This window comes from Desmodus rotundus, chromosome 2 (genome assembly GCF_022682495.2).
Source record: "Desmodus rotundus isolate HL8 chromosome 2, HLdesRot8A.1, whole genome shotgun sequence".
In the NCBI taxonomy this organism is placed as follows: domain Eukaryota; kingdom Metazoa; phylum Chordata; class Mammalia; order Chiroptera; family Phyllostomidae; genus Desmodus; species Desmodus rotundus.
Window position 1 is genome coordinate 146,377,502 of NC_071388.1, and position 72,089 is coordinate 146,449,590.

General features: G+C 39.9%; 2 protein-coding genes across 2 annotated transcripts; one reads left to right on the forward strand and one right to left on the reverse strand.

Annotated features, from left to right (window-relative positions):
* Positions 1 to 11,631: 11,631 nt before the first annotated feature.
* On the forward strand, positions 11,632 to 48,624 carry GALNT5 (polypeptide N-acetylgalactosaminyltransferase 5). The gene is made up of 10 exons (XM_024579871.3): positions 11,632 to 13,588; positions 25,181 to 25,347; positions 27,576 to 27,695; positions 33,441 to 33,576; positions 34,131 to 34,250; positions 35,764 to 35,881; positions 36,842 to 37,165; positions 41,775 to 41,855; positions 44,917 to 45,078; positions 48,426 to 48,624. Exons 1-10 carry the CDS (start codon positions 12,138 to 12,140, stop codon positions 48,564 to 48,566), a joined length of 2,820 nt encoding a protein of 939 aa, XP_024435639.1. The 5' UTR covers positions 11,632 to 12,137; the 3' UTR covers positions 48,567 to 48,624.
* A 5,758-nt stretch (positions 48,625 to 54,382) lies between these two features.
* ERMN (ermin) lies at positions 54,383 to 61,935 on the reverse strand. Its single transcript, XM_024579870.3, has 3 exons — positions 61,425 to 61,935; positions 60,695 to 60,787; positions 54,383 to 57,562 (listed from the first exon to the last, which is right to left on the reverse strand). Exons 1-3 carry the CDS (start codon positions 61,663 to 61,665, stop codon positions 57,069 to 57,071), a joined length of 828 nt encoding a protein of 275 aa, XP_024435638.3. The 5' UTR covers positions 61,666 to 61,935; the 3' UTR covers positions 54,383 to 57,068.
* Between the last annotated feature and the right edge of the window lie 10,154 nt (positions 61,936 to 72,089).

Below are 72,089 nucleotides of genomic sequence, written 5' to 3' on the forward strand. Positions count from 1 at the left end.
AAGATAGGAGTTAGCTGCTCATAAGTCACTGAATAAAATAAAAACAATCAGAAAACCAGAACCATTATCTGACTTGACTTCCCGCAAAATGTGCTTATGTATTTGAGACAACCACTGAATTTCAGAACGGAGACGGCACAACTGACTGTAGTCCAGACCCCACCAAATGGAAAAATGCCCCCTGCAACTTTCGTGACAGATGGCCATGCAGCCTCTGCCACATGTCATTTCCAAGAGCAGGCAGATCATTATCTACTTTTAGAAGGAATCCGTGTCTCTTTTGTATAGTACTAATTGTTAGAAAGTTGTTCTCATTTAGAACAGAAATCTGCTATGCCTCAGGCTCATTTCTACCCGCCGGAACCATATGGAATGAGCTGTATCCTTTTTTCACATGATATCCAAAATTTTGAAGCAGTTATTTTGTTGCCCCCTGGTCTCCTCTAACCCAAAATAAACATGCACAAAACACAGTATACGCCCTCCAAAAAGTTGTGTATCTGGTAGTATGACCAATGTCCTCAAAAGCCATTTCATTTCTCTCTCTCTTTCTTACAGACCTCAAAATCAGCACATCTGGTGTGTATTTGTTTGGGTGTGCTCTGTGAACTCTATGCATACGTATTTGTATAAATATCTACATGTACACACAAACATAAGCCACACATGGACCTTGTGTGTCTGCATATAAATATATAGTCACATATGTGTGCACATGTAAAATATACACATTGCTCATCTTTTCTTCTTTCTCACATGCTCTTTCTTTGCATGGCTCCAATCCAGCCCAAATTCATGGAGACTTTAACTATTTCCAGGATTATTTCATCCCTCTGGAAAGAAAGTGGGGGACTTTAAAGCTATATTTACATTTCTTAGCTCAACCATGAGTGGACCCTTGCATACTCCTGTCTGCTGTGTGCCCGGCCTGGAAAAGCTACTTAATCCTCAGCTCCCAGGGGTAAGGAAAACACTTAGACACTTCACGTCATTCTGTAATCCTGAAAATATGTGATAATGTAAACAAATTCAGATCCCTTGATAACTGCAAGCCTGACATTAGTCTGAACCCATTTTTCCATTCCTCTTTTAGTTTCATTTCCAATTAGGTATCACTTCCACCATTTCTCAGTTAGATTATCACTTGTCTGTTTCATATCTTATTTTCAGAGAACAGAAATAAAAATCCTTCACTGATATTGAGGGAAATGTCCAAAGTGCCCTGAGTTCAAATCTCTTCCATTTCTCGCATTGTAAGCGAGTTTCACAGTTCAATACTTCAGCAAGCCTCCAAAGTCCCTCAGCAAGGGTCATTTCCAGGTTATGATAACGTAATTGGATCCAAGGTCATTGTCATCATTCCACCCCACAGAAAGTTATTGTGATCTTTCCCCTTGGGGCAGAAACTGAGGTGGTGGTGGTGGGGAGAGACATGAAGCAGCATGTAGCCCTTTTTGAAAGGCTTTCATTTCATCCCACTTCTTCACGGCCCATGAAAAGTGCCCTCAAATGCCCTCCAGAGCTCCTGCAGTCTGCCCCTCCCCCAACACATATTTTTCTACTCTTCTCTTCCTTCTATTCTCTTTGCTGAAATGGAGATTATAGAGAGAATAGTCAGGTTTCAGGGTAGGAAAGATGAGAAGAGGAAGAGGAGTCAGGACACATTCTTAGGGCATTGTTGGTGGAGCACCTGGCATACCACTGAGGTGGCTCAAATTAGGCAGGTGGAGCTCCTGGGAGGCCAGGACAGAGGGTTGGATGCCAATCGCTCCTTCCGCTTCACCTAAAAATTTGGTTCTGGCCACACCCTAAAGAGACTCACCTGGGTCTCTTTTTTTTTCAGCCCAAGCTTTGCATATGAATCATTGGAACTTTGAAGTGAATGATGTCAAAGAGCAGCTGAAGATTAATCCAGTTTCTGCCAAAAGAAACAATGAAGGATTTTTATATGATTAGTGATAGATTTTCAAAAGACGGAGCCCCTGACATGCCTGTGGTCATTGAAAAATATTTCCTTACACACAAACACCCCCCCCACACACACAAACAAATGAAGAAAAACAAGAAAAACATAAGAACAAAAGCAAACCCTAGTTCCTACTTCCTATGCCAAACTATAAGAATTGTATCAAGGCTTCAAGATCCAACCATTCCACTTCCCTCAAGAAGTTTTCCATGACATCCGTCTCCCTACCAAGAGGATCAGAAATCCTCACTCCTATCTGCTTCCCTACCATCCTTGAACACTCGGCCTCATGGATGCTGTGGGACTGTTCAGATGCCCACTGTTCTAGTGTGACTCAACGTGTTTTTCCCAAGATTAGAGGCATTGGTTTAAATGTCAGCAGGATTCTCAAAACTGTCTGACAATCCATATTCTTGTTCTGAGTTAGCAGCATTGCTTTCTCTTCGTAACAACTGCCTCCAATCTTTACCAAGTACATTACTCCCCGTCCCACCCACCACCTACTCCTCACTGTCTGCCCTGTACGTATCTAAAACAATGAGAAGGCATCGGCCACAAACTCCCTGAACTTCCCTTCTTTTCATCTGTACTCATCCTTATCTGCCCTGGAACAAGTACAATTTCAGAATCTCCCAGTCATATGTAAAATGAATTAAGTAATTTGCCTGTGTTCTTAAACTGGTTTCTTGTCTCTTCTGGGACCTCACTTTAATCTGATAAGGTCTTATTCACTCTTATCTTCAATATTATCACCTATACGCCTTAGTCTTCAAAAACATTCAGGTTTTGCCCATCCTCATATAAAAGGCAGGCTCATCAAGGTACCAACTTATCCCTTTTATTTCTCCATATTTTAAGAAAAATATACAGAAAGCATTTATGTATAAGAGAGAATTTTATTTATGAGAAAAGCATTCATTTACTTATAAGAAAATTTTACTATAAAACTATGTGTTTGTGAGAGATATTATAGCATAGTGCATGCATCTTAATGAGGTGATATTGCCCTCAGGGGGCAAAAATTGGTTCTTGGGTGGGATAATTCTAAAATACTGCAACAGTTTCTGGTCCTCCAAAGCTCAACTCTACTTGACAAAATAATATATCTTAGTATTTAATCCCTGTCCCTTTAAAGAGAGTTTTAATTTAATTTTCCCCCAGGGTGGGGTCCAATGGTGAAAAGGAGATCATGAAACACTGGTTTAGTGGGTCCGGATGACCTGGTTCACATCTGGGATGTAAAACTCTTTGATTGGTTGTGTGACCTTTGGCTGGTTTCTTAATGTCACTGTGCCTCCATTTTCTTGTCTATAAAATGGGGATATTAGCAGCTGCTTCACAAAGATGATTTTAAGAAAAGACTACTTGAGGTAATATATGTAATTCTATGAATGTTAGCCCACACTTTCAACCAATATAATCATATATGCAATAAAATAACTAAGAAATCTGGCTCCTGTCTCTCTCTCCAAATTCATCTCTTTTCACTCTCATTCTTACTCGTGCTACTCCAGCTACACTTCCATTCCTACCAATCCCCCAAACACCAGGCTTATGTCCACTTTGAGGTTTTGGCTCTTTCTGTTTTCTTCATCTGGAATCTCTCATCCCAGATTTTCCCATGGCTCACGCCCTCACCTGATTTAGGTTTCTGCTCAGATGGTTTCTCTTTAAAGAGGCTTCCCTGACTGCACCCCCATTTTTCTCTCCCTGGCCCCTTTAGTTCTCTATCTAGCATTCATCACTACCTAAAATTTCATTTTCTATTTAATAAGTTGTGTATCCCCCACTAAAGTGTGAACTACAGGAGGATGAAACCTCTGTTTTAACCACTGTTGTATTCTCAGTGTCTAGAACATGATGAAAAGTAATATTGATTGAGTGCTAGGCTCTAAGGATATAATGATGAATAAAATAAATACAGTCTTTACCTCCATGGAACCTACAAGCTAGTGAGGAGTCAGACATTAAATAAGGAAACACACAATTAATGTTCTTGGTGAAGATAAGCACAATTCTTTTTAAAACTTTATATCCCTTCTCTTCAGTTTCTCCCTGTTTTTACCCTTGCTACTCTTTTTAAATGGTTCATTTAACACCATATACAAAAATTAACACAAAATGGATCTGCGACCTAATACAAGTACTAAAATCATAAAATTCTTAAAAACATAGGAATAAACATTAATGACGTTTTTATTACCAAAGCATGCTTAAGTATGATACTGAAAGCACAGGCAACAAAAGAAAAAAATATAAAAGTTGTATTTTGTTTAATTTAAGAAATTTATGTATCAAAGAACAATATCAAGAAAGTGAAAAATAAAGACAACCTACAGCAGGGAGGAAATATGTGCAAATCATATATTTGATAAGAATTTAATATCCAGGACACAAAAAGAACTTGCACAGCTCAACAAAAAAAGACAACCTAATTTATAAATAGGCAGAGAACTCAAATGGATGTTTATGCGAAGAGGATATGCACACGACCAACAAACACACGAAGAATGTTCGCTGTCATTAGTCATTGCAGAGATCCAGCTCAAAACCACATCCAGATACCACTTCACACCCACAGGGATGGCTATAATAGTAATTTTTAAAATGAAAAATAACAAGAGATGGTGTTGGGAACCGCCCTGCCTGGTTTCAGAAGCTGTAAACCCCCAAGGCTAAGGCTGAGTGAGAGACCTTGGGGCCATAAGCCACTAAGGAGACAAAGCTTATCTCCCTGGCAGGGGTGCCGCCTCTGCCCACTTTACTTCACCCTGCTTGGCCCCCAGTGCATGACCGGCTAGCCAAAGATGGGTAAGATTCCTCAAGGAAGGTATGACCTAAGACTGACATGGTCACAAAGAAGCCCTCAGGGAAGGGCTTGGGAGGCTATAGAAAAAGGGGGTGATGGACCCTCGCCCCTTGGCTTTGAAATAGCCTGAGTCCTCATTCTGTCTGCAAGAAGACTCCTAATCTCTTGGCTGCCTTACTTCCCCTGCCTGACTTAAGCCTGGAACAATGACAGAGACCAGCACAGCCTTGTGATGCAAAGGGCGATTCTCCGGGCGATCAGGCCTAAGAAAGAATACATAAAACCCTGTGAAACCTGCTTTGTGAAGAATGTCCTCAATTTTCTGATAAGGGTCCAAGCATGAAGTGAGTTTGTTTCCCAAAGTCTTATAGCCCCTTAGCTAACTGATCCTGACTCTGAATTACCCCTCAGAGATCTTTGTTTGTTATCTATTGTTTGATCCTTACTGTCTAACAATGATTGATGAGCTTTACCTGTATTCCTGTGCAATTGAACCCAATAAAAGCCCATTGAGGAAAAGGCTCTTGGCCCTTCTCCTTTGAGAGATCGGCCATCTTTCCTGCCCAAGCAGATCATGTCTTGGTAGACTTATTTTCATCCACGGGGGGACAGGGGCCTCTTCGGGCAAAGCTCCTCCACTAGTTGGCAGGTATGTGGAGAAATTGGAACCCCATACATTGCTAGTAGGAATGTAAAACGGTTCAGTCTCTGTGGAAAACAATTTGGCAGTTTCTCAACAGAATTAGCATATGACCCAGCAGTTTCACTCTTAGGCATATACATGAAACAATTAAAAACAGGTACTCAGACAAATATAAGTACATGCATGTTGATCGTAGCTTCATTCCCCATAGCCAAAAAGGGAAAAAACCCAAGTGTCCATCAATAGATGAGTGTGCAAAAAAAAGTGGTATAAATATACAATAGAATATTATTAAACCATAAAAAGGAATGAAGAATTAATACATGCTACAAAGTCAATGAACCTTGAAAACATGCTATGTGAAAGAAGCTACACTTAGAATTTCACATAGTGTGTGATATTTTTAAGTATAAATACACAGAATAGAGGCAGAAAGCAGATTGGATTGCCAGGGATGGGGAAAAGGAGAGGATGGGGATTGACTGTTTAATGAGTAAGGGTTTTCTTCTGGGGTGATAAAAATTTTGGGAAGTAGAGTGGTGGTTGTGCAATATTGTGAATGTATTAAAGGGCACTGAATTTTTCACGCTAACATAGTTCATTTTGTATTATATGAATTTCACCTCAGTAAAAAAAAATAAATAAAAGCCATCAATAAACTCACCTGCAAATCTAAAGGACTACTTTTACATATTTTGTTTAACATCTTAGAAACATCTGATACTGTTGAACATTTTCCATTTTCTCCTCTCTGGAATTTTATGATATTACTCGTGACCAGCCTTTGCTTTCTCTAATTGTTCTTTCTCAGTCTCTTTCTTATTATATTCTTCTTCTACTGTCTTTAAACTAGTTTCCCTGCCATTTTCTCATCTCGTGGTCTATGCGGTATCTGAGTAACTGTATGCTTGCAGTATCAAATACATACTTACATTTCCACAAAGGCTTTCAGCCCTGGGTTCTTTCCTAAAATCTAAGCCAATTTTTTTTTTTAAAAAGGATATCACTAATCAAATACATCACTGACAATTCAAACTCAAAATGACCACCATCAAAATTGTCATCATCCTCCACAAACATTTCTCATCCAGGTTCCTTATGCTCAGCAAAAGCCAAAGTTTCCCAAAGCGTGGCTCTGGGACTAGCACCATCAGCCTCCTTAGCAAACTGATTATAAGCACAAATTCTGGGACTCCATTCCTTACCTATTCCTTTGTATTTGGGGGCTACCCATGAATTTTGCAATAACTGTAGTCTTTAAATTTTTATTTTAACATTTTTTTGGTGTGTGTGTGGATTTTGTCCACAGGATAGTGTTACCCTGTTGAGTATAATTTGTCTTCTTCTCAAAATATTTTTTGAAGGAAAAAATGACCATATTAAAAATAAGAAAGTAAAATGATATTTAATATTTACTCAATTTTCTCATTCAAATATCCTCATCTCATACAGTCTTTCACTGGAATCCCCAAATTTAAATCTAAATTCAAAGTCAGTGATGCATCTATAGATTACCATTATTCTCTTTAAAATATATGTGTTTTTAATATATCTTTAAAAATATATTTTTTCTTTATATCCTTTATAATTAGGGTAAGTTATTGAGTAAAAATCACAAAAGACAATAGCTCTTAGTTAACACTTACACTATACTCACATAGTCAAGAGACCTTCATATACCCTGATACTGTAACTTCTGATGCAAAGTCAAAGAACTGGAACCAATTCTTCTGAGATTCTCTATTCCCAGCAGGGAAATTTAAAAATAGGAATAAAAACATGTTTATTTAACTCCTAGCGATTACTAATGAGGATGATTCAGAGATATGTGCAGTGAAAGTAGAACAAGGGTACAGACCCCCCTCTATACAGAGCTATCCTGCTGAACAGTTCATGAGCTAGTCTGGAAGAACCTAGAGGCAGGCACCCAGTAAATTCTCAATAAATGGTTGTTATTAACATGATTATCCTTTGAACTTTTTTTTTATCTCATGGCACACATAAACTAATTACTATAATTCTGCAACACACCAAAAATATAATTTTTGAGAATCTGACAAAAAATAGGTATAATTTTGCTTCATTCACACAGGATGGCTGTTGTTGGGTTGGCTGTTGTTATTTTTTTAAGATTTTATTTATTTATTTTTAGAGAGAGGAAGGGATGGAGAGAGGGAAAGAAACATCAGTGTGTGGTTGCCTCTCATGCATCCACTACTGGGAACCTGGCCCACAACCCAGGCATGTGCCCTGACTGGGAATTGAACAGGCAACCCTTTGATTCGCAGGCTGACACTCAACCACTGAGCCTCACCAGCCAGGGCTATTTTTTTTTAAAACAGTCTTTTTTTTTAAGATTTTATTTATTTATTTTTTAAAGAGAGGGAAGGGAGGGAGAAAGAGAGGGAAAGAAACATCAATATGCTGTTGCCTCTTACACGGTCCCCAATGGGGACCTGGCCTGCAACCCAAGCATGTGCCCTGACTAGGAATCAAACAGGCAACCCTTTGGTTTGCAGGCCTGCACTCAATCCACTGAACTACACCAGCCAAGGCAAAGGTAAAATTTCTTAATTTACTTTTTTCTACTCCTTTTTGTCCATACTTTGTCAATGGGCTGAACATCATATATGTCCAAGCAAGAGGGGAAAAAGAGGAGAGATGTTTATCTGCTGGGCACTCACCGGGGAAGAAGAGGTTAGGAAAACAACTTCTGAGGAGCCAGATGGGTGCCTTGGACCAGGTCTGACTGTCTGTCGATCCAGTCCTCCTTTTGTGGGGGGGCTTAGACAACGCTTCTTTCCTCTGTTGTATACTTTCATATCTTATTCTGAACGTCATGTCTACTAAAACTGAAGACGAAGCCAGAGTTAATAAGTAACTTTCCCCAAATTAAAGCCAAAACTCTCCCTTATTTTTCGTAACATTTTTCTCTTCTTTTGCAAGTAACTTAAGTTTTCATTATTAAGGATAGATCAGGGATGAGAGAGAGAGAAAGCGAGAGAGAGAGATCATTGTTTTTAGGTCAAATGAATATAGAAAACTCAGAATACTTTCCAAGCAGTATTTTAAAGCTGTCAAGTATAATAAGGATGCAACAAGTGTTAACTATTCTCATGGGAGTTTGAGTAATTCCAGCTGCCATTTAGGGCAGGGACATGGTTGGACAAGACAAATCTTTTACAGTAAAATATTTTCAAACATTCTATTTTCAAATTTAAAACAATATTATAATGCAAATCAGTTATCCCTGATACTGAAAAAATCTCACTTTATTTTAGAACATGGATCCTTAATAGTTGTACTATGTTTTGTATTGAAGGCATTCTATTCAGTGAGTTTTAAGATTATTAGGGGCAAAAATGATATCACCTATTTCATGTTTTGGTCATGTAGTTAGCTCTCTGTGAATAACTCTTCATTGATTTAATCCATAATGAACTAAAATAGGAACAGCAAAAAATAAAATAAAATACATAGATGTACTTCTCGACCCATTGCCAAAATCATGCCAGTTATCAGCGTTCTGTTTGAGTTTTGGGACAAGCTGATATGCTACATCCCACTACCCCACATTCCAACCACAAGAAAGCATCAGCAACAGTATTAATGGCAGTAACTGTCACTTATAGAGTGCCTATGTATAACAAGAACTTTAAATCATGTTCTGTAACCTTCACATTAACCTCCAAGGCAGAAATTATTTTCTTTTTTATTGCTAAGAAAACACATATAATTAACCAACTTGCAAAGTCATAGAGCTAAAAGAGTAGTACTGTGTGCTATTTAAGCACATGGATTATAGCATCATGCAATCATTTACCTGAGGTCCCATTCCTCTAATCTCTTCCACAAGTTGCTTCACCTCCCTAAGATTTTGTTTCATTGATTACAAAGTACAGTGGTATCTCCTCAGTATCCGTCATTAATTCGTTCTGATGAATGGAGAGTGAGTGATGATCAACGAATCATTTTCTCTTGCAGGGTGGCATTGTGGCTTATGCACGTTCCAGCAGGTGCAACGAGTGGCAAGCAAATGCCAAGTGCTGAAACATTTTTTTTTGTCAAAATGTGACAAGTACCATGTTTGATGAGTTCTAAAGCTGATGAGTACCGAGGTGCCACTGTATAGTTATAAGTGTATCTTCTTCATTGTGGTGAAGACTGAGATACTTAATGGAAAGAGCTTAACAAAATGTTTGGGATGTGTGCACACACATGCACACAAGTTAACACCAAGGCCTATGTTTCCAATCAGGCTGGTTCTCCAAAATTTGTGCTTCCCATGAGATACTATACTCTCTTTTCTCGTCTGTGCTTTGGCTAATTTATCTACCTTTCACCACCCAACTATATTTATTTTCTTGGACCACAGTATGAACAGAGATCATTATGTTCTTATTCATCCTTAAAGTGTAAGCATATCTTCTTCAGAAGTCATCCACGCATTCTAAAACTAAACTACATCCCATAGAATCTGGTATATTATTCTCTCGTATTACTTGCTGTGAATTATATGTGTACCTACCTGTTTGTATCCAATTATCTGACTGTGAAATCTCAAAGACAAGAACCAAATCCTTTTATTCAATATCCCTCAACACCAAATATAGGGCCTGAACCACAGAAAACACTCAACAAACATTGGAAATGTAAATGGAGCAAGACAAAGTACATGGAGGAAATGATGAAGCTACCAAAGCTAACATGCATGTAAGTATTCCAAATCAGAGTGAGCAGTCACTGAATAAAGGGGAGAATCAGGGATGCAAGAAACGTGTTACCATAGCTATATTTATCAGAGTTCCCTCCCTTGAGGCCAAGTATAAACTTAAAAGCCAAATGCAAGGCAATGGCATAAGTATAAAGAATTCAGAATCTTTCCTTCTTCCTTTCCCAAGTTTTTGGGAGCCTAAGATAGTCTCAAGGTGGTGACGCTACATCCCTCCAAATACTAAGTCATAAGTCAGAGCTCCACCCTGGCTGGTGTGGCTTGGGATTGAGTGCCAGACTGAGAACAAAAGGGTCACTGATTCAATTTCCAAGCAGGGCACATGCCTGGGTTGTGGGCAAGGTCCTCAGTAGGGGACACACAAGAGGCAACCACACATTAATGTTTCTCTCCCTCTCTTTCTCTTTCTCCTTCCCTTCTCCTCTCTAAAAATAAATAAGTAAATAAAATCTTTTTTTAAAAAGTCAGAGCTCCTCAGAAAACAGTGCTCCAGGGCAGTGTTGCTCATACTTTATGGGCAATGTTTATCACAGGTGATGTTAAAATGTAGATTCTGTCCCCTCCCCACTCCCCCCTGCCCATTGTTAGATTGTTCTTAACTTCAATGTCTCTGGTTATATTTTGTTTCCTTTTTTCTTCTATTTATTATGTTCCAGTTAAAGGTGAGATCATATGGTATTTGATATTCTGACTCAGCTGTTCTGGGAATGTATAGTTTTTTTAAAGTTTTACTCTATCTGAGGAGGAATTTCACAAAAGTTGTAGGCAGTATTCAAAAACAAACAAAAAACAAAAAATAACACTGAGGCATTTTATGGTATAGTAATGTCTCTCAACTTTGGCTTTACGTTAGAAAGACCTGGAAAGCATCTTAAAAACACAATACCAGATGAACTGTCATCTCTTTCCTCTCCCCCCATGAATTAATCAGAAACTGGGGAAACTTCTTCAGAGTGATTTTAAGGCAAAGCCTATGTGGGTACCACTCTTATACCCATCTGCAAGTGCCACTCAAAGACTGGTCCAACTTCAGTGCAATCAGCAAACTGCTATGGATGGTGATGAGATAGGTAAGGAAACTGAGTTTTTAGAAACTTTTATACCAATATGACAAGTTGCATTTGTATCTATTAAATCAAATAATAAAAATAGATGGACTGGTCTAAAATAAAGAGCTGACTTACAAAGAAACATTTTGATAACCCCTCAAGGAAGGCTTAATTACACAACCGCCTCTGATGTTGAGGTTATGTTAGGCCCCTTCTTTCAGCTGCTATCTCTCAAAACTGAAACATTAAGGCTGTCGATTAATTGCTCAGGCAGATCATTGAAAGACCCGGGTACAATAGGGTTAACAAGCAGGAATGGGGTAGGTGGGGTTGCAAACCAGGAACACATGCCCTCCAAGTGAGATAGCTTTCATTCCCTTTAATTGCTCTAAAACATACACACTCTCACATAACACAGAAGGTGAGAGCTGAATGAAGTTTTCTGGGTAATGGCTTGAAATGTTTTTCTTATGAGAAGTGGTGTTGAGTTACAGCATGCAGGCTGAAAACTGGGAGGAGAGAAGCAGCAGCTTCAGCCCGGCCCCCACCTTTTCTTGGGCTTGTAGGAAGGTGGACATGGGCTCCCAGAGACAAAACGAGTGATATGTTGAACTATCTGGCAGCTGGAATCGACTGTTCCCAGAGTGACCTAAGGACAGTGTTTATCAGGGTTTAGCCAGGGGCCAGCCTAGCAGGCACAGATGCTCTGCTGTGAAATGCCACGCTGGCAGAGACTGACAAGCAGTAGGAGCTGAGCTTTCCCCTTGGACTGCTATTTCCTGCTGTGTTCAGGGGAGGGGGGCACTTTCTGGTAATTCTGCTGCTGCTGCTGCTGTTGCTGCTGCTGCTGCTGCTGCTGCTGCTGCTAATCAGCTCCCTCTCCACTCAAGGTAAGCAGGCTCAAAGGGAGGGTAGGCTGCAAGGGACGCTTTTGTACCATGAACAAGATCCGAAAGTTTTTCCGAGGAAGTGGGCGAGTCCTGGCATTTATATTTGTAGCTTCTGTCATCTGGCTGCTCTTTGACATGGCAGCTCTCCGCCTCTCATTCAGTGAGATCAACACTGGGGTCCTGAAGGAAGACATCACCAAAAAGGAGAGGATAGGGTTCAGGGTTCAGCCAGACCAAATGAAGATCCTTTACAGCAGCATAAAAGAGATAAAGCGGCCACTAAGGGGACATGGGAAGGGCATGTGGGGCAAAGAGAACTTTAGAAAAACTGAGGAGCATGTACTCAAGATTGAAGATGATTTGGACCAAACCCAGAAGGAAAGAAAAATGCAGAATGCTCCAGGAAGTGTCAAAATTGCACCTTTGTGGCCTCCTGTACACCTGCAGACCCTCCTTGTGACTTTTACCAAGCTGATGACAGAGGAACGTGACATCAGACCTGAAGCCTACTCTCGTTCTATGACACCAAAGCAAACAACAGCCCAGAGAGCTCGGGAAACCACATTCATAGCAGCAAGAGGAACGTCATTGCCCCAAATATCTATATACACAGGAGCTGTTGGTATAAACCAGGAGGTCCAGAAGAGACGTAGCCACAGCAATGACACATCCAAACAAGCAGCTGAAAGGAACCTGAATGTGACCATCAGGCTAAATAGTGACAGATCAAAGCAGCCATCACAGGCAGTAGCAAATGAGGGGATATACACTGCTGGCCCACCAGTGCCAAAATCTAGGGAAGCCATATCCTTAAATAAAACTGAGACTCAGAGCAAAGAACTAAACGCATATAAACACAAAGCCAATAACCTTCCCTTTTCCAAGTTCATTGCCAATTCAAATCACCTAAAGAAGCCATCTATTAATGAGACACTATTGGGAGGCTTGCCAAAGAATGATGGAGCCAAAGTGGCTGGTGGGAAGAAACTCAATTTCTCTGAAAGCCATGTTGTGATTATAACCAAGGAGGAGGAGCTAAAGACAGCCACCAAACAGGTCCCCAATCCTAAAACCAAAACTGTATTTCCTTTAGTACTGGATGAAAGCCAAGGGAAACACAGTTCCAGGAATAGAACTGAGGCATCTTTCTCTGCACTTGCTCTACAGAGAGCAACAGCATCTCAAACCAATCAAGTCTTAGCTGGGGGACCAAAGTCAGCAAGAATCAGCTTAACTACCAAGGTCCAGCATGAAGAACTCAACCAAAGACATGCAAAAGCCCTCCTACCTGAAGACCACAAAATGCACCAGGTATTAAGCATTGACATGACACTTTCTCCAAGGGACCCAGAAGCTCCAGGTCAGTTTGGACGTCCTATAGTGGTTCCCCATGGAAAGGAGAAGGAGGCAGAAAGAAGATGGAAAGAAGGAAACTTCAATGTCTACCTCAGCGATTTGATCCCGGTGGACAGAGCCATTGAAGACACAAGACCTGTTGGGTAAGACCCATTTCTCTCCTTCTTCTTCCACACCACTTATTGATGTACAGAAGGTTTATTTCTGGATAATTTGGTATGATTTCTTGTCACCTCGAAAACTAAAGCAATATTAATTATTAGACACAGTGCACATAGTCTACCACCCACAAAAAGAAAAATTCCAACATCTGCATACTCACTGTGTTCCCTTTCTGCTCTTATTTCTCTGAGTCTTTGGCCCTCTCTCCTATTAGCTTATGTTACATTTCATTTCCCCTAATAGAACATAAAATGATTAAATCAACTCTATAATAATAATATAATAATAATATATAATAATATATTATAATAATTATTATAATATATAATAATTATAATAATATACATTAATAATCTATATTAATAATCTATAATAATGTATATATAAATAATAGAACTTAAAATGTAATTCCATTTAAAGAGTAACAGTGAAGTGAACTCCTAATTTCAAAACTTTATAGTGTTAGCAAGTTTGTCAGGAATGTATTTGGGAATGGAGCACAGAGAAGGATCCTCCTAGGACCCCCTAAAATTGTATCTTAACCAGCAAAATTCTGCCTAATCATGAATAGTGATCACCATAAGAGCAAGTGAAGAAGTGAGTTTTCTCCCTGAAATTTAATAATATGTTTTGTAATTCAGGAGTTCAGTTATACAGGAATAACAATGTTAGAAAAAGCCAGTCAGCCAATAACCAGCAAAAACCTATACAAGAGTATAATAACACCTGCTTATATGTCTAGAATTGCACCATTTACAATGAGCCCGCATACACATCAATTGAACCTCCTAAGAGCCCTAGAAAAGAAGATGCAGATATTATGGGTTCAGATTAACAGAGGAGGTGCTCGGAAGTCTTATCACCCTCCCAAAGTAGCAAAGCTCTAAAGCTGCCCAATGAGCCTTCATGAACCAGGACTTCAAGGAATTAAATTCCTGTAACTACATCACCAGAAGGTGTATCAAGTCACAACTATGTGCTCTGGGTCAAATACAGTTGGGTTCCCACCTCTTTTTAACCCTCTCATAAGTTAGGGCACCATAGTGTAGCCATATTGTCACTACCCAGTAATATCAAAGCCCCGTGTACACCTCGATATTCAGGTCCCCGAGCCAAACACTGTGTGCCTGGAACTTGGAACTGGGGAACATCAAGACTCAAACTTAGCACATGTGGTGTGTAAACAAGGGCTTTGTTTGGCTTCTGTAGAAAACTCCTCTCTGTCATCCAGGCAGTCGGTGTTACCAGGAGAAAGGCAGGTATGAATGAGCCTGTATTCATATTAGGAAGAGGAGCCTGCGATGTCAGCTACAAGGAGGTCGTTTTCCACTTTCTTAGCCTTTGGCAAGTGACTGCCAGACATGCACTGATTGCTTGCTAGACCAACCACTGTGCCATTCGTGTTCCTCCGTCTGGTGAAACTCACCAACCTTGCGGAGCACACAAATATACCCCAAATAAATACAAAGAAACTGAGGGCCTAGGAAATGGAATTGTCGGTGGTCATAGAGCCAGTAATTGTAAAGAAGTGATTTCAATCTGTGCTCAAAATTATGCTGTGTGTTTATCTCTCATCTCCTGCTGATTACACCCTTCCCCTCAAATAATCCTAAAAATTATATTGGACCAGCTCTGATCTGAAATTCTGTGTGTTACATATTACATGTCACATATATTTTACATGATTTATATATGTGCCAGCTTTGAAGTAGTGCTTAAAGTAGCTCCATTTCAGCATCCCTTTGGCATCCCGGCAGATTGCTATGGATGCTGAGGAAGAATCAGGCACTGCACAGAAGCACGGCTGCAGTTCCCAACCAGAGAAAGGGCATTGTGTGAGGGCCAATAGCAAGTAATAATGATGTTCTTATGCATGTGATTTATTGAAAGCTTGCTGACTCCCAGCAACTTGTTAGCTTCTAAAAGTTGGTATGTGGAGGTTAAGGGTTGCAGCCCAGGAAAGTTGCTTTTACAGTCCCTCTCTGTCTCATGAAGGAGGCTGTCCAGACTGCCGGAGACGTTAAAACGTGTGCTTGAGAGGATGAGTCAGACAGCATGTGGCCGGGTCGCCTCCCTCACATCACACAACCCACCTTGGCTAAACATAGCTACGCCCTGCGCGCTGCCCACCTGATGCTGCACTCCACCAGCAGGGTGGAGGTGACAGTTTAGCCCCCAGGGCTCTATGTATGGGGCCCCATGAAGTATTTACAGCCCTCTTGTGCCATTCTTCCTTGAAAGAGGGCAAATCATTTTTTATCCTTTTACTCAAACACACTGACTACAAATAGGTGCAAAATATCTGTTCATATGGATAGAGGTTGGAGGAAAATAGAAATGAAAAATATTTGATTCATCAGGTTGGCAGGAACTGGAGTGAAGTTTTCTTACTTTGATTTCATTTATTTTCAGCCTTGTTCAAAAAGTATATGAGATGGCACTTTAAGATTTTTAAGATAATAAAATTTAAAAGTGAGCACAAGAGAAAATTGTTGTAGAATATAAGTGTGTGTGTGAGAGAGAGAAAGAGATGAGGGAGAGAGAGAGATGGACAGAGAGAGAGAGAAACACAGGAGGGCTGCCCTTAAAATTAGCCACAGCAGCAGCCCACTGAGACCTTTACAGCTTAAGAGTTCTGGGGAATATCTCCCTTACTACCCTTTACATTTCCCCCAAAGCCACCATTACAGATTGATTAACACAGTTACTGCTCCATCATAACTACCTATTGAATATCAATTAACCAAAAAAAAGGATAAAAACATAGGCTTATTTAAATTCAATTCCCTTCAGTAATGATAATAATAACCAGTTACTAGTTGATACCTTCTTACCTGAGGATGATGTAACAGCTGTGCTAGGCGGAGCTTTGCTTTGAGAAGGAGAAGAGACACGCAGGACGACCTCACCTGCTCTAGTTCTGAGATCAGACTCTCTTTTCCAAGCCTGCTCTTTGCTTCTTTTCCCCTGAATCCAAGAACCCACCTCGAAGAGGTTAAGATGCAATCGTGGCCTTTCCCAAAGGCACAAGCACTCCTTTCTCTTACCGGCGTTTTTGGCACTTTTTCTGTGTCACCCACATTTCTGCCCTGGCAGCGTAGCTACAGCTTTCTGGATGTGGCACTCTTTCCAGTGTGGGCCCTCCGCATGAGAAAAGTTAGTCTCAAAACCCTTTCCTACGTTTTATGCTCATTACCATCCACTGATGTTTTTTATTAATTAGTCCCTTCCCAGAGCCACCCACCATCTTCACCTTGCGTGGTCCTCACCATTCTTTCTAATCTGGCACTGCTCAAAAATCCAACTGCGGCTCATTGGCACCTGGGCCACGCCTTGGCTGGGACCTCTGCATTCCCATGACCCTTAATGCTCTCGTGGTCACTGAAACACTCCATGTTCTCCACTCTTAACGCTCTCCCCTAACTCGAGCCTTCAGCGTCTATTTTGCCTTCTTAGTGAAATTACAACCTTCTGAGGGAAACTCTGTCTTTCACTTTATTTGCCCTCCTTAGCCCTGAGCACAGCTCTGTGCACTCGAAAGATACAAGTTTAACAAATATGGCTTTAAAAGGTATTTCTCTTAAGATTATTTTTTAAAGTCAATACTTTTTTTTAACAAGTAAATAATGTCGTACTGACTGATGTGATGAATCCTGTTTTCCCAGGCCAGGCCTAAGGAAAAAAGGTAAATGAGAGGTAACTATTCAAATAAAACTTGCAATGAGTCCTCTAACAAATGAACAATGACATCCTAATTTTTCATTTGGAATATATGGAATATGTGAGTATCAGGTTACAGGTAAACACATTCTGTCCTAACATTATGATATATTCATTAATTCATGTTTATTCTTCAGCACACGTATTCATTATTGTTTTGGTTTTTAATTATAATGTTTTTGCTGTCAAGGGAGGAAATCTCCTGACTTCACTTACAAGAATGTTTTATGTCAGTAAGTAAAATACGATTTCACTTTTGCTTCTAAAGTGTGTTGAAAATAAACTGACTTTTTGACAGTCATTTAGAAGTTCCATATTGAATCGTTTCTGTATAAAAAGCTACTCCTTATAGTTCTTGCTGTTAATTATTAAAGTTCGTTTCAGTCAGTGATAAGCCGTACACCATACACGTATTGTTAAACACGGTTCTGTCTCCTGGAAATGCAGGGCAATTCTACTTAAAGTCTCTCTTTTAGCTGGCAGCTATAACTGAGACGAAACTACAAAAAAATGAACTCATTTTACGAGTGCACTTCCTGAATCTGTATTTAGAGAGAAATGACTCAAAAAGTTTTTGCTGCCAGCATTTAGTTTTTGAAGTGCGCTAAGAATTGCAGCACGCTCCTCCGCCGCTGCTGTGTCGTGACTTCACTCGATCGCTTCATTCACTGCCTGCTTTTCCTACAGAACTCTGGCAAACTTCTCTGCAAAATGATCCAACTTGGTCTTTAGTATCTTAGCCCAGAGCTGGGACTGTCAACCAATAATTTGATTCCTTCCTACACAGCTAAAGAGACTTTTCTTTTGGCACATAGGAAAAGCAAAAGATAGCACCATGCATTTGCCACAAACCAGTCTAAATTACTAAGGGGAAAGAAAAACTTTTCTGGAAACATACTTTCCACCCCCCCCCCATTCCCTTTCCAACCTTTGTGAGGTCAAAAGCCATAGCTAATGAATTACTGGAGGAGGAAGAGGAAGAGAAGGAACAGCTAGGAGAGAGAAAATAAACTGACCACACTTATTCTTCTAAACTTCAGGCCCCTAACAGTTTATCAGGCTTGGAGAAAAGAGAAACTTTAGTGTTAAATGAAGTTCAGATTCTTTTATTTTTATGTGGAATAAAAATAAATATGAATATTTATATGAATATTTTAACCGATGAGATGACATTGGTTAACTGCTTTAGTGACTGACTAGTAATGATCGGAGTACATTAGCTGAAATAAAACTAATTGGAAAAGCTATGAGGCCTACCTGAAAAAGCACATAGGGACAGGGGGAAGAACTCTCACAAGACAGATTTAAGTGGTTCTTCTGGCTTTCACCATTGATATGGATCAACACAGTGCAGTGGTACCTTTGAAGTGTGCACATCCATGTGTGTGTGTGCACATGTGTACCTAGACACATTTGCGTGCTCGCATGCGTTACACCACAGTGCACTATTTCACTAAAAAGTCATGTAGGGAGTAGGAATAAAATGCAGAATTTGTTTAAAAGGTGCAAGCTAGAACATACCACAGCAAAGGTTGAATGTGGCTAAGAGGTGATTACAGAGCTTTTTGATACTTTAATCTGCCACACTTTGCCCATAACTAGGGGAACAATAAGGAGAAAGATGACCAGAGGGGAGGAATGTAAAACACGTTGCTGCTACTAATTCAAAGAAAAGAAAACAGTTAAATAGTGTCTAATTGATGTTAAATCAAATCAGTGGCTTTTTCTCTTAAATACTGCCAAAGACCTGGAAACATTTCTGGGAGTGAGGAATTAGTAAAGGTGAGACTTCAAACCTGTTTACACTTCTTTTTCACACATCTAATCCAGGGCCCAGTTGAATCCCAATTTAACCATCAGATTAATTTATCAATTTCTTGCCATAATATCACCACAGGTAGTCTTGTACCAGAAAATAACTTCCCCGTGGGCTGTACTGGCTGACCCATTCAGAACAACAGCCTTTTAAGAAGGAAACATTTTTTTCTCAAGGGTCAGAAAATTAGGGGAAAATATCAATGTTTACAAGTTCTGTTTTGTTTGCTTTCAGAATGAAAGTAGCTTTGTAGAGTCCCCTCTAGATAAACAACAACAAAAACCCTCATAGACACAGACAACAGTGTGGTGATTGCAGAGAGAAAGGGGTGTAAGGAAAGGCATAAGGTAGTAAAGGAGGAAAGAACTGGTGATGGAAGGAGACTTCACTTGGGGAGGTGAACACACAATACAACATACAGATGGTGTGTTATAGAACTTACACCTGCAACCTATATAACTTTATTAACCAATGTCACCCCAATAAAATTCAATTAAAAAACAAATTCGAAAGTCTGTATTATTCCAAACTATATCATCTTCTAGATTGGCCCTGCTTTTAGAATGTTGATATATGGACATGTGCGAGAAGAAGCAATACAGAGAAACTTAGAATTTGCAAGAGCCTTTATGACTTGCCTTCTCATTTTATCCTTAAAACCATTCCTCAAGGCAGGTGCTATCATTATCCCAGCTTTACCCACAAAGAAGGTGAGACTTCCAGAGGAAACTGAGGTTTCACACTGCGGCAGACAGTTCAGAGGGTGGCAGTTCATTTCATTCCATGGGCTACTTGCTCACTGACTGTCGCGAGCTGGGCACACCATGCCAGGCAGCTGGGACCTTTCATCCTTCTCGTCAGCTAGTTCGGTCCCGACAACAGCCTGTCAGATGGGTAAAGAGTTACCTCTCCTCATTAACAGATGAGGGGAAAAGCCCAGGAAAAGGTGACCTGCCCAAGGGCCCACAGCTCACAAATGGCAGGGCTGGCATCCAACCCTTGGCCTTCTGATTCTGCCTCACTCAGTAATAATCTATTATGCCAACTGGCGCACCCCCACCCCAGACCTCAGCCACTCTTCCCTCGTCGTGACCGTCTTCACCTCCACCTCACCTGCGTTCGCCAAAGCTGTCTGAATAAGGGGACTCTCCCCCTTGCTGAGCCTTACCCTCCCCCCAAAAAGTGCTTATTTAGGTGCCAGGCAGCGATGTGTGTGTGCGGGCTGCATTTTATACATATACACTTTTATTCTAATCAGTCCTCACAGCAGCACTATGAAAGACACATGATTTCTTTTATACGATTTGCAGAGGAGAAAAGTGAGGCTCTAAAAGCCAAATGATACATCTGCTATCCTGGCAAGCCAATAGCACATTTGGGATTCAAAAGAAAATTTCCTGACTCACTAAAGGAGCAAGCAAAAGAACAGCCAAATCTGGCCTGTGAGAGGGCAGAAGTGTTTGAGCTCTGACCTGAAAGGTAGGGAGTTAGAGAAGTGGGGAAAGGGGGTAAAAGGAGTGATTCTTTGAGGAAGTGTGGAAAATCTGACATGGAGTGAAACCATAGAAGTAAGAAGAGCCCACATTACTCAGGGCCTTACCTTCTTTTAAAGGCCAGTAGAAAACATTGAAAACTTTAAAGTCATAGAGAGAACAATTTAATTACCTTTTCTCAGAGGTCTCATGACCCCGAGAAAAGCAAAGCCCTTATGGGTGAATGAGGCTGAAGCTGAAGAGAGAATCAGAGAACGTTAATACCAGATGAAACTTCAAAAGCAATCTAATCAGTCTCTTACGTACAGAGAAGTCTGAGGAAGGAAGTGACTCGTCCAAGGTCATGCACTGTGGGGCAGAACTGGCCCTACAGTCCCCTAACCTCTACCCAGAACTATTTCTGCTACATCACACCCTCCTGCTCTCCTCCCTCCCCTCCCAATTTCACTCTGACAGCTGCCTGCTCAAAATAGACTATTGTTGAAGTGTTGAATGTTGATGCTGGTGGTTTATATGTGTAAGCCTGAGGTCAGCAGTGTTGATACACAGTTACCTCAGGAACCACAGCCTCAGCTGGCTAGGCCTTTGGAGTACAGGTGGTGAGTTTGACTAAAGTCTTCTAAATGAGTATTCAGGTGATTCTGACTGAATGTCAGGAGTAGTCTACCACAGAAATAGCACAGAATAAAAGTAAAAATTTTACATAACTATACTTTCTTATCAGTGAGGGAAAAGAAGTCCCATTAATTCTAAGGTCTTGGAGAAAATAATATAATTCCAGACAAAACTCCTCAGCCTGATGCTCAATTCTCCTTCTGATCATCCTGAAGATAGCAGAGCTTGGGGAGTGAGCCCCCAAAGGCTCACACGAGGCAGTAGTTGAATTGCAAATAGACGCTGAGAAAATATTCTCCTCGACCTTCTGTTCAAACCCGAGAACACTGAGATTTGACCTACAATAGTACATTTTGACTGTCTTGGAATAAAATGAAAAATTCATAGACGTGAGAGAATGTTATCATTCCCTCAATCTTCTGATTTGAAACCTTTTTTATTTGATAGGCTGCATTCAAATCAAGTTAGTGGCTGAGGATTCAGCACACAAGCCAAGAAGGTGAAACATATCACTCTTCGAGTCTCTTGGTAAATGATGAGCCCTTGATAGGTTTGGATGAAAGGACTGCCTGAGAAAGGGCAGCGCACCAGTCCAAATGTATGTATTTGCACTGTGGATAATCATGGGTCCTCACACACGTGTTCTACCATGGAGCTTAAAGGTATTTTGGCATTCGTGATCTCATCAAATCTTCACGGACTTTCTGTGATGAAGGCATTGTAATCTTCATCCTAAAAGTGAGGAAACCGAGGTTCTGGACTAAAAACTCGGTTCCTTCACCATCTTTCTCAAGTCCAGAGTCTTCCTCTCCTGCCACAGCAGTGTATTAACTCTGTGCAGGGCAGGGAAACCCCCGCATCAGTGTCCCCATTTGGTTTTAGTATTGGACTGGCTGCAGTAATGGGAGTCTAGACTGCTGCCAAACAAAATAGACTGGATTAATTTTTAAGAATAGCATGGGGACTGAAGACTCTAAATACCTAATTTTTGTAATGAATGGGCATATAGAATAAAAATATGATTTCTAATTCTCAAAAAAGTATTACCAACCCAGAAATGCCTTGCGTTTAAATTAGACTCAACTTTAGCTGTGACTCCTCACCTAAGTACAGCAGAAGGCAAGGTTTCCAATGGGCAAATGGGAAGAAAGGAAATTAACTTCGTTTGGGTCAGTGTAGAATAACTAGAAATACTTTCTACAACCTGTGAAAACTCGACGACTGTCAGTATGTAAAAATGGTTGCAAGAGCTAAAAAAGCTGAAAGCCTTTCTGGTCTGACCCATAGCATCTTTGAACAAAACAGCGTGCCAATTTTTCTAGATACCTGAAAACATGTTTAACCTGTTTGGTAATGCAGGAAACCACGTACATACAAAAACGTACAAGTGGCCTGACATCTCAGCCACCCAGACCAAGGCATACTCTGAAACTTTGTGTTCGAACCCTCTCACCTCTCCCTCTGTGCCCCACTTCCCCATTCCTTACTGCTGCCCCTGTTCCCAGACACCAATGTGATCTGTACAGTACAATCCTTCACAGAGTCTTCTTCAATGTGATCCCTTAAATACATCTAAACTACTTCTGTTCAATAATTAAGAGAGGTAGTGCTTGTTTCTGGGATATCAGCATCTAGTGGAGGCATGCATAGTCTATCCGTATATGTTTCCATGATGAAGGTAAGGCACTATGACCGGCTGCAGCAAATGGACAATCAGATGCGTGGTGAGTGGCAATGCCTTCCCCAAATCTCTCAAATCTCAGAGAGCTTTTCCTACTTCCAATGTCAGACCTGCTAGCATTATAACACTTCTTAGAACTTCCTTCTAAAAGAGACCAAAGTCTACTGATTTCAGAATATAAGAAGTTTCACCTGTATTAGTGTTCTTAGTTAATTCTTCCCAGTGTTACTAGATGTCCCTATAGGCAACAAAATTTCAGCCATGACACAATTCTCAGGACTTCACAGCTAAGCTTGTTTGTTCAGGATGGCTTATGCAGAATCTGTGCAGCTGACCCTTCCTTTTTAGAACTGATTTATTTTTCAGCACCAAATCTTGTAAAGAATATTTAAGTGTGAAATGTGTTTCTCCTTAATTTACACTACACAGTTAAAAAAGTCATAGGAAGTCATTGATGTCCTTTCTACCCTCCTTGTCATTTTCTGCTCCTCTAACTTTACTTCCTCTTTCCCAGATGAGAGCCCACGATGAACCGTTGGACCATGCTACACCAGTATCTTCAAAATCCTTTGCCACTTCTCTTTCCAATCCAATTGTTTTAATGACCCCTAAACTTGGATTAATCCAACAATCTGCTTTATCATCTCCTACATCTAGGCTGCCAGACACTGGTTAGAGAAAACCACACTTGTATTTTGACTAAAATTCTGGGATATCAAAATGCAGGGAAGTGCTCAATGCCCCTCAGAATTGTGTGTGTCTGTGTGTATGTGTAGCCAGCCAGTACAGGTTCCCATTGTTCATACTGTCTTTCCCACACGTTCTCTATTATCCTCAGGTGTTTACCCTATTACATAAGCAAGTAACCTTTCCTCCAGCATTAGCTCCAAATACTTTTAACTTCTTGTCCAAGATATTTAAATTTATTGGTATATATTACCACATTTTTTCTTTCTATCTCGAAGGAAAATAGAATTTTCCACCTTTTAAACTTTTGATTTAAGCTCCATTCAATCCATTGAATCCATAATTATCAAAGAATTATTACGCACAACCGTGCTAGAAGTTTGTGGCACTGTAATAAGCAAAGCAGAGTCCCCACTCTGCCATTTATTAAGAGTGTCATCATGGACTAGTCTCCCCATGACTTCAAGTATTCACCTACAAAAAGAGAAAGATATGCCATTTGTTCGGGGTTTAAATAGAAATAACACAGAGTGCCTATAGTATTCACTTATGATCTTCATAATTATTGCATTGCTAACAGTAGTTGTGTTAAAGGATAGCACGTCCTCTGTGAGATTCCACTGGGCACCATCCCGTGAATAGTAACACAGGCAGAAGATGGGAAAATGCCAGCAGCGAGGCGGTATGCCGTGCACAGCATGAAAAAACACCAAGCCCAATTACGGCCCACCTGAACACCAACTCCCACCGTGGCCTTCTTCTCATTTCTGTGCCAGCAAACAGATTTCAGCTGTGGCTCATCTTTAGCAGGCAGAGTCTCAGCAAGAAACCCCCAAACAGATAAAAAAAGCTAAAAAGTCTAATTATTATATATCATATATACATACACATATATGTAATTTGGCATTAATGCATTTACATGCAGGGTGAAGAAAGATGTTTTCTCTGGCCATTGGCAGAAGGCCAGTTGGAAGGGCCATCATAAACTACTTGGTAGCATTATGTAATTCCAAATGTGCTCTTGTGGTACATAATCTAATTAGAATAACAATAGCTCCCATTTGGTGAATTTCTGTGCCAAGAACTGTGCTAGACATTTTACATACATTCTCATTACGCTGTAAACCTCTGTTCAGTAAGAAATGTTACCTCATCTTACACAGGAGAAAACTGAGGCACAGAGAGATTAAGTAAGGTATCAGTGAATAAAGGTCTTAGAAATATTGGTGGTGGGATTCAAAATAATCTCTAACCATCTGCAAAGCCTACGTCCTCTCCACCACAGCGTGTTGCCTCCACGGGACGTGCTCATGTCCTGCACTGTTGGCCTTTTTATAGAAATACTGTTACTGACCGTTCTTTCTTTGCTCGTTTATCTTTTGTACTCCTCCCTAAGAAAAAACACACAATAGTATTCTCTTTGATATACGTAGATATGGATGAATGGATGGATAAAGAGATAGGTATGTGTATTTATACACAATTGCACTCTATAACTTTTAAAACCATCTTGTAGATCTTATTAGCACATCGCTTGTGTTCTGCTTGTGTCCTGGCCCAGGTGTGCAAAGCAGCTAGTTCACAATAACCTCCCAACCACCAGTGTCATCATGTGCTTTGTGGATGAGGTATGGTCCACTCTCGTGAGGTCTGTTCACAGTGTCCTCAATCGCTCTCCTCCACATCTCATCAAGGAGATTCTGCTGGTGGATGACTTTAGCACCAAAGGTAAGATGACCAATCCTGAAAAATAAAGTTTAATATAAGACAATTATAGTTTGGATAGATGGCAACATTACAGGGTAATTTGAAAAAACATATATATTTTATAAATGCCAAATCACTGTTTCATTTGGTACCTTACCAAGCATCTATGGGACACAGAAAGCCAGCTCTAACTACTATCTGAGACCCTGTCTAGTTGGCTTCCTCAAGCTTCCTTTCAGCTGTGACTTTCTGCCATGTAGAAGTGATGAAGACAACCAGATGTTCTCTACGATTGCACAAATATCTTTTCATGGGATCTAATATGCAAATACCCCTCAATCAATGGGATTTTTTCCTATAACTAGAGCACAGGTGGTAAACACAAGGCCTGTGGGCCAAATACAGCCCTCCACCTTGTTTTATCCGGCCCAGCACCTTGTTTCTACCCGGGAGCCGTGCTGAGCTCTCACTTAACTGTTAAGGAGTAGTTACATTTATACAGTCCTAAAATTACATTCGGTCCTTTGAAGGCAACCTCGAGGCTGATGTGGCCCCCGGTGAAAATGAGTTTGACACCCCTGAACTAGAGTTAGACTTTATGGAAAACAAAGAAATGGAAGGTCTATGGCTTCTTCCTCAAGGTCGAAACACGATGTTTTCAGGTAGGTGTTCAGAAGACACAGTTCCAATGGGCCGGAGGGACAAGGCTATAACCATTCAAAAGCAGAACCCACCATGGTAGGGCTTTACATCTGTTTTGTTTATTACAGAGAAGAATCTCTCTCTTTGGATTGTCAAAGAGTTTGTGTATGTAAATGGACCATCAGCAGGCTCACAACTGCCACGTCGTGAATTCCCAAAGTGCAACCCGCTTTTAGAAAGTAGTGAAGAGGTGGCAAACCTTAATAGAACAGCTGGACCTCGATCACGACCACAATGACAGCCAGTTTCCTTCCTCAGCCTCAGAGTTCCGACCAGAATCACACGGAGCCCCAGAGCAGTGAGATGCCTAAGGAAAACTACTTGAAAACTTTAAGAAAGCATACACAGAAATAGTGTGTAGTTACTCAGCAGATGATAGTCTCTTTAGGAATGGCATATCCAGATTTTGTGGTACCTGAAGCTTCTATGGAGTCTCCTTAAGAAAAACAACATGTCATTAGTAGGAAAGTGAGCAGCAGAAGCAGTCTTAATGGCCATTCCGCCCTAGGATATCTGTCCATAGTTTAATTACACTTAGAAGTGACAGCAAGGCACATCCTAAAATACCTCATAAAACCACACACACAAAAGTTTCTTTAGCTGGATCCATGTTTGGCCATCCAACAAAACAGAGTGGGAGTGACCGACTAGATGGGGGTGTCACACTAAGAAGCAACAGTGTCCTTAATCAAGGACAGTTGTGATATCTTTCTTTTGCAAATTTTTCAGTTTGCATATAATTCTCAGTCTCTTCCCTGGGCTTTAGAATGGACTTTTGTAAGGGGGAAGGGTTGTACAACTTTCTTATTTCAAGATTAGATTTTCCCCTGTATTCACAAACACTAAGCAAAGGTGAAGCCTCCCTCTGTGTGATTTGGCAACACTGAAAAGAAGGATATGGGATTTAAGATAACAGGCAGTTTAGAGTATTGAATCCAGACAAAAATTTATCCAAGAAAATTACATCAGAAAATAAAATCATGGCCCAAGGAATAAAATATTTTATTTATGACAGCATGGCTGGACCTAGACCTAGAGAGTATTTGGCTAAGTGGAATAAGTCAGAGAGAGAAAGACAAATACCATATGATTTCACTTATATATAGTATCTGAAAGCAAAACAAAACAAATGAACAAACAAAACAGAAACAAACTCATAGCTACAGAAAACAAATTGATGATTGCCAGATGAGAGGAATGTTGGGAAATGGGTGGAAAATATGAAGGGATTTAGTGCAAATTGCCAGTTATAAAAGCAGTCACAGGGATGTAAAGCAGAGCACAGGGAATATAGTCAAAAATATTGTAATAATGTATGATGTCAGATGGGTACCTGACTTATTGGGTGATCACTTTGTAAGTTATATAAATGTCTAATCACTAAGGTTTACACATGAAACTAATATAATATTGTATGTCAATGACAATTTAATTTTTTTTTATTTAAATATTATAGTTTTTGTAGTTTGATATTGAGGAGGCAGTCTTTCTGGTGTTATCCAGATCTATTTAAATTATTTCTTGTCTCTCCTTAAACTTTCATTTAGATTACCTAAAAGATAATTTGGATAAATACATGTCTCAGTTTCCAAAAGTTCGGATTCTTCGTCTCAAAGAGAGACACGGCTTAATAAGAGCCAGACTGGCAGGGGCACAGAATGCAAAAGGTAAGAAGCTGCTAATTGTTTTGTTTGGTGACATTTTTGTTTTATTTTAATTTTTAAAATTATACATCAAATGTAAAATACTACAGTGCATACCCAAATATCTGTCATTTTTTGCAATATGTGCTCCATCACACACATACACAGACATGTGTCTATATATGCACACCTTTTATCCTGGACTTTTGAAAAGGAATTTACACTAACTACCTCAGTAGGCATCTCTGAAAAACAGAGACATTCTCTTATATAAGGATAGTCTTCATTCCTAAATATCACCTAATGCATTGTCTTTTCAAATTTTCTCATTGCTCCCAAAATGTTTTTTGTAGCTGTTTTTTCTTTTGGTATTTAAGATCTAATTAAATTTCATGCACTGCATTTGGCTGTCTGATCTCCTTAGTCTGTCGGTGTAGAAGAGACAATGCCACCACCATTGAACTGCTGTTTACTTACCGTTGACTTGGGATTTTTTTTGTAGAGTATGGGCCATTTGTTTTGTGTAACTGAACACATTCTAAAATTTTCTCTTTCTTCAAGTTACCTACAGGATAAATATTTTTTGGCGTGAATACTACATAGAATTGAACTAGATAGGTGATAGGAATTGTGTACTTATTGCTTCAAATCAAGATGCACATAATGTCAAGTTGTCCACCATTGGTGATACTAATTTTGAGCACTTGGTTAAGACACTGGCAGCTAGAGTTTCCTTTGGTAGTGAGAACCGGGATGTGGAGTGACACTTTGATCCACGCAAGTATCCTGTTTTCCTCATAAGACTGTATCTAATGGTTTGGCATTCAGTGATGATCACTGCTTGAATCCTTAAACAATTATTGCACTGACTTGCAAATTTATTTTTCTAATTCTATCATTTTTTCTTTTTATTAGCTGGCATTCACTTGTAAAAAAAGCAATTTCTCTCTCACTTCTCCTTCTTCCCTTTCTCCCTTTCTCCTCTCTCCTCCCCTCTCATGCCTCCATCACTATGTATATTGATATATAAATAATTTTATTGTGTATAATATATATGCATGATTTACCATATATATTATATATGTATATTTGTACATATAACATACATGTTATATATATATACACCTATATGAAATTGTCGACAGACAATATATTAATAAATTACTCTGGCAAACTACTATAAAGTTTCAAAACACTTGTTCTCAATTTCTGTTTCTATCTTCCTGTAGACGGCAGGGTTTGTGGCCCACACTTTGAGTAGCATGAGTGCAGGGATAATGCCTGAGTTTGGAAGAAAACAGAAAGGTGTGCCTGGATGAAGTTAGTGACAGCCTTGTGTAAGGATATATCCAACTGCCTGAATCCCATGGAGAATTCAAGGGGATTTAGGATCCTGTATCAGCTTTAGCCAAGGATTTAATTCAGGTACCATCCAGGGACCAGCCTCGAGTGAAGATATAGAACCTGTTGAGTCCTCCCAGCTACCCCTGCCTCTTCCTTGGGCATCCCCCAACCTCACAAGTAGCACACAGGCAGGGGACCTCTCTGGGTCTGAAGAGACTCTGTAATCAGAGATCAGCAAAGATTGCAGGGCAGAAATTTTCTCTAGAATGCTTTAGCTAAACAAAGAGATCAAAGGAGAACCTGAATCCAGAATTTGACAGGTCTTGACACCTACTGTTCCCTATAGATTTACCCTTTAGAATTTAGAGAAAAGGGAAGGGAAGCCACAGGCAAGGATGAGATTGGAGAGTCAAGGACCTGAAGAAACAGAAGTCAAGTGGCCCCTTTCAGTCCTATCATCAGTGTAAGGAATTGTAAAAGAGCCTTCTACAAAATAATAAGGGCAAAGAAGTGACTCTCTGATCACTAGCAATGTCTACTACACATCCAGGGCTTGATAGGTTCATCATCTGAATCTGATTCAGGAAAAAAGATCAGACCCAATCAGTTGTCTACTGGGAACAAGGAGTTAGAGAGGCCAAGTAGAATTTCGACATGTAAAGGGCAGGCCATGGTCAGTGAGTCTCTAGGGAAAGAGCCCTATACACGAGCAACAGAAGTAGAAGAGATAGGGTGGTTGAGGTCGAAGAAAATAAACCGACCAGCTGGTCCAGTGGCCTATTGCCCTGCCAGGAAGAGCCTGTAGTCAGGCAGGTTCAGTTGTACACGCCGGAGAGTCAGAGTACAGATCAGATTTTCACTTCCTTCATCATCTTCTTTAGCGACATACTTCACATTGCTGCCTGCATTCCAAAGAATCAGTTGGCTAACTTTAAGAAGCAACATCAGGTCTCCTGATGAGCAACAGTCCTGTGAATTTCCACAACTTGTTTCTGCTGAAGTTAAAACAGGTGATTTCCTTAGCATCACTTATAAATCATCATGTAAAATCAAATGGCCAGCCAGGTCCACATTCCTCCGGGAACCCTAAACACAGCTCTCCAGCACTAACTGGTGCTGGCAGCAATCTCTCAAGCTAGTCAGCTAAATATAAGTGGGAGTCCGTGCTCCAAAAGGAGCCAAAGCTGCTGGGCACATGGAGCGGCTGTGGATTGTCCAATACATAAATAAATAAGTTACAGTGAAACCCACACGCAAACGCTCCAGCATTACTGGGACTGACTTTTAGGAAACAACCACCTACCAGGTGGCAATCAAGATCAAATTAGTTATTCTGAGCTGTAGCTTAAACACTCATTAAAAAATGTTAATAATACCATGTATTAAGAATTTAGGTATTAGGTAGATCTTAGAAATATCCCCATAAGGTAAAGCTCAAAAGGTTAAAATTAACTTATCCAATGCAGCCAAGAGCAGCAGCAGCTCTGGGGTAAAGGCAGTTCTGTGTAACTTCAATCCTACGTTCATTTCACTCTGCCTGGCAGCCTCTCCGAGTCAGGAACAGCATGTAAAATGTCCACTGACAATATCCAGGACCCCTAGAAATCCCACCCAAGGTGGCTACTTGTTCTGACTCCTGAGGTTTTATTTAATAAGATGACTGAATGTGGAGCAGCGACATTCCTGCATGGTAGGATTCTCTTCTCTCCCAAAATACTACATAGAATTTCATCCTATGATTTAGGTAGATGCTCCTTCCCGTGGGTCCTGACTGCAAGTGAATGAGAGGCTTTGTGGGGATCTGGGGCAGGCAGGAGTTGAGTACAAGTTGGGGGACTCGCTCTGCTGCCACTGGGGACTGAGGAAGTCAATCCAAGCCCCTTTGACCCTCTAAGCCTGCCACGGGGATAGGGACAGGGCCTAGCAGAGCCTGTTCTTTAAGCTGTGGATCTGAATGGATGGAGGTAGGAGTGCTGGGAAGACGGAGACCAGCAGTACCAGTCAGATCAGATTTTCATTTCCTTCATGGCCTTTAGCAACATGCTTGACATAGCTGCTTGCATTCCAAACCATCAGTTGGCACGTTAATGTCATGTTAAGAAGTGACATTAGCTCCTGGCCAACTTCGAGGACTCCTGAAGAGCAATTGTCCTGTAAAACTCTACAACTTCTTCCACCATGCCACTAGCCAGCGGGGCCTTCGCAGACCAAGCTTACATGCTTTACACACCCAGATGGCCCCTGCAAACCTTCCCACAACAGGGAAAGGCCTGTGCAAGAGGACACCCTTAGGAGAAATGGCCTTTCTTTATGAAACAAGCTACAATTCCCCGAAGATAGGATACTCCCAGCACAATCGGGATGTGTAACTGCTGTCTCCAAGAGCAGAGGAACTAGCAGGGATGCAGGGCTTCTGACTAGTACAGCTTGGTCTGGTCTGAAAAACCTTTTCAAGAATATGTCCCAGCAAGACTTTGGCTAATACAAGCTCTTTACCTTCATGCCAAAATGCCATTGTTGATCAGGTAATTAATAACTTACTGAATTAATTTGAGTGGTAGCTTGAGAAATAGCTTATAGATTTTAGTGGATAAAGATCCATCACCCAGATTTCTATTTTCATCTTGTTCTTTGCCCACTACTGTCCCCTGCATTTACTTTGTCTTCCTGTAACCAAAGTTCTGCCTCATTGTGCCATTTTTTTTAACTTAGGCTATGGAATGAACTATTTTCTAATATTATGCCGCTACTTTGCTATGCAGCCTTGAAAAAGTTGCCTAAGTTCTTTGTTCCTCAGTTTTCTTCTCTCTCAAATGGGAATAAAAGTTAGACCTACACCTCAGGTTTATTGTGAGGATTAAATAGGATAACAATATATAATGCTTAGAACAGTGTCTGGCATAAAGTAAGCACTTAATAGATGATAAATGATGTTATTATAGGTTTCTCAAGAGCAGAGGAGAGCAGCCCGGTGTCAGAGTGATCAATTAACACAATAATCCAACAGGAAAGTAAAGTCAAGCCTTTAATCACTTACTGCAATTGTGTAAGGAAAGAAGCTAAACGAGAAGAAAGCACTGGCTGGCTCCCTCAATGTTCCATTTTTTTTTCCTCCATGGAACAGGGCTAAGCCGGTGGACAGGAGGAGATACTAATCTCACTGTGAAAGGGGTCCACAGTAAAAGGTCCCTCCTATTTTATGGCATGGGGGGTGGCAGGGGAGGGTGAGAGAGAAGGGGAAGGGCTAGGAGTGGAAAAGTACTGAATACTGAGTCAGAATGCAGAAAAATGTCTTCAAGATCCAACCATCTCCCATAAAGTGGGGCAGAGATATTGGTCTGAGAGAGAGGCCTCCAAATGGAAAAACCCGGCCTGAGAAGGTAGATACGCATAAAAGTGTGTCCAGCTGAGGGAGAGGGAAGGCCCAAGTCCTGGACTGCAGTTCCCTTCGGATACTGTAGTGACCAGCTGTGCTCCAAGTCTGGCAGGGGGAGGGTGGCTTCCTTCATGACCTCTGCAGGGTAAAGCCTTTGTCATCACCTGTGGTAGAGCCACAAAGATTAAAGTAGGGTTCTGGCCAGGAGCCAGTTTCTCCTGTTATTAATATTCACACATGCACACTCACATACACACACACACTCCATTTGTAACAATTTAGATGCTGCTGAGATTTTCAGAGAAGAGAAAGAGTGTTACTTCACACAACTAACTTTAAAAAATAAATCTTAGTAAATATTTCTGGCCTCTAAGATTTTTTTCTCTTACAACTCTTTTTAAATTATGATAAAATATACATAAGGTAAAAGTTACCATCTTAACCATGTTTAAGTGTATCGTCGTTCTGTACTGTGAAGCGTATTCACACCGTGGTGCAACCAATCTCCAGAACGCTCTTCATCTTCCAAGGCTCAGGCTCTGCACCCACTAAACAACTCCCTGGTGCTCCTCCCGTCCCTATAACCTTTTGAACACTACCTCCTAGTCCTCCTGGTTCTTCCACTTCAACTTATTTTTACCCCTATTATGTGGAACAGTTTTTCCTCTTTATCATTCCTAATGCCAAACTTGGAATCTCAAACTTCTCCTGTTCTTCTGCAAAACAAAGTCCCAGTTCTCCACCCCCAGACTTAGTGGGACACATCTCCTCGGAAGGGATGTAAGCAGCCACCTCTAATGCTGAGTGTCCCCAGCAGAGTCCTGGCTACCCATTCTAAGTGGCAGTGCAATTTTTCCAAGCATAAATGATACTTGCCCCACACGACTGCAAGAAATGAAATTTCTGTTATTTCACTATAAAATGAAATTATAGAGACAAGGAAATCAGTAAGAAGAAAAGATTAATGCCTTTACACCCACACTTCAGAAACAATATCTAAGACCTTCTATCGCATTTTCAAATGGATTTTTTTTTTTCTGGCTCTTTAGGTGATGTGTTGACATTCTTAGATTCTCACGTGGAATGTAACATTGGTTGGTTGGAACCTCTTCTGGAAAGAGTTTATTTAAGTAGAAAGAAAGTAGCCTGTCCAGTAATTGAAGTCATCAATGATAAGGATATGAGGTAATATTGTCATGTTCCACAAGCTACTTCTAAGTGAGTCTTTAGCTGGCAACGACAGAAAGTACTGGTATACTCATCATGTGTGCACTTTTGCAAATCTAAGAAATACACAGTGTATCAATTTAAATAAATGGAAATACATGGTAGATATCTTAGGATCAGAGTGGGCAAATCTGATTATTTGATTACCATGAATTTATAACCCTTAACACCATTGTCCAGTTCTTTCCCCTTTCCATTCAACTGAACTGAAAAGTATTTGTTTTCCTTAAGTTTAGTTTTTTTGTGGGGGAAAAAAACTACTGCCTGGAAGTTGGGTTTTTCCCCCTCAAAAATGGCTATATTATTTAAGTTAAAAAAATAAGCAAGTTAGCCAATTGGTCACTAAAGTAAATTGTACTTAAAATTTTCTTGAAATGGCTTTTAGAAGTTTGTAGTGATCTAAAATCATCTACAGAAACACTTATTGTATCCATTAAATGGGACCTGGCATCAGGTCGATTAAGTACGCGTGCATGATCTCAGGAAGCGCTTTTGGTTTTTCCCTGGACTAGTTACATGACAGTGGACAACTTTCAAAGAGGCATCTTTGTGTGGCCCATGAACTTTGGTTGGAGAACAATTCCTCCAGATGTTGTTGCAAAAAACAAGATCAAAGAAACTGATATAATAAGGTAAGTGTGTAAAATTTAAGATTAGAAAGCAGTCATGTGTCTTTTTCTAAAGGTATAGGAAGCAATTTCACAAAAGAAGTATGTCCTGTCATTCTATAGGACATCAAGAATTATAATTGTAGCCCTGGTCAGGTAGCTTTATTGGTTAAAGCAGCATCCCAATATGCCAAGGTTGTGAGTTCGATCCCCAGTCGGGTCACACACAAAAATCAACCAATCTCTCTCATTCTTTCCCTTTCTCTCTCTCCTAAAATCAATCAATAAAAAAAAAGATTTGCAGTTGTAGCCAATAGATTACCAAAAGTAAACAAAATCTTCCTGAAGAATTAATTTCCCACTACCAAAGCTCATTTTTTAAATGGACAATTGCACCCTAGTCAGCTCTGAATGTAGAGAAATTCGTGAACATGATTATTGTTCTCTGGGATTTACAACCTAAAAGAACATTAAGCTAGTTAAATATGCTGCATAAATGCTATATAAACATACATAATATTAAAGTCAACATGAGTAAAAATTAAGAGAGTAAATAATAGTAATAAAAGTATCATTATAATAATAATAGCTACTGTTACGATTGTTTTTTCTTTGAGTGTAGTCTTACCCTTTCCATGGGAGGGGTGCCAGCTTCTGTGAATGGATTAGTAAATAGACACAGAAGCTGGATAGGAGTTAAAATTGAGGCTTTATTGCTGGAGAAGCTGGATTGAAGAACACAACTTATACCTGAAGCCAAAGTGGAGGCTTCTGGACACTTCCCCCAAAGTCTAGCCCTAATGGACAAGCAAGCAGTCGGCCTCAGGCTGTGCGGTGGGAGCCCTGAGCTTTCCCTGTTGGAGAGAGAACCTATGTAGACTCCAGGCAGCAAGTTCCAAGAGAAAGCCCAAGACCAGTCTATGTACTGCAGCATGCTTTCCCTGAGCTTAATCCTTAAGAAAACACACGTATCCTTTGCCAGGTGTGTGCTCTTAGGACTGACATTCCCAGCCAGTGAACAGGAGCACTATATTCATCAAGCACTATGTGTTTAACCCAGTCTGTAACCATAGGAGAGAGGTAGTAGTAATCCCATTATAGAGAGGAGAAAATTAAGACTTAAGAGTTAAGTAATTTTTCCAGGGATATATGGATAGTAACAGAAGAAATTGGGACTCATACCTGGGTATGATCTGCCTGAATGTAACACTCTTGCTCTGATCTTGCTCTGACCCTGCTTCTAATCTGGCAGGGTTCAGATTATACATAATGTTAGGAAGAGAATGTATTCGGAATAATCTGGGATACAGACAATCCGAGTTCCAGGCCCCACCTTTGCTGACTCTAACTAAGCTCTACCAGCACGAATCAAGGAACTCGTCACTCAAGTGCTGTTTGTGACTCCATTCCAAGACCTCACACTTGGCAGCCATTCTGAAATGTCTCCTGAGTCCATCACAACTGCACAGAGGATCTATGCTAAAGGTCGAGCTCCCATGACATGCAAGTGTAAAAAAACAACCTTTTCTTTTTATAGGTGCCCCGTCATGGCAGGTGGATTATTTTCTATTGATAAAAACTACTTTTTTGAGCTTGGAACATATGATCCTGGACTTGATGTTTGGGGTGGAGAAAATATGGAGCTGTCATTCAAGGTATGACCAAGGTTTTCTCAAATTTTATTTCCAATTACGAGTTTATCATTTTTAATGGCTTCTTTTTACTAATGCAATCAGATATGTTATTGCCTCTGGAAGGAAATTTCACAGAAATTTTAGGGCCTCTAGATTAATGTTTTCATATCCGAGATTGAATTTGGAAGAATCGATAGCACTCGTGAAATTTATGGGAGTTCCTCAATATTTCACACCACTGTTTCTGCATCTGAATATGAGGGAAGTAATTGTCTGCCATTCCGTGTAAACGCTGTAGGATTCATACTTAATATAAAATAACTCTCCTAGAACATTTTTCTAATACATTAGAAGTAATTAAATCATTCATTTATGGCTCATCTTGGAGAGCACAAGTGACAGAAGTACAAAAAGTGACCCCAGGGCGTGCCACCAAAGGCCACAGCGCAGCAGCTTTGGACACGTCAGACAACTCTGCGTAATTATACAACCATTGATTGATATCTAAGAAAGCCATGGCAACAGCCGTAGTAAAGAGCATCCAAAAAGCAACTGTTTTCCTAGGGACTGGGGTGATTTATAGTAAAAAGGATATTACTTTGAACTCCTGAACAAGAAGAATGGTTTTCGAGTTGCATTTAAAAAAAAAAAAACATAAATATAAACTCCTTTCCCTGATTCAGCGAAAGCAGGAACTCATTTTACATTTTGAGATTTTGTGAGGATTTCTTTAGGAAAAAGAAATTTATATTGCAGGGAAGGGAAGGAAAAAAGTATATTTAACTAATCCTAAAATGGTCCACAGCAATATACAAAAGTAAATACATTTGTTGAGTTAAATTTTCCATTGAAGATTTTAGAAGGTGAGACAACTACACACAAGGTGGAGGAGGGAAGTCGTCAGGTGGTTTCTTGCTATTAATTGCCCTTAATTTGTGGACAATGATCTGATAATTGATGCTTATCATTAAACTGTTCCAGGTGTGGATGTGTGGTGGTGAAATTGAGATCGTTCCCTGTTCCAGAGTGGGCCACATATTCCGAAATGACAACCCGTATTCCTTCCCCAAAGACCGGATGAAGACGGTGGAGCGGAACTTAGTGCGGGTGGCTGAGGTCTGGCTTGATGAGTACAAGGAGCTGTTCTACGGCCATGGGGATCACCTCATAGACCAAGGCCTTGATGTCGGCAACCTCACCCAGCAACGAGAACTTCGAAAGAAACTAAAGTGCAAAAGTTTCAAATGGTACTTGGAAAATGTTTTTCCTGACTTGAAGGCTCCCATTGTGAGGGCTTGTGGTATGGTAAGTTCAAGCAGCAATTTGAAGTCTGACTTCATAAAAGTGAAATGCCAAAACACTTTTGAAAATGTGTGGGAAAGAATAATATTATTACATTATAAATAAATAGCAAGTATGAGTGCAGATGAGACAAAACAGAGTTGAGGATTAAATAAAGGTAAATTTGAGGGAGGCTTCTAGGCAGCCATGTGGATGATTAATTCAGCAATACCTATTGAGTATCAATAAACCAAGCAATATTTCAAAACTGGATCATAGGGTGATGGATAATGTAGGCTTGACCTCTTCTTTTGGACCTTAAAGTTGAGTAGAGAACAAGATTATAAACAAACAAATGATTGAAATGTAAATAAATATAATAGCTCTCTTTTAGGAAACCAGCCACAAATGAAAATTCTTCTAACTTAGAGTGGTCAAGTCTGAAGAGATATTGAAGACTGGGCCTGAAAGGCCAACTGTCAGCCAAGCTCTAAAGAAGAGAGCCCCAGGCGGAGGGTACCCTTGTGCAGAAACTCTAAGACAGGAGACTGTCTAAGGCATTCAAGAACTGGGAAAAGACGAATGTTGTTGTCAGGGTGTGAAGGAGGGAAGAAAGGCACCTGGTGAAATTGAAGAGGCAGGGCGGAGTCAGATTATTTAGGCCCTTGTAGGCAGAGTAAGAATTCTTCCTCCCTTCTTTCCTCCCTTCTTGCCTTCCTCCTTTTTTCCTTCCCTTCCTTCCTCCCTCCCTCCTTTCCTTTTCTTCTGAATGTAATGGTAAGTTATTGAGTAGGGTTAAGTAATGGGATGGCATGATTTAATCAGAGTTTGGTAGGTTTCAAACATGGGTTGAAAATAACAAATTGTTAGACAATAGGAAAGAAAATTCCAAGGTGCAATGTAATATACCAAAAGGGATGAAACCGAGCTAGATAGGTTGGACAGAGTACAAAGCTAAGAAAAAATCAAGAAAGAGGAGAAACTGAAAGACAACTTTTTCCAGTTCTTCCTAGAAAGTGGACTTTGCAATCCAACCAACCACTCTCTGCCTAGCACATTTCCTGATGGCAAGGACTTAGTAAAGTCCTTCCCCTGGCTGGTACAGGGAGATCCTGGAAGAATTTGAAAGAGAGGAAACTATTCTTAAAATTTGTTCTGTTTTTATAAAATTCAGCTGACAAATGGGTACATATGACTTGTTTGTATGTACTGTAATTTATAATAAAATTGCCATCTCTATAGGTCAAAATAGAATAGCACTACTTGAGGTGGTTCAATCTGATGTTTTCTCTTAGAGAAATCATTAGGAAAGATGACCTGGATTTATACATTATTCAAATGATAGGTCTGGCCCTCACTGGTGTGGCTCAGATGGTTGGGCTTTGTGCTGCAGAGCAAAAGGTTGCTAGTTTGATTCCCAGTCAGGGCACATGCCTGGGATGTGGGTTTGGTCCCTGGTTGGGGCACATACAAGGGGCTGACAATCAAAGTTTCTCTCTCACATTGATATTTCTCTTCCTTTCCTTCTCCCTCCCTTGCCCTCTCTCTAAAAAATAAATAAATAAAATTGTTTTTAAAATGTTATATATTTTTAAATTCTATCTCTTGAGCAGGAAAGAAAAAAAAAAAACTACCATAGTAATTTTTCCGGTGCTAACACAAAATCTCAGCAAGAGCATTACCCAACTTCAACCACCAGAGGGAACTAAAAAACTGTCTTTCATCTCCTCTGCGAGGCTCACCCGTTTGCCTGCCTACGAAATTTTTGAAGAGCTCTCCTAATGAAACAGCCATCTGCTGATGCTGGAGTTATTACATATCAAATGCAAAAAAATATTTTAAATGATTTTAAATTATTTTCTTCTATTTTTCCTCACTATTTGTTGCTTTTCTTAGACATATTTTAATAAAGATGTCATTCGCTTCCTCCTGAAGCAACCAGCAGGGAGCATTATTACCATTAACAAAAAAAATAGGACCTTTCTCCAGGCAGTGCAGAGTAAGATTAACTAGACCACTATGTTGTATAGGCAATCTTGAAAATTTCCAAGAAAATGAACTCCACAACTTTTCGTTACTTGCTTTACATTTTCCCTTCTTTCAATCTATATATTTAGGAATTTAAATCCAGTGAAGTTATTTTTTTTAAATGAGAACAAACCATTTCTTATTAAACTGAAAATATTTGGCATAAATAAAATAACCTCACCAATCGTGTGTATTTATATTGGATTAAACTGTTAGCAAACGGCCTATAGCCTAATGCTTAGCAATTCTGTGATAAGATGGGGGGCGGGTAACTCCTATTTCTAATTTAGGCAGTAAAATAATTCAAAATGAAAATTTTAAAATTGATATACTACCTGATTTTTTAAACAAGAAAGATTTAAATGATTTATCATAAAATCATGGATATAATTCTTTAAAAATAAAACAAAGACTCCATTTTAAAAATCATTTGTAATGAACACACAATAAGAGTTTATTAGCACTTCAAAGACTATTTGTTCTGAAGAAAAGAAGTGTCTGCAGGAAATTTCTCCAGTAATCTCTGATAAGAGGGAAGGGAAACAGATCTTCAGATGAAGTGGGGGAGGGGGGCGAAGATAGAAGAGATTTCTCTTACCTTCTAATGCTTTTCAGTGTTGGAAGAAGAGATTATACAAAATAAATACAAAGAAATCTGTTGAACCCGGGGTTTCCAAATACTGTTCTGGGCAATGTTATTAGCTGTGCTGCCAAAAATGGGAATCCTTGGTCAAACACTCTACGTGTTTGGCAACGACTCTACGAGTTCCCTTCCGTGCAGCAAGCTGAACGGGGATGTACTGAAGGCTCTAGGAAGTTCTGGAGTAAAACCACCTGCTCAGGTGCGGCCAGAGTTTTCCCAACCCCTCGAAGACAGAACATTTTCCAAACAATCCACAAGTACAGGAGTTCGTATTTATCTCTGTTAAGATCCGAAGAACAGTTGAGAAAGCACTTCCTTTCTTTAATCTCCAGGATTATTCTACCTTCACGCACCTCTGTTAACACTCGTCTCTGAAGTTCACAGTGGATGATTCCTTCTGTGCGTTGTGACTGCTTCCACTCCCTGACGCTGGATGGTTTTCTCCACTTGTGCCATTTTAAAATGTGAATGGGGCTTTCTCCGAGGATTTCTGACCGAGTTCCTGTCCTTCTAGAATGGTTTTTGCATCCCAGCCACCCCAGAACTAACCAACTTACTACTATTTTATGTTGTTTCTGTGTCTTGAGGGTCTATCAGGGTTCATATGCGATACAAGGAGTGTAAATGTGCATCTCGAACCCAAAGAAAGGTCGGCGTCAGGTTTTATCCCAGGCAGAATCTAGCCTCCCTGCGGCCTCCCTGTGCCTCCCCATCACTCCCTTAATGGGTAAACTGTTTTCCCAGGACATCACTCCACTGAGGATCTTTACTCTAGTTTTTCCTCTTTATGTGGAAGACCACAATTCTAACCTCTCTGGCTTATCCATGGCCAAGTTTTTTTTTCCCGTCCTTAAAATGTTGGTCCCTTGCTTACATTATTTGCAGTTTTTTCACTTGCTTTTGGTTAGTTTTGGGGTTTTTTTTTTTAGCTCTGCATTTTCTGGTCCCTGAAAGTGCCCCTTACTTTCTGGACAGCTAAGCTATGCATGTAGAAGTGCGGACGGCCCACTGAGCACTGAGTTAAGACCGCTGGCAGTTCTGTGAGCCACACAGCCTGCGTCAGGCACACCCCGGGGTTCGAGCTCTGTGCTAGGCACCTGGAGCTGGAAAGCGCACCAGTAGTGTCCCTGGCAACTAGCACCTCACTGCCTCCCACGTCAGCAGGCTTTCCAGAGTAGAAACATGTTTCTACACAGCATTTCTACAAATTGGAGAAATCTAAATTGCACTATTGACCCACCATCTCGTTACCCCTGCCCAGGATGTCAAAAGGAGCAAGATAATCAACATTTTTTTTCTGCGTTAAATGGTGACTTATAGAAAGCTGCCTCCATATTTGACCCTGCAAATCCATTAAAAATCTGGGGGCCTGCCAGGAACTGCCTTTAAGCTTGGCTCTGTATTAGCTTTCGTGACTTTCCTGTAATCAATTGTAGCTTGCCTGAGTCATTAGGAAGATTCTGACAGGGAATCAGCTGGAAATCTGCTTTTCTTGAAGGACTCAATTTATCTGTGATTCACTGCCTAAGCAGTCAGATAGCTTGGAGGGGTCAGCCTCGCAAGAAAGCCTGTAAGCAACTCTTGGTTTGATTAAATTGTAAGTATATGCAATGACTTTTAATATATGCATCAAACTTGAGCCAAGAAAATAACTACTTCCCATGCCACCTTTTTCTCATTCCCTATTCAGCATTCCAGGCAAGGGCTAATTAAAAGCTTCTGTTTGTTGGCTCTGTGGCTAAATCACAGGCCTAAATTGACAGATTGAAGCTGTACTTTAGCAAGATCACATTATGTCTCTGTTAGAGATAGCAACCACTAAAATCTTATAGTGCTAAGTACTGCTAAGCTATTAACTATCATTTAACCCTATTGTAGCTTTAGAGTCTGTGTTTTCTGAATGTCTTGCGCTAATTTAAAATATTTTTTTTCTTAATGCATATCTTATATTTTGCTTCTTAGCTTATTAACGTGGCCTTGGGAAAATGCATTTCCATTGAGAACGCCACAGCCACTCTGGGAGACTGTAACGGGAGCAGCCAGGTAGGCTGAGCTGGGGGGGGAGGGCATCGCTCTCTCACAGCAGGTGCAGTTGACGATACTGGAGTAGTTGATAAGTGGAAGGTGGGACACATTCATCAGATCCTTCCAAATGTATTTTTGTCTATAGAAGAAATAGTTAATTTTTATCTAATCATGAGGATGGTGATGAGAAGCTCCACCACTAAATGTAAAGATGTGGGTACTGAAGTCAACCTACCAGGAGCACAGTTTCTGGCTCCATCACTTGCACAGAGTGTTAATTCTGTAAGTTTGTTAACCCTTGGGTGATGGCAGTGATGAGTGCCTACCCTAAAGCTAGTGTGAAGACTGAACTGGGCAATATTTTGAAGGATGTAGAACAATACCTAACACTTAATGCTCCACAAATGTTCACTACTATAACAGAAACAAAAAAAGTGAAAAATAACACATTACATGTAAAGATAAAGTAATAAAAAAAGACAGGACATATTTTTAAAGAATCTCAGGGAGCAATTTCATTCTCTGATTCTATCCCCTGCCCCCATTCTTTCATATCGTAAGAAAATAATGTAAGTCACGAGGTCCATGATCCATGGTGGAAAATCCTGCAGCAAAACTCCCACGGTCTCAAGCACAATGGCTGGGAGAAGGAGAATAGAGCAGGGACTCCACAGCTCTGGGTGATGGCATCTCTCTCTCCATCACGTGTTCCCTATCCATTCTTATTCTGTGGGGACAGGTTCTGGTTTGGGTGCCAAATAGGACTCACAAGAACATTGATTCATCAATAGAATTCATTCCCCTAAAATTGTAGGGCACTCTTTGTTGGAGAAATTATTATAAGATGATAATATAGGCTTGCTGAAACAGCTTTGATTGATCTTAGAGATACTGCTTTTATTTTCAAGCCCATCCCATCTCTACCTCTTAAGCTGCTATTGGAAGAAAAGACATTTTTGTCATCTCTGTGGCTATGATCCAGCTATGGATTGTAAACTTGCAGCTAAGGGAACTCTTCCTTAATTGGGAAAGACAAGGAGACAGGAAAGAGAAGTGTCAAAAATCAACTGAAAGAAATAACTTGTGTGTATTAATAATTCAAAGGGGAAATAATTCACACATTGTAAAACAAAAACAACAATTAGTCCAAATTATATAGAAGTAAAATATTAAATAATGCAATCCTTCAAGACTCATCATTTAGTAACTTTCTGGGCCTGCTTAACCAGTATTTTATCTGAAAACCCAAATTCTGGTCTCAATAGCCACTGAGTCTCTCGGGTGGATGCTAAAAGGGGGAGGTCTGAAATATGTAGCCCCTGCCTTCCCCAAATGCCCATCTCCCTTTTTGTCTTGTTACTTTTTTTTTTCAGCTTCTGCTTCTTGTGGTTTGTTTGAGAAATAAAAAGTAAAGGAACTTGGTGGAAATTAACTTATTTTTGCCAGAATTAATGAGACTTAAGACCAAACCAGTGACTATAGCATTTATCAAAAAAAAAGTGCAAAAGGAATAAAGCCCTAGGATTGAAACATCAGGCCCTGTATTTCATCTTACCTAAAGGGTCTTTAGTTAACTTTTCAACCAGTTGAGATGTCCCTTTGCAAGGTAATATCTAGCTTCTCTTAGTAGCTACATAGCTTCCTTATATTGTGACATATGTCCATGCTTCTTGTCAACGTAAGTAATATCCAAAGCTATGGAGAATTTTTATGACTTGATTTGAGCCAACACGATGGCATATGCCAGGGAGTAAGATCTCAAATGCTCCAGAGAATAACTGTTTTGCAGTTGCTTTTATGAATTTGAGATTAAGTGGGGTATGTGAGGAAGATTCTATGTGGGAGAAAGCAAGGAGGGGATTGGATTACAGGATAGTTCAGATCATGTGCTCTCACGCCTTAGAAACAGAGGTCTGAAACAGTGGTCATGTTTAGAAGAAGGGGTCTTTAAGGGGACATCTCAAAGGCATGTTAACCTATATGCACAGAAGAATGGACAGGGGGGAATACCCACCATGACCTGCCTAGTGAGGAATTTATGATCAGATCACCCTGGGAGGTTACTTTCCATAAAACCTCTTTTTCTTCCACATTCTCAAAATTAATGTGCCCACAAATCACCTGGGCAGTTTGCTACAATGCAGATTCTGATTCAACATGTCCATGGCAGGGCTGAGACTTAGCTCCTGAGTGATGCCGATGATGGTCCAGGGAGTACCCTGTCAGTGCAGAGGTCACACTTGGTAATCTAAGTTAAATCTCAGTTACATCCCAAATGCTTCAGTAGGTAAAAGCATTTAGGATGGTTTTACCAGCACCCTATTTTTTTCCCTAATATGTTTACATTGGTGTAAAACAATAAATTTCCCACAGACCCAGAGCCTTCTAGTACATTAACCAGGCAGACCATGCTAGGTTGTAAGTAACTGGAGAAAATATATAAAAATTGAAAAGTGGTTCCATTACTTGAATTGGTATTTATTTTAGACCTTGATGACTCCCCAAAACCAAACTTCTTCAAGAGCAGTTTCTATGAACTGGGGGCACTCACACAGCAGCAACCTGATGGCTCCTTGTGCTATCAGCAAAGGAAGATTTTTAACACTCCCTCTAAGAGTCCAATTGTCTATGATTTAGAGCTGAGACCTGGGTCTCCCTGAGCCCCAGTGGCTCAAGGCCATAATCCTGCATGTTCCAATACTTCGAGCACCAGCATTGGCTGGGACTCAGAACACCTGAAATGACACTTATTTACATAAATGTACTAACTGTATTAAGTTGTATTATTGCAACTAACATTTATTGTGGGTGCTAAACCCTTGACAACTCATCACCCAAGCCTCTGAGATAGACACTTTTAAATCGATATCCAACTTAAAATGGAGAAAAACTGGATTAGACAGGATTAATAATATGCTCATGTTATCACGGTTGGAAGTAGCAGTACCCGGATTTAAATACTTGCAAAACATCTGACCAAAGTGCCTATATTCTTAACCTTTGCTACAAAAATACTTAACAAAGCCCTTCCTTGTGTTTTCTGCTTGAGGTGATTTTCTCTTACTCATTTCTTCCACAGCTACAACAGTTTAATTACACCTGGTTAAGACTCATCAAACATGAAGAATGGTGCTTGGCTCCCGTCCCTGATAAGGGAGCCCTGAGGCTGCAGCCTTGCGACAACAGGAACAAGGGGCTGAAATGGCTGCATAAGTCCACATCAGTCTTCCATTCAGGACTGGTAAGCAGAATATTTGTGCCCCTCCTTTACCACAAATCCAACTTTAAACGAAGTGTGACATAAAGGGGTGTGTGACAATGAAGGTGGTGTAAAAGTTCTTACAGAAAGATAAACATATTTTGTGTAAATCATCAAATTCTTTTCTTCTTTTACAAACTTATTTAAAGTCAGTTATTTTAAATAGTAGTCACCAGATTTTATTGGTTATGCAGTTCTCATCATCTGATTCTAAAAGTCATTTGCTTCAGTCAATTAACAATGTCAAAAGGCAGGCTTATAGGTGAGAATTGGTTTGCACCATTTACCAGAAAACTTTATAGGGAGAGTATATGGGGGAAGCAAGAAGCAATGTGCTCCCTATAAGCCTGCATTTCAGTATGCATCTGGATGCACATTCTGCTTCTTTCCAACAGGAACACATCTCATGCACTCAGTTTCCAGAGGCCTGGGCTCTCTGGGGATGCTGGAGTCAGCTACCGCCAGCTTACCGAGTGTGCATGCGGTGATGCTGCTTTGGTAACTTGAAAGCAGCCATGATGGGAGTATTGATAGCCATGCTACAAGTCAGGGGGTGTTTTTCCAGAGGTCCAGTGATTAATATTTACCAGAATACCCCTGTAATACCCTATTCACACAAAGTCCTCTCAGCTTTTCCCAATTCTATTTTAGCAGGGTACAAAGTGAGAAACATTCATGTAGGATCTTGGAGTGGCAGAAATAATGTCAGGCCTGCCTTCTCAAAATCTCCACTACCTCAGTAGGAGGTAGCCACCAAATCCTCTAAATGCAGTGAGATGTAGAGACCATCATCTTACTCAGGGCAGGCCCCAAAGTAAGCGTGCTGTTTTACTTGGAGTGCCTCCATTCCTTTTGATACCACAGCCAGTGACCATTCTCTTCAGGATATTTTTCTTCCTGCCTACGGTCAAAATCAGGTCCTGAGCCACACATTCTCCAGTTTATCTCCTTTTAGATTTTCTCTGTTATATTTTAATCCTTCCTGAACATTTTTTTCTCTTTAGTGACAATGATTATTATTTTAAAAAATGAGGAATTACTAGTGTATAAACTGCTATTTTTATGTTTTATAGTGTTGAGAAAATCTATAAATACATACCAAAAAAATTGCATCTTACCTCTTGCTTCCCTAACTCTCTCCCAAAGGAGGGAGGAAGCAAGGGAGCAAGAAAAAGAGGGGTGGGGGAGAGAGGAAGAAGAAAAGGAAAAAGAAAAAGAGAGAGAGAATATAGGAAGGAGAACAAAGTCCTTATCTCCAGAAGTGAATCTTAAAATAGAAAATATTTTAGGCTGATGAGAAAATATTTAGAAGCAGGCCATCCTTAAATCACATAGGGCTATTTACAAAGTGGGTTGGCCCCTCTGTCAAACTTAAGGTTTATTAGCTGATTAATTTTATTTTTAAATCCTCACCCAAGAATATGTTCATTGATTTTAGATAGAGAAAGGGGAGGAAGAGAGAGTGAGAGAAAGAGAGAGACATCATTGTGAGAAAGGAGACACATAGTTCAGCCACTACCCACATATGCCCCAGGATCAAACCTGCAACCTAGGTATGTGCCCTGACTGGGGATTGAACCCCAACCTTTTGGTGCATGGGATAACGCTCCAATCAACTGAGCCACCTGGCCAGGGCTAGCAGATTTTTATATAGGTTTAATTTCAGCCTCTGGAAATGATGAGCCAATTTGTAAAGAAGGGGATTTAATTAAGATGGCGAAAATTAGAAAGCTGTTCTGCTACCTTGTTGGTTCCTGTGACTTGTAACATGGTATATAGCTACCCTTTGCCTTGGGGTCCCCTTCTCATGCTGATAGACATCATGGAGATCGATATCTTGAAATTGTCATTTTTCTTTTTTCACTATTTTGGTAGTTTTCATACTTAACCTTCTAAGTCCCCCAAGACATGAAAGTCTTAAGAAACAAAAGAAGTGGAAAATAAGACTATGAATGACAGGAGCATCTCCCTCCTTCCAGAAAGCATTAGGAGTTGGGAGCTTCATGGAAGGAAGAATGGTAATAGTAAGCTTGACTCTGGATGCCAATGAGTTATTCCAGTTATTCATTTATTAATCAGCATTTAAAAGATGTTCTCTAGGTGAGCATCTTTTATGCTCCAGATACTCCAGGTTATGCCCACTTAAAAGTAAATAGTTTCATGGGTGACTTCCAGAATTCGGGAAATATGACACCTCTTTACCACTAGTTCTCACATCAAGTGTGCTCGGGCTGGGGGCCAGTTATTCGGTTACCTCTTTACAATCCAGCAGCAGAACATTGTAGGTAATCCAGAACAGTGTTGCTCAAGTCCAACTCCTTCACAAAAACCTGGGGCCTATACAAGCATCATATTTCCAAAGTTCCACAAGGGAGTTTGCTACAATGCAGATTCTGATTCAACATGTCCATGACGGGCTGAGACTCAGTGCTCCCAACTAGCTCCCAGGTGATGCCAATGATGGTCCAGGGAGCACCCTGTCAGTGCAGAGGTCACACCTGGTAATCTAAGTTAAACCTCAGCTACATTCCAAATGCTTCGGTAGATAAAAGCATTTAGGGTGGCTTTACCAGAGGTCTATTTTTTCTAACATATTTTTGTAGGAGTATCTATAAAATAAATCATTATTAAGTCACCCCTGCTTGATAATGTTTTTAAAGTATTACAAAATATACATATATATATTTAAAATTATCTTTGTCATAGTCCTGGATAATTGAGAAGTGTGATAGGTGAAAAAAATTATAAAGACACTAGCAATTTCTAAGAGGTTATTGACCATTTCTAGGATATCAATAAATATTAAGCAATAATAGAACCCTGAAGTACCTTTGATATTTTTTCCAATTACATCCAAATTTTGTGGACATCAGGCATTATGTACTCAGAGATTATGGTAGGGAGCTTGTGAATTAAATACATCATTTTTCTAGCACTTCGTATTTCAAATTTGCATTCTAAGGCATGGATTTAATTAAGAAATTAACTAACTCACTATTTGTCATGTTATGTGTTTTTTTTTTCTTTCCTCCCATCAGTGAGGGGCCGTCATCCATCAAATATAGCAAATGCCATCTGGTAATATTTTCTTTAAATAATATAGTAATCAGCCATATGATCAGAAAATTCATCTTTGAAGTGTGAGAACTTAGTTTGAGAGAGATAAAATTAATAGTGTCTAAAGTCTGTGTTTATGTTATTAATTTAGTTAGGATAATTCCTAAATAATAAAAATGTAAATACCTATTTTTTTTATTGTTTTCCATTTCTTTACATCTCAATGGTCAAATTCAGTCTGTGGCTCATTCCCAGATCCCCTTTCTCTGCAGGTAAATCACATTGTTTTTGCAAACTATCATCAGTTATTATGCTTGGAAGGAAATTTTTCTCAGAAGACCCTGAAAGTTGCTGCTTGTGACCCAAAGAAGCCACATCAAAAGTGGAAATTTGAAAAGTATTTTGAAGACTGAAAAGGAGCTGATGTTTTTGTCTAGTGAGCCCATCAGACACTGTGAAAATGACAGTGAACTCAGTGACTATATTTCTCCATGGTAATTTAAATTTTCACAATGAATAACACTTGAATGGAAGATTTTTAAAAATCATAAAATTTGAAACACCAAACGTTAACTCAGGGAAACAGTCCAACGTTGAATTGGAGGAGTCCTTCTTCAGCACCAGGAACCCTTTTGAACTGCCTGCTTCCTGCCCTGGGCTAGCATCAGCCTTTAAGTTTCCCCAAGCAACGCACCAAGCACCCACAAATAAAGACAGAAGTACTTGGGGAAGTACAATCATAGTCAGAATGACTGGGTTGGGTAATAACCAGCTCTTTTGGCCCCAAAGTAGGTTAAAATCAGTCAGAACCTGGTCATTTATGTACTATTTTTCCATCAAAAAAAGATAACTTGAGTTTCAATGGCTGAAAGACCTCATAGGCACACAGCTATCACCTTGGCGAAACTCCCCAGACTACATGCAGGTTTACCTTACGGTCTGAGATGGTATCGATATCACACTCCTTGATGGCAGGATTTCATCTAGATTACTACACAGTGCTTTTTACCAAGATGAGTCAAAGGAAAATTTTTTTAATTGGGGAGTCAAACACTTATTCCATTCTAAATGTAGCCATTGTTTCAGTTTATTTTGTACTTTTAAAACTACACTTAAAAACAGTCATATCAGTAACTTCGTAGATTCACGTGAATATTAAAAAGGAAACAAAAAAAGCAAAGTCAAAGAGGCTTGGTCACAACACATTGTAGTAACCCAAAATACATTTAATCACCAAATACACTAATGCAGGACCAAGTAAGAGGAGCTGAAACGAAGGAGAAGGAGAGCATTAAAAAATATTAAGGTTCTTTTATATAAAATACTGCCTTAAACTTAGCAGCGCTTAGGGGATAAATATGCTAAAAATGGACTCTAAAGATTTTTAAAAAGAAATAAAGTGAAGGAAACAATGAAGGGGGAAGAGAATGAGGTAAGCAATCCTCAGGAAACGGGGTAAGAAAATGCTTTAGACTTGGCAAAAATAATAGAGGATTTGCCCCCTCAGTGAACAGGGTGGGTCATAAAGCCTCACATAAGGAGCTAACGATAACAAGAGGGGAAAGCCCAATATTCCTTTGATTCGAACTGAGCCCCAATCTTAGGTATGTCAATACTTAGGCATATCAGAGAAGATCTTAGAAATCCTGATATCCTTTACATTCATTCAGATAAGAAAACTGATACCTAGAAGACTTGTTACCAATCTGAAATCCCAGGCTGGTTAGTGAGACAATCGGGATTAGAACGGGAATCTCCGGAGACAAGGCTCATTCTATTGCCCCAGGGCACTGGCTTGAACAAATCTGTCCCACAGCATTTCTCTGAAAGAGATACATAAACCATTTTGCCCGAGTTGGGTCTCTGTAGCATAATCATACTATATGCCACTTAATATCTAAAAAAAAACAAACAAAAAACCTCTTGTTTAGCTGAGCTGATGATAAACTTGGCCATCTTTAGTTCTGCCTGCCAACTTAAAGTTCATTTTTAATTCCCAGTTAATTCCACAAGAGCAGAGCAATAAACAAGAATCAGAAGGGGGAAAAGTTTTGTTTTTTAACCTCATATTTGGAATGCATTTTATAAATAATTGACATTGGGGATGAGATCAGAGAATGACTAGATTATGAGGTAACTCTCCACGCAGAGCTATGCAGGGGGTAAAACACAAGGCGGTTGCCAAAGGTCTTACTGAACTGCTGACCGACCTGAATACGCTGAGTGCCTCATGAGATTCTTCATGAACAGAAAAATGCCGCGGGCTTATTCTTCCCCAGTCTAAAGCCTCTATTGTTATTCAAAAACGGAATCTACCAAAAACTCCAACTCTGTTCAGAAAAAGATGAATTATGTTTTGGATACACTTCACTTTGGGTATAAGAGCAGAAGAAATTTGAATGTTTTTCTCAGAAAACCTTCTTATAGTCTGTTCAGTGTATGCTCTTCCTGACTTTACCTTGACATATGTGCTACATGAAGATATATTTGAATCTATATTGTCAACACAACAAAGGATTATTTTCATACATCACATAGTTGTTCTTGGGTAGAATTTTAAAGACAGCTTTTAGCATGTATTTGCTCAGTTATTCTAAGATGCAAAAAAACTAATCACTAGTTAAGAATTTTATAGGCCTAAGCCTAACAGTCTTGACTAATTGTGAAATCTACTACCAGGATTTTTTTAGCGTTGCCCTCTAAATTTTGTTGTCAGAAGACTGTAATAAAGATACAAATGCCTCACCATCTTCTGGCACTTCTGATAAGAAACCTTTGGATGGGGCACCGTAGGTCCCTTGTCAGCCCTGAATTTTTCCTTAGAAGGCTGTATTATTGGGTACTTCACAGTTTTCCCTCAATTGGCTTGAGTTATTTATTGCCCTTCTTAGAGAAATGTCCATGTGTCTCATAAACTTAAACACAAGTGTAGTTATGCTAATAGTTAACAGAACTCATTTGACCAAGAACTAACTTACCAAACCATCTGAGTGCTTCTGAGCCTTTCACTTTGCACAATTTCTTTCTCTTTTGCAACAACTACCCAAAGGTTGCACCCTCCCCTCCCTGAAGGACGGCACAGCTGTTGTTGGTACAACCATGTTTTATTACCAGCATCGAGTCTCCTCAGTTCTGCTTGCTGACATTCAATCAGCCATCACTCACCAGGCCAAATCCACCATGTGTCACGGTCTCGATGCAGTGTCAGCTTCTCCACTCTAATTTGGAAACATTATTTAGATATTTAAACACCTTGCTTCTCATAGGGATTGTAGAGGGGCAAAGATATAACAAAGGAATTCAATTTCCCTAGTGAACCTTGATTTCATGAATGGCTTAGAATGGTTTCCAAGGGGCTCTCCTGCAAGAGAATGGGGTTGAGGAACACCAGATAGTACCGTCTTTATTTGTTTTAACATCTTTAATTGAATTTCTATGTTCAAACACAGGAAATAAATTATGCCTCAGATGACGACCCCAATACCTTGGATTAACGCAAGGAAATGACAGGGAGTAAAGAGAAAAAATGGGAACTAATTACCTTTAGGTCCCTACTGTGTGCTAGGCCCAGTTCGCACCCCATCCCACTGTTGTGCACAACTCTGTGAGGCGGGGCTTGTTCTCCTCATTGTGCAGGTAAGAGGATGGCTGACAGGGACTGTCTGATGGCATCCCGTCATCCCACTTGTGAGAGTTAAGAACCCAGTTTCTATCCTATCTGGATCAAAAAATGAAAGAAAGAAGAAAAAAGAGAGCCTTCTCCCCTACACCATACTGCTATGAGTTTATTTTTCTAAGCAGGCAGTCAGCTCAGTGGGGCTCAGTCAAAATCCTTTGGTTTGGAGTCAAACTGCTTTGTTTTCTCTGGTGGACGTTGTGCAGACAGGAAATAGAAGCCACACCCTTTTCTGTTAAACGACTGAAGGGTAGACTTAAGGAGAGCAATCCCACGTGCCTTGCAGTGGTCTACCTACTTGACTTCATGCTGGACACATTCCTTTCCATTTCCTGGAACAAATATGAGGGGCAGAGGTGGACACAGAGAGACTGCTTCTCTGTGAGTAATATTACCAACCCTTTCTTCCCCCAACCATTAATCAAAGCCGACAGATCTGAACAGAGGTGGGAAATGGGAAGTTGAAGAATCCTTTAATTTAAAACACAAGCCAAGACTTATAACTTTGCCCTTGTTGTGTTGTCACCACAGTGCTTTTGCAACCACTTTTGCGTAGGTTATTCAACAAGTGCTGCAAGCCAAGGTGCCTCCAAAGAGAAAAGGATCACTAACCAAGCGGATGTACAAAATATTTATTCTTGGCAAGTGGCTGTTTCGTGGGCAGGTTTGAATAAACCATGTAAAGTATTATATACTCCTGATGAGCTTTGATGGATGGTATGTTAGGTGTTGATGGTGCCTGTGTCTACAGAAAGGAAATGAAAATTACCATCACACTAAGCAAACTTACTCTGTTTTCAACCTGATGAGTCACCTAAGAGTTAACCACTCCCATTAGGGTCTCTTTGCAAGCTTATGTGAATCTTTGCTTTGGAAAAACATGCATGAAATTCTCATTTTCCAGCAAATACAGCAACTTTTAATATGCTTAGTTCCTAATGATGGCAGTTGTCATCAAATAAGAAATATTTCTTTTAAAATAGAGGTTTTCTATTTATTATCAATTGATAGATATTTTCCAGTTTAAAGATATTGGTCATAAATCTCTATATAAATAAGCACAGACTGTCTGTACTTCACCATTCAAAAACACATCAATCTTTGTAAATATATGTGGATATTTGTATATATGGACATATACATATATGCACATATATTTATTTATATGCTTATGTATGTATATATGAGTCTATATTTTATGTTTTTAATTGGGAGATTGTAAAACCAAGAGTCTCTAATAAAATAAAGAAAATTAAGAAATGTTTTTGGTTGTCTTCGACTCTTTGTAAGTGCAGGGCTTTGTGTCCGCCTGGCCCTCTGGACAGAAGCGCAGGTTGGCTCTCACTCCGGTGTTTTCACACTGGGAAGAAGTGATCCAACTTTAAATTCGAAATGCCTGTTCCTCAAGTTAGGGTCGCACACACCTCAGTTCTGCTCTGTCAAACGACTGCCCAAATGTTGCTACTTTTATACCCGTTAACTATAAGAGGTGAACATAAAAACAAGGGAAGGCAAAGGTCAATATAGTGAATTTTGTTTTTGAAAACACTTGTTAATGGGAGAACTAGATTAAAACTATGCAGTATAAAGGAATTTATAATTAATCTGAACATTTAAGTACCCAATGTTTCTGCCTCTGACCAACTGAAGTTATTATAAAGAAGGTATCAAACATGTAATGTTTGATTTTTAAGCTTCTACATTCAAATTTAAATTACTTTCCAAATTCATTTCCAAAAAGTCCCCTAGTTGGCAATCAATTACTCGACATTCTCACTTGATTTTACAGCCCGTCGTGGATCTGAGTGACCCGCAGCTGACCTCTGCTTACGTCACTGTGTTTGTGCCAGTTGCATGGCCCGGTCACCTTGTGTCCTTCATGAGCTGCGTCCATGTTTGGTATTCACAATTATGTTATGGTCTGATATTTTAATACTGTTAAACGTTTGCTATAACTGCTGACCTTACTTTTTATAGCCCCTTTGTTTTTCTATAGAACAATGAAAGTTCAGGCTTTAAAATAAGTAGTTGCCTTTCTCATATTGTCAAACATATTACTTCTTTTTGATACTCTGGTGCTTCATCTTTTCCCATTATTCTCTACTATTACTTATTTTAAATGTTTTTTTCTATCACTTTGAAAAGCCTCAATGTCCATTTGCCATTTGAAAGTGTTCCCAGAATACTACCCTATGGAATATGCCGAAACAGCTACTATACAAGTGTCAGCGTAGTTTACATGTATTACCTGATGACTACAAAGATATGCTCTTCAAGTTCTGGAGTAATGCATCTAGAACAACAGCCCACCCCCTGTAAAAGTAATGGAAACTTTTCATGAACATCACACAGTACCCATTATAAATTTTCTTGCAATTTCATGTACAATCATTTTAATTCCTTCTGATATAAATAATACAAATGAATTAAAATAATGTGTTCTCTTGCTTTCTGAAGCAGCATTTATTGATCATATTAATAGTTGCTGATATGCAAGTGTTTTTACTCAATTTTAAAGGGCAGCTAAAGAAAATAAAATCTAGACACCAAAAATAAGGACACAAACTTTTATTGAGAGTGAGTCAGACACAGAAGTTCTTCAATTTATATGTTATTGGGCAGATAGATAGATTCTGACATATTCTGTGTCTTCAGAGTTATTTGCTCAGGTAAATTTTATTTTGACAAAGAAATAGAGCTATTATTAATTCTTGTTCACCCAGCAACTAATGAAAACAAAAAATCATGTAAGAAATATCAGCATTCTCACAATAAATTAATTCTCCCTCCTGAGGTTCTTCCAACCCTGAACCTTGAATCACAGAAGCAGTAAACTTTCTTGTGTAGTTAGCAATTTGTATTTTAATATGTCCCATGTGAGTTTCAAATATAATATCCCTCATGCAATGTGAACCAGACCCTTGTCTTTCCTAGGCTACAAAGAATCAAACAGCCACCCATCAGTGTCCTGTTACTAATGGTCACTTAACTCCGTGGCCTTATGTAAGACAGTGGCATAGGGCGATGCCAAAGAACAGTTTTTCTTTTGCAAGTACATTGCCTCCTCCATGAGCATTAAGTATTTATTCTTTGAATATACCCTGAAAAGTCTTTGTTGACAAAATCTTTCATGATTGGTTAATCATCTGGTTAAAGAGTACAAAGGTAAAAAGGCCAGGGTTACTATCTATCTATCTATCTATCTATCTATCTATCTATCCATCTATCTATCTATCTATCATCTATCTATCTATCTATTATCATCATCATTATCTATCTATCATCATCATCATCTATCTATCATCTACATGCATGCCCCAGGAGAGCTAGGTGCTTGGCCATATCACATGGTCATAGTCCACCACCACATCATCACCTCCCCTGGAATAATTTAAAATGCAAGCTCTGTTGATGGTAGATTAACAATATGGTCCTGTTCCATGATGGATAACACAACACTGAGCTTTGAATTTAGGTAGAAAATTGCAGGGGTCATCAGTAATCCAGAAAATAAAATAGGTTGTCCCTATGGACAGGTTTAGAGGATCTAAATAAACAGGAAATTGTCCTAGTAAATCACTTTTGTACCTAAGTTTATCAATAAAGACCTGATTTTCCTAGCTTTACTCTGAAAACTTGCCTTGTCAAGAATGAAATCTACAGGTTCTTCAGATTAAGAATCGCAGAACTTTTATATGATCAAGTTGCAAAGTATTTGTTTGAAAGAATAGAAGGAACACTGTGATCTTAATTCAAAAGTGAGTCTTGTAAACACTAAATAATAGTATGTGATACTATGGAAATATATTATATGACCAGGAAGAATTAAAAGAAATTGACATTAAAATGTGTGGGATTTGTTACACATAAATAAGCAATAATCTAAGAAGAGCTAAACCAGGGTTTTTTTTACAAAATGAAAAAGAAATAAACAAAGGGTTGAATAGTACAATGGAGACTGTATTACATTCAGACAATAAGGAATTGTCTTTTTATTTGCAGGGCCAAAAGATATCTTTATCTGTAGTGACAGAAAGTACAGGGTAATATATATGGAGGCATGAAATAAAAAAATTATGAAACTATCTAAGAAATCTATATAAATATAGACTCTCCATTTTCATAAATATTCAATACATTATTTGACACACTGGTTTGATTAAACTCCATAGGCACAATTTTAAGCATCTTGATTTGGGCTGAGGTCCAGTAAATTATATATTCCCAACAACTATCAGAGCTTTCTCACTAAAAATACATACTCACACTCTACTTTGAGAATATTCTGAGCTAATTGCTTCCATTTTCATAGTAACTAGTACAGTTATGACTAGAGTTTTCATGGGTTTCTTAGGAAAGAAAATTATTCTGACATATTATTAATAAGGGAAAGCATGATAATAAGGGGGGGGGTATTTTCCCTAAAATGTGCTAAAGCTCTCATTTTCATTTTTAATGACATTAACTTTGCTAGACAAGATTTTATTTTCCATCACAGAAATAAAATTATCCAATCAAACGCTAGTCTATTGCCCACCAATTTTATAGCCCCTCCCTGTGTCTACTTCACAATGGGTTGAATTCATCATGAGAGCATAAAGGCAGCATTTAGTAAACAGAATTACCCTAACAGTTGCTCGGCCCCTCGAGTGAGAGAACGCAGTGAATGGCAACACTGAGGAAGAAGGCCCACACGGAATTTTCACTCTGTGGGTACCACGGAAACCACTTCAAATTTTTTTGAAGATAATAGGAAAGGCAAAGTATTTTGAAAACTTTATTGCCAGAGTCTATAAAATGATGCTTAAAAGTAAAGAAATAGTTAACAACAGGCTTTCTATCAGCTTCAAAGTATAGGAAGAAAGACCCCAGAAGAAATATAGGAACCATTTCAAACAGGTTTCTTCATTTAATGAATACATGTCCCAGCACTGGTCCTTTTAAAGCCAAATTATGCCAGATTCGCCAGGGTTCTGGCTGTTTAGGGCTTATCCCAGAATACTATGTTAGTGAAATTTTAAAAAGCAAATGTCCATGAATAAATGTGAAGGTTTTGATTTCAAGTTACCAGACTGAATTTTGTCTCAGGTTATTTCCACATTATTCTACAGAAAAACAGAAAGTAAGTTTCCACATCTTTAGAGCAGGTAAGTGGAATAAGGCACACAAAGATGCATCTCAGGAAAAGAGAATTAGCTTTTGCATTAGTGGGCCTGAGAACTTCTCAGATCCAGTTAGTTTATAAATGCATCATAGACTCAAATTCATCAATTCTTTGCTTGGTATTCCCCTTCCTGATTTTTCGATAGGATATTGTATTGTATCTTGAATAAGTACTTCTGGAAATATCACTCTTCTTCCCCAAAGCTGGCTGCTCATCAGGTGTCACAGGCTGGGAACTGGAGCTGCTCAGTGGGGAGTCCTCGCTTGGATCACCTTCCTCTTTTAAAGGAGAACCCTCTTCGTTTTTTCTCTTAAATTCTATCACTCGAACTTCATCTTCATCATCGTCTTCATTGTTAATTTCTTCATCCCAAACCTCTTGCTCCTCTTCAGGCACCACGTCAACTTGGCGAGGCTTTCGAAATCCCAGCCATTCAATTTCAGTTGCCTGGTACGCTATGTTCTTCCTACACTCATCTCTTTCTTCTAGAGGTTGTTCAACAATTCTTTCCTTTTTTCCACTTATTTCCTTGTTACTGCTGCTCAGAGGAATCTTCTCCCACTGATGCCCTGTAGCAAAATCAATTGGTAGTTGAGATATGCAGAGGTTCCCAAATCCTCAGATGTTATTCTCCAAATTATATTTCTGGACAATCATTTCCCCACATATGTTTTATGAAATATTATGTTGTGGGTTACTAATATATTTCATGCAATACAATGGGCTATACCATTTCATTAGTTTGGAAAACACTGAATTAAACTCAGTTAAGGAATTTTCTTCAGAATTTATCCAAGCCATGCTAATAAACATTGTAAATTTCCAAGAAAGTTGACAACTTGGTTTAATTTGACTATGGATTTTTTGTTGTTGTGGACTACTGTAGCGAGTGAGACCGGTACTCCCTGAGACAACTTCTAAAAATTTTGTTTAGCCTGTCATTATGGGATGTGAATATATAAAATAAATATTTGAACCTATATCTTACACACACAGACACACACCCTTCAAGGAAAATTAGATATCTCACAAGGGAAAAGATGGATTTCTTCCAATAGTAAAAACAATGACTTCCCACTTCTGGTCATGCTCACAGCAGCACACTTAGTGCTCGCCACCATACTTCTCAGAGTCGGCCTAAAGCACCAGGTGTGGAAGGAGGAACAGAGGGGCACAGGCGGTCAGAAGTCATGAGCTAAAGCTCACTGAAACACCAAACCCACCAAAGCACGCACCTTAGTCTAATGCCTGCCATTAATTCCTAGACAGCCAAGATTTAAAAACAATCTTGAGGTCATATCTACATAGTGCTCGATTAGCCTATTGTTTTAGACATGTCCCTAAGGAAAACTAATTAATTCAAGTTGTTTGGAACCGTGTCATGACTTTTCTTAAATTTTTTAAAGTATATTTTATTGATTATGCTATTACAGTTTTCCCAATTTCCCCCCTTTATCCCATCTCCACCCTGTACCCCCCAATCCTCCAGCATTCCCTACCCTTAGTTCACGTCCATGGGTTGTACATATCAGTTCTTTGAGTTCTCTGTTTCCTACACCATTTTTTTATCTCTCCCCGTCTATTTTATGCCCACCAATTATGCTGCTTCTTCCCTGTACCTCCCCTCTATTCCTCCCTTCCCCCTGCCCACTGAACACCCTCCATTGATGTCCATTTCTGACTTTTAAGGAGCTTAATCCACTCCAAACTTCACTTTACAAACAGATCATAAGAGGGTGTTCTCAGCAATATTTATTGTGAATGGAAAAAAGAATTAACTATGAGAGCAGAGGTAGTTCTCAGAGCTTCCATCCCTAGGGCACTTGTGTGGGAAGCTCAGTGAGTAAAGTGCACGATTCAGAAACCTTGCCTGAGCAGCGTCCCTTGTTGGGCCTGGATTCACTATTCCCTCTGGACACTGTACGAGTTCTTAACTGAAGTGACAGATGAGGTTTCTCTTTGCCATTCCCTTCCACATTTTCTATTTTCACTGAACGATATTCACAAGTTCATTTCCATCAACAATTTTTCATTCCCTTTTTATTTTTTATTGTTCCCCAACTATATGAATCAGATTGTAAACTTACAAAAACAGAATTAAAGATGGACGATCACTTCTGACTAGTTGTACACAGGTACCCAGCCATGTTTTTACACTATAAATAGCATGCGTTGGGATGTTTGTCATCATCTGGAGCTTTGTTTTGTTTTCTTCCTTTCCACAAGAACCAAAGAAACTTCTTTTCACTCATATTCATGACCCAGGCATAGAGTCGTCACGTATGAAATTACTTCTTGAATTTAAATTGCAGTTTTTCCTCAGTATTTTTAGCATCTCTCTATTTTTTGAACCAGGATTATTCTCTTTAAACACTTTATAGCTGTTTGCCATTGTGAAAATAAAAGACAACGAAATGTATACATACCTCTAGCTTACAGGAAAAACATATGTCCCACCAAACACAGAAGGATTCATTCAGGGGAAAGTTCACACTGAGACCCCCTCCCTTAAAATCCAGACTGCTTTTGTTTTCTATTTGATAGATGTGAAGGATCCTTTAAAAAAAGAAACTGGTGTCTCCATTGGTCTTCTGATTAGAAATTTGAAAAGGGCTCTAAGGTGGAAGATCGTGATGGTGGAAGCACTATTGGGCGCAGAAAGACTAGGGCAAAGAGGTTTAGCCATTTCATAGGGGCTTAAGTCTGATAGATTATCTGTGATAATGGAAGAGCTTGACAATGCCTATTGCTTACTACGTTCTTCCTTAAGTGTCCACACAGTGGACTACTGCATGTGGTCAGAGGACAGTCTGACAGATGTCCAGGCAACGTGGACAAATCCAGGAAACTGCCAATCACATTTGTGTCTTCCTTGGCATCTACTTTTTATGGGATGCTCTAATATTTCAACCAATAATCCCTACAATATTTTTCCTGTTAAGGTTCTAACTAAACTAAATTGCTTAGGTCTAACAAGCTGACTTCAATTTTGAAATGAGACAGTTATGGCTGCAAGAGAGGACATAAGTAATTAGTTAATACATTTTTATCCTTCACTGTATTTGGAAATTGCTTGAATGTAGGTGTCTCCTTAGAAGAGAAGTCTAAAAGCTTGTATGTCTCAGTCACTTGACTTTATTTGAAATAGAATGCAGTCACTTAAAAATCAATGTTCCTTTTATTCTCCCATTTTCTGAAAAACAGAATTAAAATTAACTTCATCACCTGGTAGATTTCTTTAACAAGAATTAGGAAACCATTTTGTGCTTAGATCAGAGGACTGGAATTTTCTTTTCCATCAGATAAATTTATAAGGTTATTTTAAATTGTATGTCAATGGCAAACTTTTAGGATAAACATTTACATTTCACAAGGTGCCTGATGCAGATTCGGAGACACTAAACCAAGAAGAAAGGTTGATTTAGTGGACTAGCTTAGTAAGAGACAGATGTATTGTCAGGTCAGAATTTGCCAATCAGTCATGCAGTCCGTGCAGCTTCAGTCTTGAAGCTTCTAGAATACTCTGTAAGGTGGAACCCCTAGATAATTAAGATTCCCATATCTGCCTATTGCAGCTTTGAGGGGTGAAAGGCGTTGCCTGGATTGCGTTCTCAACACCACACTCATACAGCACCCTCGCCGAAACTGTCATCCATGTCCAGTCAAACACTGTGTACACAGTGGAGGCAGGTTCCTCTTACCTTCCCTGAATGTCATTTCATCAACACTTGTTTCTTCGAGAGAGAGATCTGTGATGGCCTTATGAACAATAAAGAGATTCTCTTCTGGTTTTTCTGGAAAAAAACCCCACAAAGATTAATATTTTAATATTTAAGTAATTCAGGGTTAAATATGATCATTTTACATTCTAACTAGGGAGATTCTTTGATTTTTAATTGTAATCACTTAAAATGATGATTTTACTCTATCACCTCATTTCTTCATTGGCTCCTTTTTAATTATAAACATAACGATAATCTTCCTTTAATATCTAAAGTATGTAACCATCATTCGGACACGTTAAGGTATATTTAGAAGGAAAACTTGAAATTCTGAATTCTTTTTGCTCAAATACTAATGGGGCTGTCCGCAATAATAGTAAATGACAGTAGCTAACATTTAACCAGTCCTCACAACAACCCAGCAAATATCGGCACCATTCTTCTGCCTTCTGCTGAGAAAACTAAGTCTTCGGGGGGCTAGGAAAGTTGACCAGGGTCACAGAGTTATGAAATGCATAAGTCTGGGTTTGACCAGTGACAGAGGTTTAGTCCTTATGCTATGCAACCCCAGTAGGAAAAGGGACCACATCTGGCCGAGGATGGGAGTGGGAAGATATACAGCTTATTCCTGTCCTAACAGTTACCAAAAGAATCCTGAGTGAGTTTACGAATCAAATCAAGCAAATTGAAGAGAAGGAAAATGTTTTACCTTTTAGAATCTTCTCATCCGTGGACCAGTTAAGCATTCTCTTCCCTTGTAGTTTTTCACTTTTCTCCTGATTTCCTTCTGTGAGCGGACCTGCAAGACTGGGTTCTACCCTGTAGTATGGTGGGGTGCTCTCCACATCACTGACTGCCTCACTGGCTTCAGTGACCGGTGGTTTCCCACTTTCAGGTGGTATATCCCCATTATACTCCACCTGACTGAACGTCACTGGGGCGTCTGTCATGATGTTCCGCTGAGTCCAACTTAGGGAGAGCTTTGAGGAAACTGTGTAAACAGATCCTTGATGATGCGTTCCGGTGCCCTCAGGTCCTATAGTTCCAACTCTTACTCCACGAACATTTACTTTAGTGCATAATAACAAGCTTCTTTTTTTTTCTACAGGTACCCAGATGGAGCTTGGAACAAAAGCAATAGGATTTGTCAGATTTGCCACCAGCCCACGAATCTCTCGGGCCAACCGCCACTTTCTTTGTTGCTTAGCAGTCCCACTTGCAGAATTGATGGCTGCCTTTTGATTTACATAAACAAACTATGGGAGGCAATCGGGCTTTTGTGTTGGCATGTGGAGGGGAACTTTCAGCTTGTCAGCCCCCCTCTGGGAACAGAGATTTTTGTCCCTCCTCATAATGGTCCTTTGTCATTTTCCTTGTAACAGGAGCCGCCATTGTTCCACAGCTTTAATCCAGAGAGAATGACCACCTTGAGGCATATTAGTTCTGTGTAACCAGCTTAACATTTCCAAACAGATTTTGTTCAAGTAAAACCTCAGCTATTTTGTAGGGAACAATGGCATCGTTTCTTATTTATTCAAGAATAAGACAGCTTATCAAAAACCTGTAAACAGGACAACTTTATTAGAAGTGGTTCTGGTAGCAGATTCCCTAGTATGCTTTCAGGAGCCCAAAGAAAAGATCTAAGAAAAAACAAACAAAAACTTCTGCCATTTTGCTAATGCCAAAATGTTACAATTTTTTAGTAATTCATTTGGTCTATAGCTTCTTATCCTTTAGTTTGTTTATATCTATTGAAGCCCAATCCATCCTTTAAAACCCTAATATAATTCCTTCCATGAAGTTTCACCTCCCTCAATCCGAAACATGCCCCCTACTGATATTGCGAGATGCTGGTAAAGTGACATCGCACCAACACAGTCTGCCCTTCAGGAAAACAGGTGATAATGTAAAACGTCGGCGACCGCCACACCTTCCTTTTACAAGAAGACATCAATTCTCTCTTTTTTTGGGGGGGACGTCATATAGTGCAAAGTGATCCCAGAGCCTTTGCCATGCTGCCTCTCCCAACCCAGTCCCCACCTTGGAAAGCCTTCTCATCCTCAAGGCCAAACCCCCGTCTTAACCAGCTCCTTGAAGTCTCAGCGCTGAGGCTGAAATAACAATTTTTAAACACTTTCCCTGACCCACAGGATTAAGACAGGACTCCTGTACACATTATCTTTGTCCTTCAGAGTACTCCTCACAGTTGTTACTAAACTAGTGACGGCACAATTGGCTACAGCGCCTCTTTCGCCAACCAGATCTAAGCTTTGTCTGGGCAGGAACCATGCTCACTTTTATTACACATGTCCCCACTCTGTAGCATCTGCTTTGAAGTAAGCAAGTACTCAATAAATATATATATATTATCAAATAAATTTTACTCCCAAGAGAATACATTTCAGTTCTTTTCTAAAGAGCAGAAGAAAGGTTGGATAGTAATTGTAAATTTATCACCTTTAAAATTGTATCTAGGCCGAGCTCATTAAAATCTATGTCAAGAATGACAAACACATGACTCTGTCCCATCCTTCTCCCAAGTACCTGCAAGACATCTCTACTAGATCCTAGATGTCTCTCCCTTGTCATGACCAGCTCTTCGCTCCCCAACACACTAATCAGTTGTTTGTGTGGGACAGGGAAAGTAATTTTCACTCTCCTCCTCCAAGTTCTTGGCTGGGGCCCTGTAGTAAAAGCCAGAAAAACAAGAGAAAAAGGAACAGAAGTTTATTAACATGTGTACTTCACATATGCATAGGAAATACCCAGGGAAACCAAGTAAGTTCCTGAGACGGCCCAAGCTACGACAATCTGAAATATCACTTTCAACTAAAGACAAAAGAAAGAAAGATTTTAGGAGGAGGGGGGGGGCATTACAAGGGATCACCAGGAAAAGCATAGTAAACAAGGGCCAGCTTTGTTATGCACTTTGTTATGCCTTCTCCACTGATTCGGTCCTCTTGTGGTTTAGGGTCACCCTTCTTTTGCTGGTACAGAGAGGGAGACACACTTATAGAGAGTGTCTTTATAAATGTCCATTTCCCCCACAAAAGAGGGATGTTCCTAAATCCTTGGCTTTGTTTTCAGAACTTCCCCAGTGTCTGCTGTTTCTCAAAATCAGTTAACTCAATATAATCCTTATGCCAAAGAGATATATTTTGGTTGGGTGGCATAGCCTGTTACCCTTCATTTGTCTGTTCTTAATTTGTTTGACAAGCACTTACACAGAACTTATTATATGCCAGGTACTATTCAAATTGCTTCACAAACAGTAACACTTTTGATCTTTATAAAAGCCTTGTAAAGTAGGTACTATTATTATCCCCTTTAACAGGCTAGAAAAGTAAAACAGAGAGAGATCAAGGAAATTGTTCAAGTCACACAGCTAAAAAGACTACTGGTGAGAGTTTGCAGCGTAGATCAAGCTGGCTGCCATCCCTGGCCTGGGTGCTTCTGTCAGTCCCACTGAGCTCCAGCTTGATGAATTAACCACCTCGGCAGCACAGTGTACCAGAAGCAGTTGTGGCCGGGAAAAGTTAGCAGAGTGCCTGAGGTGGTAGCAAGCCCTTCCCAAGATAGACACCCCAGCTGCTGAGGACAGTGTTGGGAGGGCCAGGGAGTTTCCTGTCACCAGGAATAAAAGGATTAATCCCTTCATTCAAAGATCAGAATCCGAAACTTGAGGGCCAGGTCAGTCCATCCCACTGACATGGAGTGAAAACAGCACAGGATCTAAGGCAGTGAAGAAAATACTGCATGAAATTAGATGGAAAAATACAGAAACCAACATCAAAGCCAGGAATACTAGATTGTGAGGACCTTAAGAACAGGAAGTGACACCAGTCCTACCCAATGCCCAGCAACACACACAGAGAAATGCTCACATCGGCCTTGAAGACCCATCTCCAGCCCCTCTCATTTCCCTGGGGACTGCCAAGCACTTCAACTCCAGCGCACAACAGAGTGCAGAGGTTTAGTTTCTCTCTCCCACACCTAGATTTCTGTGACCTTACGGCAGCCTGTAATTTATACCTCTGGCTTAGATTTTATAGGAGTTTAATTGTTTAAAGTATCTTCTTTTTTCAAGTCATGCTTTGGCATGTTTTTCCTGGCATTAGAATTATTTTCTATTTTGAAAAATAGAGGAATGACCCATAGTTCCAGCAGCATCAGCTAACCAGCGTGTCCCCTCTATAAAAGGCAGTGTTGCTATGCTGTCCTGCAGAACAATGGGGGTCAGGTGACTGGTTCGCAACATGTATTGTTTTTCCTGCAAGTAGTTGGCAACATGGGATACATTTAGCATCCAGATGAGTCTATCCAGCTGAAAAATAAAACATAGGGCATTTTATCTACAAAGAGGTAAGTTGCCACCCATTGTTTATAACAACCTATTACCTGTAAAATACGTTAGAATTTGTGCTAATGATCTTAGTTCAAACCCTATTGCATAATCTCCACTGTGTGAAGCATGACTTTTTTAGATGATTTACTGAATTTTTTTCTAGTTATTATACTTAAGAGTGAAGGGCATCATGCTATGTAACAATTATCAAACCTATAACAAAATATGATAATGATAGGATCTTCATGTGGGAATGTAAAGTATCAAAATAAAAGTATGTAAATATCTACATTCCACGTGTCAAACTCCACATGATTAATGTTAAGGCTATATGAGGTCCTGAAACAAGATTTGAGGAAAAGTCCTAAGTTCCTGACTTTTAATAATATGTGAAAAGTCAAGGCACAAGTGAGTGCTCTGGTTCATACAGACAATGAGCACTGAGTTAAAGACTGGAAATGTATTTAAAAGATGGGTTTTTTATCCTGGCAGCTTGGAGCCAATGTTTACACAAGCAGATATTTGCATAGTTGAGACGGGGTTATTGTATCCATCAGGGTTGACACAGAAAGGTAGAACCACTAAGAGATCTATCTCTCCAAAGGGATTTGATCTTACACAATTGTGGCTGCTGCTTAAGCTGTCTCTTTAAGTCTGTTGTGAAGTCTGGTGTCGGAGCTTAAAGTCTACAGGGCAGGAGGTAGGAAGGGAAAATGGACGTTTAGGGCAAGAGCAACCTGGAGACAGAAGAACAAGCCGGGACACACCACACAAGGACAAAACTAAACGTTGTGTCAGTTCTCACCACCTCTGACCTTAGTGGTATCAGAGTCCTCCAGGAGGAGTCGTCCCCTTGTCAGCACCCGGGACTCAGAGAAGCTGAAGGAAGATGCGGGGAAGGTGGAGCACTTGCAGGCCCGGTGCGGCCCCTGCACAGGTGAACTAGCAGACAGACCCGCAACAGCCTGTGGGAGCTACAAAATAGCTGCTGCTTCATTTCTGCCCTCCCAGTCTCACCCAAGAATGTCCCTTTTAGCCCACCTTTCTTTTTCTGGAAACATCAGGAAAAGGGAATTCTGGCAAATGTAGTTTAGACTAGTCAGGTTGACACATAATATCACTACTTTGGACTTTCAGCACTTCTCCGAACCAGAGCAGTACCACATGCAAACTTTCAGCTCAACGTCCCACAGTAACCCAGAGAATCTTCCGTAGGAAACAGAGTAACGCTTCAAGGAAGTGTGTAGCCCTGAGTGTCCCTGAGGAGATAGGATAATCTGAAATGGTTCACTTAAGGGATTAACGTCACAAACTGAAAAGACAGAAATATGAAATGTCATAACACAATGAAATCAATCACGTATTTTAGTTTAAAAACATTAACTGCCTGCCACTTAGTATAAATTAAATTAAGTTGATTGCCTTGTGGCATCTTAGTACCTTGTGTTTATATTTATGCCTAGTGCGAAGCAACAGCTGTCGTTTTGGTGATACAAGATCTCAGAGTATAGGGCGGTTTCTCCCCAAAAGCCAATGAATAGCACATAAGTTTTAAGAATTTAATGTAACAGAATTTGAAAATTCAGCATGCTTTTCAAACTTAGGGGCGAGTCACATTTGCGTGTATGTGCCTGTGTTGGGGGAGAAGGTTGTCAATCATTTCTCTAAAAACAAAGCCTTTCTTAGACCCCAGGAACAGTGTATCTGTTTGTGGTCCTCGAATCCAGGGAGTCACTACACAACAAGAAAGCACTGGACGAAAAAGGCTGGTAATTTGGTGAAGATTAGCGGAGAGCAGAGCTATGAAAGGAGCCGGCGTAGGTCCCTGCAGCCCAGACAAGCAGAGGTGATGCAGGGGGAGGGATAGCACTAACCGAGTTAAGAGGCCCCATCAAATAGAGGGCAAATGAACATTATCCCAGTGACCCCTACAGTGGTCAAGAAGATGCACTCAGGTATCGGATGACCTGGAGTGAAATCCCAGCTCTGCTGTTCTGGGACAGCAGGTGAGGCCTGTTTGCATTGCAGAAAGTCCTGAGTTGGCTTCATACATATTTGGATCCAAGTATTTAAAAACGTCACATGTAACCTTTCTCTCTTGATTACAAGGAGGTGAATATTAGGAAATACAGACCTGAGGGTCCAGTCTTTTTTTTTTTAAGTCCCCAGCTGAATGTGTTAGTCAGAACAATGACCAGCCCGAAGGCAGCCAAGTCCTAATTCCCATAACCTGTTCATGTTACCATACATGATGAAAGGGATTTTGCAGATACGATTAAAATAAAACTCTTAAAATGAGATTATCTTGGATTATCAGATTGAACGCGAGGTAATAATCACACAGGTCCTGATAAAGGGGACACAAGGTTAAGGAGAGCAGTGTGGGCCGTGACCGCACAGCAAGGGGCTGGAGTGACATGGGAAGGGATAAAGAGCTAAGAAACACAGGTTATAAGAGCTTCAATAGCTAAGAAGGCAGGTTAGTAAAGCTGGAAAAGGCAGGAAGACAAATTCTCCCTTGACACAGCTGAATGGAATACGGCCTTGCCAACGCCTTGATTTTAGACTTCAAACCTCCAGAATTGTAATTTGGACTGTTAAGTCTTTAAATTTGTGGTAATTTGTCACAGTAGTAATAGGAAACTAATACACTACATTTCGTGATCCTCTGGCTTGATTTTCATTGACTGGCTAGGGGCAGAAAATTAAACTCTTTCAACCATTGGTGGGGTAAGTATTTTGATATTCAACTATCATGAATTGCTTCCTACTGGCCAAAAATACCTCTACCTAATAAGGTTGCATTTTCTTCTCTTTCATCTCTCCAACACTACACGTTTGACTGAAGCTTGCAGAAGGTTACAAAGAACTGTAAGAAAATTACAAACACTCCAACATCCTGATATTTTTCTACTGAATCACCTAACATTCAGTCTTCGGTCAGAAAAGGTCTAAATCCAGACTCAAGGGGACAGCTGACGGCAATGATGGCCAGCTTCACAGTCAGGGATGAAGGAATCCCCCTGCTTCTCACCGCCCCTCCATGAAGAGGGCACAGGATTTTACTGTTGTCTGAGAAGGAAAGTATCCGGGAAAAGCAGGGCACATCTCATCTGCAAATGCATGGATGCTTTAATAACAATCCAATCTCCGAAGTTACTTCTGAGACAGGTGAAGTTAGATAACTGAAAGGTTCTTGTTTTACTCAGTAGGGGCCATGTGGGGACTACGACATGCCTGCTCCTGAGAGGGGGCACATAGGGGAGTTAGACCTAGTGTGGCTCCAGTCCTATTCCTTCCTGTCGTCCCCAGGAAACCTTCAGTAATGGCATCCTTTAGAAAACTACCAAATAGTATGGGGGTCACTACAGACAATGATGGCATCTGCTTTATCTAATAATACACAACTTGGGTGAGTACTATGGCTTCATCCTCCTTCCCTTGGATTGGGCTTAGTGTGTGAGCACCAGTATATGGCCCCTACAAACATCCCAGTGCATTGGCTTGGTGGAAATTGATCCTAAAAGAGTATGAGATGACAGGGGGCCTCCGTAGACCTTGACCCATCGATCCCTCTCTCACACGAATCCGTGCAGTAGAGAGTGAATCATGTATGAGACCACTGCAGAGCAATTGCACAGGTAAGCAAGTGGAAGCCCCACAAACTAAAATAATCTCCCGCTCTTGGTCATAATTTAGACAGCAGACATAAGAGAGCTCCCCCTAGGATCTAGACTTTCTGGGGCTTTAAGCCAAGCAATTATAATTCCGTTTTACTTACAGTGGGATTTTTCTTAATACATTTCAATGAAAGAACAGTTTCTCTGTTCACGGGGACTCTGAGTGTTAGCTAGATAGAAATGGAATCTGTGCAGGTGTTTATAAAAGCACTGAAATTTGAACTGTGTGTGTACACATACTATTTGGTAGTTTGAAAACATTTTATAATCCTCCTGGGGAAGGAGAGCTGAGTAGAAGCAATATCACCGTTAGTAGCGTCCTTCCTAAACTATTCTGAATGTCACTAGGAGTTTAAGGCAACATGTTTTTCAGTGAAGAAACACAACAAAATAATTAAACACATGTTTCCTTAAGGGACAAATTAAAAATAAGCCCTGTCTGATTTTGTAAGAAGGTGAGAGTGATGTGATCACGAGCAAATACAATTTCTCCTGAGATGCCTCTGATAATTTAGCTCCATAAACTTTGACTGAGGAAAAGCAGGAAAAATCCGCACACTTTCAGTGAAGGAAATAAATCTGTAGATATATTAAAATCTCTCATAAAGCCTTCCTGTGGAATCCAAAAAAAGGAATATTGGACAGCTGTGCTCCTGACCTTTAGATGAGAAGAGACATGACTTAAAGCTGTATTTATTGATTAGCTTACTCATCCCCAAGAACTCGAAGCCAGACAGGAAATGTTCTTGGGGAGTAGAGCATACACTCGTGCAATGTAGTCCACACAGTAACGTCCATTCAGCCTCTCAGAATTGTCTGCGTGGGCCATTGGAATAGTCTTCAGACTGGTCTCCCCCCTCCAGTCTCCAGTCCTCTGCTCCCCACTCCCAAACTGAGATAATATTGTAAATCCTATAGTGCAAAACGTTCAATGAGAAAAGTTAATTTTAAAAGATTTGCCAACATCTCCCACATACACACACACCCAAACTCAGCTTTTGCCCATCGCTCCACTGTTGTCTTAGTAAGGACAACTCCTTATAATATGATCCAGCGACTTTTCAGGCTTGTCACCCAAAGTACCCAGGTCTTTTTTTCCTGTGCCACAGACAACTATTCCGTATTACCAAACATAATTTTCTATGCCCATGTCTTAGCTTATTCTTTCCCCTACGTCTGGAACACCTGCCTCCCCACATCACCTAGCATTCCCCTCACTCTCTCTGCAAAGACAGAGCCCCACGTCAAGCACTACATCTGCAACAAAGTATTGTACGACACTTTGACCCAAAAGCTCTACTGGTACTTTTCTTTGAGTCCCATAGCAATTTATGTTGTTTTCATGTTTCCTTGCATTATTTAGGCAACTGTCTTACCTAATTACCAGAAAAGCTTATGCTGTAATTAAAGGACCCTGATTTAAATCTCTGTCCTGCCGCTGAAAAGCTGGGCATATTACTTAATTTTCAGAATCTTAGAGCATGTGGAGAATGTCTGTCTCATAGAACTTTTTTATTAAATTGCACAACAAAATATATATAAATCAACCAGTACAGTGCCTGACACATAGTGAGAGCTGAGCCATAGTAATAATTCTATTTACTAATATATTGTTGGGTACTTCCTTGCGAACTTTGTGTGATTCATTCTTGCACTTTTGTGGAGATAAGCAGAGCACCTAATTTGTTGTCTAGGCTGTATCCATGGGATTTGACTTGACAACAGAGGGTTCTGGCATTAGCATGTGACAGTAAAATTCATTTGAACATACTCCTGACCCCATTTTTCATCCTTCCTTTATAAATCTATTTAAATTAAATATTTGGCGTTCAGGATCAAAATGTTGTCTTTTCTTTTCTACAGTGTAAGATTATGGTATGGATATAGAAGACGCCACCTACTGGCAAACAGGCAGAGTTTAAGTTAGAAAAATAAATGAACACAGCTTTACAGACCCACAGGAGGCTGTTCTCAAAGTGTTCTGTCCTTCACCCGCCCTCCGGACAGGCGCTCTCCATGGAACATTCGTGTACACTTGCTGCTATACTCTGTGTGTAGAGGGGTTTCTGCATCAGTCCTGACTGATTTAGAGGTTTACCAGAACAGAAAGCCTCAGCAAAGAAGTATGTGCTCAGACAGGAAGTGACTTGTTTGACCTGTTTCAGAACACACCACGATTCTGGCTGGGAAGACCCCATCCCAATCTCGGTGCACCCTTTACCACAAGATCTTGGGCAAATCATTGAACCCATGAAAGTCATAATTCCTAATCTGAGAAACTGAAACCATGCTAGAAATTGCCCTCTCAGGCCCCTTGTGACGGTTAAATGTGATCCTCTTCGGAGAGCTCAGTGGCTGGTGTCTAATAAATATATGCTTCTAGAAATGAACCTATTGCTATGATAAGCAAATGTGGGCCTTTGCTTGCTGTACTCAGTTGTCTTCAAACTCCAGTTGGCCTTGAATCTGTGGGGCGCCTCATTGAAAACACAAGTTTCTAGTGAAGGGGGGGACTCTCCACTTGGTGGAGCCCTGAGGGGCCAGGTGCTGAGGGGAGCCTCTCTGTACCTACCCAACACTTGCTTTACCCCAACTCCCTGAGGGACCCCAGATTGGACACTGGCCCATTCGTAAATACCTCAAGGGGGCAGGAGAAGGATGGGTTATAGCTGCCGTGTTTAATTGGAACTGGAAAAGGGATCATGTCCTACTTTGTGTCCTTCCCAGAAAGGGGGAGGGACTGTGATCACACTCCTGTACTGGCCACTGCCTCTGTCATTGAGTTCATTGAGTTCACTTCCCTTGAGAGTTTGGATAAACTCAGGTCGGAGCTGCAAGTTTGCAGCCCTCAAGTGTCATAGAAAACCAATTCACCAGCGATGATCTCTCTCTTCAGAAGTGCACAGTCTTAATACACGGTGATGAGAAACTTACTTTATGATCTTTTCATTAAAAGCTTGTTTGAAAACTGAAAAAAACAAAAAAAAAAAACCCACAAGTTTCTACACCACACTCCCAGATATTCTGATTTGGTTGAGGCACAGAATATGTATTAAAAATGAGAATCTAGGTGATTCTGGTTCACAGCCTCATACGCAATACTATGCTTTCTAACCCCCATACATCACTGTAAAAGTTTAAGGTTTACAGCATGATGTTTTGATTTACATATATTGTGAAATGATTACCACAATAGGTTCAACTAAGATTCATTTCTCATATAAGTACAATAAAAAGAAAACAAAGAAAAAAGGAAAAAATATTTTTTGCAATGAGAACTCACAGAAGTTACTTTCTTAGCAACTTTCCTATATATAAAACAGACTGGTTGTTCTTGACTGAGCCCTTT

Coding starts and splice junctions, on each gene's coding strand:
- ERMN (XM_024579870.3), bottom strand. CDS start 61,665: ATGACAGACGCCCCAGTGACGTTCAGTCAGGTGGAGTATAATGGGGAT. Junction 60,788..61,424: donor GGATGAGAAGATTCTAAAAG/GTAAAACATTTT, acceptor GTTTTTTTCCAG/AAAAACCAGAAGAGAATCTC. Junction 57,563..60,694: donor TGAAATGACATTCAGGGAAG/GTAAGAGGAACC, acceptor ATTTTGCTACAG/GGCATCAGTGGGAGAAGATT.
- GALNT5 (XM_024579871.3), top strand. CDS start 12,138: ATGAACAAGATCCGAAAGTTTTTCCGAGGAAGTGGGCGAGTCCTGGCA. Junction 27,696..33,440: donor AGGGGCACAGAATGCAAAAG/GTAAGAAGCTGC, acceptor CTGGCTCTTTAG/GTGATGTGTTGACATTCTTA. Junction 34,251..35,763: donor AAAGAAACTGATATAATAAG/GTAAGTGTGTAA, acceptor TTCTTTTTATAG/GTGCCCCGTCATGGCAGGTG.